The sequence below is a fragment of the Urtica dioica genome, chromosome 11 (assembly GCF_054948205.1).
Source record: "Urtica dioica subsp. dioica isolate 48M chromosome 11, U.dioica_male_clone48M_v1_H2, whole genome shotgun sequence".
NCBI classification, from domain to species: Eukaryota; Viridiplantae; Streptophyta; class Magnoliopsida; order Rosales; family Urticaceae; genus Urtica; species Urtica dioica.
In genome coordinates, this window is record NC_142766.1 from 2374247 (window position 1) to 2437060 (window position 62814).

The window sequence follows — 62814 nt, forward strand, 5'->3', positions numbered from 1 at the left end:
GAGGGCGATAAAAAGCTTCAAGGAAACCGTCAAACGGGCCTCGACGTTTTCCTTACCAATTTCATGTTCTTTTCATTTCCGGTTTATATTTTAATTTTTCCTTGCATGTGTCTTTATTTTCTATCAATATTATTTGTAATATTGCTAACAATCTTGAAGTTTTTTATGTTTTTGTTTTTAGACAGCTTGTGAGGAAGAGAAGATTTTTTAATCTTGTGTTTCTTTTCCGGATTTGGTTTTATAGGTTACTAATTTTTTGTTGATTTCTTTTGTAGAAAATTACTAACGCAAACGACACGACGAATGTGAGTGGTGGTGGGAACCTCACTGAGAATCCCTCCGTGGTGAACACCCCGACGACCATGATGTTTGGTCAAATTCCTGTGACCTTGGGTCAAGACTCGATGGCGGCTACGGCCGGGAATGGACCTGCGGGTCTTGTCCAACCAATGGCTTCGATGGCCATGAACGGTTCAAGCGGTTCCGTGGCACGCGTGCCCGCCGTCATACCGGCCGAGAAGCCCGAGAAGTTCACAGGGTTGAACTTCAAACGTTGGCAACAAAAGATGTTGTTCTACTTGACAACGCTCGGTCTTGCACGGTTCCTGACCGAAGATCCACCGACTCCTCGCGAGGACGAAACCGATCATGATGTGCTAATGGCGTTTAGCGCATGGAAGGATTCCGACTACTTGTGTCGGAATTCCGTGATGAATAGTCTCAACGACTCGCTGTACAATGTGTATAGCTCCAAACGCTCCTCCAAACAGCTTTGGGAATCACTGGATCGGAAATACAAAACCGAAGACGCGGGCTCTAAGAAGTATTTCGTGGGCCGTTTCCTCGATTTTCAAATGGTGGATTTGAAGACCGTGGTGAGTCAAGTCCAAGAGCTGTAACTTATCATCCACGAGATTCATGCCGAGGGGATGACCATTAGCGAGTCATTCCAAGTTGCCTCTGCATCGAGAAACTACCCGCGGGGTGGAAGGACTTCAAGAACTATCTCAAGCACAAGTGAAAGGAGATGAGTTTTGAAGACTTGGTTGCTCGTCTCCGAATTGAAGAACACAACCGTGGCTCCGACAAGAGGTTCAAGACCCACTCCGAGAAGGCTAACGTCATTGAACATGGCGAGAGCTCGAGGGGAAAGAAACCCGCCCACAAGCTTGGGCCAAAAGGAGGGACGATCAAGAAGAAGAAGCATCAACCAAGATTCGTTGGCAAATGCTTCAACTATAATAAAGAAGGTCACCGTGCTACCGATTGTAGGAAGCCAAAGAAGAAGAAGGAGGCCAATGTCGTGGAGGGAGATGATGAACTCCTCGTTGCTGTGGTCTCCGAGGTGAACATGGTGGACTCGAACCCCAAGGAATAGTGGATGGGTTTTGGAGCAACCCGCCACGTATGCTCTGATAGAAACTCTTTCTCTACCTTCAAGTCGATGGAAGGTGGAGAGAAGCTGTTCATGGGCAACTCTGCCACCTTTGACGTCAAGGGAAAAGGCGACGTCCTTCTGAAGATGACATATGGGAAAGAGTTAAAGCTCACGAACGTGCTCTATGTGCCCGATATAAGGAAGAATCTCATCTCTGGGACTGTGTTGTGCAACCATGGGTTTAGAATAGTTTTAGAGTCTCAAAAGATTGTATTATCTAAGAATGGGATGTATGTGGACAAAGGCTATATTAAGAATGGGATGTTCAAGATGAATGTAATTGCCATCAAGGCCAATGAAATTAATAAGAATAATTCTTCCGCTTATATGATTGAGTCATCTAATTTATGACATGGTAGACTAGGTCATGTGAATTATGACACGTTGAGAAAGCTAATTAACTTGGATTGCATTCCAAAGTTTAATATTGACTCAAAACATAAATGTAAAATTTGTGTTGAAGCAAAATTAACGAGAACATCTTTCCATAACGTTGAAAGAAGTAACGAATCTCTTGACTTAATCCATACCGATTTATGTGATTTAAAGTTCATGCCAACAAAAGGTGGTAATAAATATTTTGTGACTTTTATTGACGATTGTACAAAATATTGTTACGTTTACTTGCTTAAGAGCAAAGATGAGGCAATCGAGAAATTTGCCATGTTCAAATTAGAAGTTGAGAATCAACTTAATAAGAAGATTAAAAAGGTCCGAAGTGACCGATGAGGTTAATATATTGAGCCTTTTGGGGCATTTTGTGCACAACATGGTATTATTCACGAAGTCACTCCTCCTTATTCTCATCAATCAAACGGCGTTGCCGAACGAAAGAATCGCACACTCAAAGAGATGATGAATGCGATGTTGTTGAGTTCTGGGTTACCCCAAGAAATATGGGGGGAAGCAATCTTGTCTGCAAATTACCTTTTGAACAAGATACCCCAAAAGAAGGAGGATAAGTCTCCGTCTAAGTTATTTAAAGGAAAGAGACTTTCCTATAAATATTTGCGAATGTGGGGGTGTTTGGCCAAAGTAATGGCCCCTCCTCCAAAGAAAATGAAGATATGACCAAAAACTGTAGATTGTGTCTTCATTGGATATGCACAACATAGTAATGCATATAGATTCCTTGTGTATGACTCGAAAAACCCCGATATACACAAAGATTCAATTATGGAATCTAAAACCGCTTCGTTCTTTGAACACGTATTTCCTTATAAGACCAAGGAAGATGTACCAAGTTCATCAAACCAATTTCTTGACGATATTGAGGAAATAACTCAAGAAAATGATGACGAGTCTGAGGACGAGATAGAGTCCGAGGGACTTAGACGAAGCAAAAGAGCAAGGGTAGAAAAATCATTTGGTTCTGATTTTCTGACCTATATGCTAGAGGCTCCACCACAAACCTACAAGGAGGCTGTAGACTCTGTTGATGGTCATTTATGGAAAGTGCCATAAGAAGTGAGATAGACTCTATCTTGCAAAACCATACTTGGGAGTTGGTTGATCTTCCTCCTGGAAGTAAAACACTTGGTTCTGAGTGGATCTTCACGAGGAAGATGAAAGTCGATGGTACTATTGATAAGTACAAAGCAAGACTTGTAATCAAAGGGTATAGACAACAAGAAGGGTTGGACTACTTTGACACATATTCTCCCGTGACGAGAATAACATCCATAAGATTGATAATTGCATTTGCTGCATTACGAAATTTAGAAATTCATCAAATGGATGTAAAAACTGCTTTCCTTAATGGATATCTCGAAGAAGAGATTTATATGACTCAACCCGAGGGTTGTATTTGTAATGTATAAACTTTTGTAAACGCTCGACATGTGAATTTGAATAAAATGGACGAGTTTTAATTCAAACTCTTGTTGCATATGAGACGTCCTTAAATTTTAAATATCTTGGAAAATAATAATGTTTAAGGTCGATGGAATGAGAATATTCGAGTAATTCAATATTATTATTCGGAACATACTCGGAGATTTAAAAATCTCAAGAGTAAAAATAAATTTTGAGATCCCTTAAATATATTCAAGATAACGGGAAATAATAATAATTTTCTCGGTTATTTTTCAATATTATTTTTAATTAATTAAGGACAGAATTGTGAGATTTTATTTTGAAAGGACTTATGTGCAACATTTTGAAGGACGAAATTGAAAGAAAAAGAGGAAAAAAGGGTCGTTTTGGGAGAGACGTGTCGAAATGTGGGTGGACCACTTGTGCACAAGTGGCCGTGAGATAAGGGTGCTGAGTGGCAAAATAATTTTTCCTTGCCCTCTTTCTCTCGGCCACATCACCCCTCATTCTCTCTCTTTCTTTTCTCTCTTTCCTTTCTTTTTCTTTTTCCTTCTTTCTTCTTCTTTCCCTGACCCGCGCACAAGAACCATCACCAGAGAAAAAAAAATTCCCGGCCCTGAGTCCCACGAAACCGAGCCCCACCGCCATCACCAACACCACCTCGTCCCTCACTTCTTCTTCTTCCTTCCTCTTCTTCACGCGCCACCCAGCCCCGAGCCACCGTGCGCATCTCGACCGAGCAGAGCATTTCCGCCGCGAGCTCGCCGTGACCACCGCCGAGGAAGAGACGCCGGAAAAGAAGGGTAGCACGCCGAGGAGTCCAGATTCACAAGGAATTTGGGTAAGCACTCAAACCCGAAATGGATTTTGGGGATTTTAGGGTTCTTGATTTCCAATTTGGAGGTTTTGATTCCTGCGTTGAAATTGATGATTCTGAGACGTTTATGAACCTGTTTAAAGCTTGGATTTTGATCAATATAGCTGTTTGGAATTCTGTTGAATTTTTGGACGAATTTTCTTTGGAAATTGCTCTTGGCCGTGTGTGTGTTTTTGTCCTGAAATTCTGGTAATTGTTGTTGTCAATAAGAGGCTGTGATGAGTAGCTGAGAACCTGAATATGTTGGATTGAGTGGTTGTCTTGGCTGAGTATGTTGTTTGGCCGTGTGATTAGTTAGTTTGAAATTGTTTGGTATTGTTGGTGTATTTCGCCTTAGCTGTGAGACTTGTTTTGGGCTAAGTGATTCGTTTTGATAGTTGGCCGTGAGCAATACTTTTGACCTGGTAATATGTAATGATTTCTGAGCCTCGGGTTGTTGATTTTGTGATCGTTTTGTGTTATAACGTTTAATGTCTCAAATTCGTGTTGAGTCGATTGAATGATTATGGGTTCGGGTTTTGAATTGTGATATCGGGATTTGGATTTTGAAACTGATAAGAGTTTGGAATTTAAGATGTTAACTCGTCATTGGGTTCCAGGTTTGAATTACACATCTTGACGGACAAACGGGAACCAGACGAGTCAAGAGCGACAAGATCAGTTTCTGAAGATATCAAGTGAAAGAGTTATCGAAATAAAGCTCGATTAACTCGTGAGTTTTAAATCGCTTATAGCGTTTAAATACTCTTAGATTATTTTTATGATATGTACTTTCAAGGTTTAAATAAATAATTTATAATTATTTATTTAATGATGTTTATGAATTTAATTTAATTATTCGTTTGGAATTCTCGATTATTTTAATTTCGGATTATTTAATTTATTTAAGACTCATGATTACTCGTTGAACCTTATTTCGTATCATTCTCGATACGAGAATACGCGAGTCTTGAATAAATTTAACTTCCGAAAAACCGGGGAATAATAAATTAATTTCTCGAATTCCGAACCAACTATAATCCCGACAACGAACCCTATCCTCTTTAAGTAAACTCGAATCCAATAACTAACGGATGTTCAACTCCGGATGTTAGTTCTCCCGACGTTTCGACAAGTGCCAAGTGTCTCGAAGGACGTGTGAAGGAAGACATCTACGGGAATCGTCGAGCTTTCTGCCGAACAATTCCGGGTAAGTGAGGAGACATAAGTCAACTACTTACCAAGGGTATAACCCTGTTTGTTTGTGCATTTGCTTGCTAGTAAACAAGAGTAGGTAAAAGCCTAAAAATGAATAAGCTCGAAAGTTAAGGCTTCGGCCACTCTTGCTTGAAAACTTAGCTCGGGTTCGCCCGTTAGGTTCAAACGCTAACGTGAACTAGCCACGTTTGCTTTGTGTGTAGTTAGAATTCTCTTCTAACTCTAGGAAGTAGGTTAGAATCGAGGGGACGGAAGAGCGATAGACTCTCAAATTCAATCGAGAGTAGAGAGTTCGGAAGTCACATTTCGAGCTTTCAACTTAAAACACTTAACGAGCTTCAAAGGGAATAAATCATTTTCTTTCGGGGTTTTTCCCGTTACGCTTTTCCGTATATAAGTTTTATGTGTACGCTGCTAGCTGCAGAGTACCCAAACTTTAAAACTCGTGTCGGTGGTACTCACAAGTCCACGACTTGTGCTTGGCGGGCCATGCCGGTCCGTGCGCCGAGTACTCGAAGCAATGGGTGAAGGTCGCGCATCGCGAGCTCATTGCTAGCTGGAAGACTCACCGGAAGCTGCCTTGAGTACACCGGGGCGTAGTGGGTGAAGTTCGCGATTCGCGAGCTCACTATGCCAGAGACCAGTGGCGCTGACGTCATGATGAAGAAAGTACCACTAAAGGATCCCAGACATGTGTTAAAACTTAGATCAGTTGACGACTGCTGCTCGAAGTCTGAAACTGGTCTCTAGTCGAACCGGAGGTTATAGCAGTGAAGAGTGTATAACCTTGCGGGACGGCTAGTATTCTAGGATGCGCGCTCATTAGTCACTTTTAGGTGATAGCTGCATCCCGCATTCTTGTTTGCTTGTTCGCACGTCACATGCTTTGCATTAGCTGCTTTTCTTTCCTAAGCTAGACTCCCACTTGCTGAGTCATTCGACTCATAGTTTTATGTCCCTTGGTAATATAGATAAGGGCAAGGCGGCAATGTAGACAACAGAGAAGGAAATCGAGACGAGACGAGTATCTCTTGACCTACGGGCTATGGGTTCTGGCTCGGGAAGTAGTCCTTTATATATAATATTTTGAATAATATCGACTCTTCCTTAAATAATATCCCGTGTATATATGTAAAGTTGGGAGCTTCTATGTACATATATATGTATGTATAAGGGTCGATATACGACTTCTAGTTCTAAAAGAAAAATGAAAAATTTCCCGAGATTTTTGATAACCACTTTTGTTGTAAACGTTTCCGCACTTTTAATAATATTGTATTTCGTTTATTATATGTTTAATAAATTTTATATTTACTTTAAGTGTTTTATTTACATTACATTATTCATATATAATATGCTCCCGCTACGTGATGTTGGTTTTGTCGAGTCGCGGCTTGCGGGCGAGGTGACGACGCTCGCGGGTCGTGACAACATTGCTCGTGGACAAGAAAGGAAAGTGTGTAAATTGGTCAAGTCGCTTTATGGCCTTAAACAAGCCCCAAATCAATGGCATGATAAATTGGACACTGTGATGATGTCAAATGGATTTAAAATCAACGAGTGTGATAAATGTGTGTATATTAAAGTCACTGATAATGGTTATGTGATTTTATATTTATATGTTGATGACATGCTGATTGTGGGTAGCAATAATCGCATGGTTCATTCCACGAAAGATATCTTGAACTCAAGATTCGATATGAAAGATTTAGGACTTGCTGATGTAATTTTAGGGATCAAGATTACTCGTACGGCTAATGGAATTGTCCTAGATCAATCACACTATGTTGATAAAATTCTAGACAAGTTTGGAAAGAACGATTCTAGAGTCTCTAGAACTCCTATTGACATTAGTCAACACTTGTCTAAGAATAAAGGTGAATGCATCTCCCAAATTGAATATGCGAGAGTGATAGGCAGTCTCATGTACTTGATGAGTTGTACGAGACCTGATTTGGCCTACACCGTAAGTAGACTAGCTCGATATACGAGTAATCCAAGTGCTGAACACTGGAAAGCAATCGTGAGAGTGCTGAGGTATCTACGATTCACTCGTGATTACGGTCTACACTATACAAGATATCCTAAGGTCATTGAAGGTTACACTGATGCGAGTTGGATATCTGATATTCAGGATTCTAAAGCAACTAGTGGATATGTATTCACTCTGGGAGGTGCGGCTATATCTTGGAAAACCTCCAAAAAAACTGTGATCACTAGATCCACGATGGAATCTGAGTTTGTTGCGTTGGATAAATGTGGCGAAGAAGCTGAATGGCTTAGAAACTTCGTAGAAGATATTCCTGATTGGACTAGACCTGTGCCTGCAATATGTATATATTGTGATAACCAATCTGCTATTGGTAGAGCACATAGCGTGATGTATAATGGTAAGTCTAGACATATCCGTCGACGACATAATACCGTTAGACAACTTCTCTCGTCTGGAGTCATAAGTATTGACTATGTTAGGTCCAAAGAGAACATTGCGGATCCGCTAACCAAAGGGTTAAATAGGGACCAAGTAGAGAAGACATCTAAAGGAATGAGACTAAAGCCCATGGCAAATAAAGCCAAGGCAAAGGAAACCCAACCATGATGACTGGAGATCCCAAGATCTTGGTTCAAAGGGAAAACCTAACTGTCAATGGCTAAGTAAGGTCACTGTGGGGGTAACCCCTGATCCTATTCCTATTAAAATAGTGACTCCCGTACGAGGTTAAGCTTAGAGCTTTTAATGATTTTGTGAAATTGGATTGTTGAGATTCCGAATGAGTAATGCGGGATTACTCTTGATAGAAGAATCACCTATGTGAGAGAGAAGTGGGTCCGCTTCAAAGGAGAATTAATTGGGCTTAATTCTATAGAAACTCTTGCAGAACCAGGCGAATGTTCAGGGCCAAAATGAAAATAACCATGAGAACTGAACCTGTGTCAGGAAGATATCAGTGGGGGTATGTTGATCATTTATTGAAAACGACTAACAGTTCAAGGACATCGTGTCTACTGAGTAGTCAGTAAAGATGACATATCTTTCTGAGGGAAGGTTCAAAGGCTCTACCTATCCTATACTGGTATTAACCGTAGAATCTATCACCACCTTGAGTCGTGTCGTGTCTTTATAATTGTTGTCTCACAATTTCATTCATGTGGGGGATTGTTGGAAGAATTGTAAATAAAGGTTATTATTTACAAGTATGTGGATGATTTGTGGCTAATATTTGAGTGGGGTCCACTCATCGGAATTTTCAATTCTTGCGTATTCTTATTCATCGTTGCGTCGGGTATAAGATTGATTATTTATTTGCCAAAATCATTACTATAATGAATGAGAAATTGATGCTCAAAGTATGCTTAAAAGAACACACTAGTCATGTGTAAATGAAGTGAATTGCAAGAGTCTCACATGGGTTGGGTAAGTGTGTTGTTGTGGTGTTTATATACCATCATCTCTCTTTAGTGGTCAAGCAAGTGCAAGAGAGGAGAGTGTGTGTGGGTTATCTCTTAACCCCTCACGCGCGCACACACACACACAAACATGCGCGCCGCCGCCGAGCCGAGCCGGGCCGGGCCGGACCCGGACCCGGGCGACGTGCCTTTATTCTGGAGTAAAGGAGACGTAATGGAGACGTTTGAGCGAGCTTCCAAGGCTGCTCACGTTCATAACCTGCAGAGTTAGTGAGCATTAGTGAGCATTAATGTATTAATTGGAGTTTATGGCTGAACGTTTTAGATGGTTCAAATTTCGAAACCTACTCTGATTGCTCAGCTATAAAAGGCCTTCGGTTCTCTCATTCTAGATACACAGAACAACACTCCTCTCTCCCTCGCTTTGAAATTGTATTTTTTTGTTTTGTAGTCCGGTGATAGCTTCTGACGCTCGGGTTCTAGTTCGCCGAAGCCGAGTCTTGTGGTGCATTGCTCGTCTTAGTAGTCGTTTTATCCTGGGAGGCTTTCACTCACGAAATCCAGCACCCGTGGGAGGGCGATAAAAAGCTTCAAGGAAACCGTCAAACGGGCCTCGACGTTTTCCTTGCCAATTTTCTGTTCTTTTCATTTCCGGTTTATATTTTAATTTTTCCTTGCATGTGTCTTTATTTTCTATCAATATTATTTGTAATATTGCTAACAGTATTTGGATTTTCTTCTCTCTCTCTCTCTCTCTCTCTCTCTCTCTCTCTATATATATATATATATATATATATATATATTTTCTTTAAAAAAAATTCACACTTCTATATCTTCCCAACTCTCTTATTTAACAATTTTGAAGATCTCCGATAATTTTCGATGATTTTCGACAAACATACGCAAAACTAATTTTTAAAAAATCAAATTGTTTTTCATTTTTTTTACTATATCATTGAATAAAATGATGAATTTCATCTTTGACCATTGGAAATCGTCGCTATCCATCGCAAAACGTTGTTAACGATCGCAAAAAAACTGGAAAAGTGCAACATCGACTACAAAAAGAGTCACAGATGCTCTTTTCCAGTTTTATAAAGACGTCGCTGTTGCTCGATTCCTATTTTTTTGCGATAGTTTGCTATGATTAACGACATTTTGCGATGAATAGTAACGATTTGTGATGGTTATATATGAAATTCATCATTTTCTTCAAGGATATAGTAAAAAATAAAAAAGAAAGTTGATTTTTTTTAAATAAATTTTGTGCGTGTTCGTCAATCATCGGAGATCGTCGAAAGTCATCGAAAGTTATCGAAGATTTTAAAAAATATTAAAATAGAGAGTTGAAGAGATAGAGGAGTGCGAATTGTGTAGAGAGATATTTTTATCCCTAAATAAAGTAAAAGTCCAATTTGAGATATTTTTTAACATAAAAAATCTAACCATGGTATTTTGCTAGTTTTTAGGTGTAGAAAAAGAAATTTTTTAATATATATATATATATATATATATATATATATATATATATTATTTATATGAAGAAAGAAACACACTTGTCTGAATTTTACACAATAAATTAAGATAAGGAACATGATCAACATAACTGTTTATAAAAGGTGTAAGAACTGGGTATGGACAAGTCCTCCACACCTTTACGAAAACTGGCTTATTGATTTCTATGGAATATTTAGAAAATTATATTATCATGTACGGTATCATATATGTATTAAAACGATTTTAAATTCTTCTACGATATTGTATTATTTTAAATTATTTTAGCCCCCAAAATGGGTTTTTAGGGTCCATGAAGTTATAGTATGTTCTAAAATGGATTTTCAAACGGACTATCTTACACCAGTTAGGAAAGACTGAAACCAGGCAGAAATTTGTACAAAATAGCTATTTAAAACTTAACGATTAGCAAAATAGGTAAAGTTTTAACTTTTCAGCAAAATAGTCAAATTTTTATGTTTTCAAAAAAAATTTGACAGCCAAGATTAAATTTTTTGACGACTATTATAAACAATTTCTCACTTTCAAAAAAATTAATTTTTGGTTGAAATTTTTTTTGAAACTAGATTACTGTACATTTTGCCTATTTCACTAAATTATGAAACATTAACTATTTTGCAAATTCATAACTTTAAATAAGCTATTTAACTATATCATCCTTTTAAAAATAAACCAAACATGATAAAACCTTTTAGATTGATAGATCTGATTTGAACTGGTTTAAACCATTTTCAATAGCTTTTTTTTTTGTTCTTTTTTTACCAATTTAATAAGAGAGTAAGTATAATTTTTTTATTTTTTATTTTTATAAATACTAACATAAAAACGGTATTAAGTAGGATGTTCAACCCAAATTAGTAGATTTAAATGTTTTAGAATTAAAAAAAAAAACACTTCAAACTTTAGGACATGTGTAGTCCGATCTAAACCGCCGTTTTAATTTAAAAAAGAGAAAATTAAGTTGCAAAATGAACACTACGATTATATGCAAATTCAATATGAGAAAAATAATTTTTCCAAGTTTTCGAGTTTTTTCTGTATGAAGTAGATAATATTTATTTACCATTTCAGTTTGTCGATTAGTTTGTGGGTGACAAATAACAGAAACCAATAGTTTAGTTGTCAACTTTCTCCACATTTTTTTTCCCAAATATAACTAAATTTATTTGCATCTCTGTCATAAACAACATCGAGGAATCCCATACAAATCTCTTTGAAAAACAGATCAAGAATGTTTGATGTGTTAGAAAATCGATAGACGACCACAAAAACTAAATATCTCTTCCTCTCTCAGTCCACTAAAATAAACATCAAATGTTTCTCATAGTAATTCAATTTCTGAAACAACTCAATACACGACAACATTACTGAATAAGCAAAGGATTAGATACCAAGAAACGAAGAAAAAGAAAAATAAGAAGAAGAAAGATGATAAAAAGCCAACTTCGGAATATGATATGAAAATAATAAAATGAAAATGGGGAAATATATAAATAAGATAAATAATAAGTAATCCGATGCAAAAAAAAAAAAACTAAATGAATCATACAAACACACAACATATGAATATATATTTTTTTTCTTTATTTTTTTTTTGTTTTTTTCTTTTTTAAATTCGGTGCAAAGACACTATATGCTAGACTATAGTAGAAAGAAAGTTAAAAAAAAAAAAAAAAAAAAACCCCGTCCCCTTCTTTGTTTTTTGTTTTGTTTTAATTCTGATTGGAAACAAACAAAAGCAAAAATAAAATGACCGTCAAACTTTTCCTTAAAACTCAAACTCGGATACTAAATAATATGATTTTACCATAAAATGTGATAAAACCCCAATATTAAAAATTGGAGAAGAAAAGTAGATCGAGGACAAGAATATTGAGACTTGACCAAATTCCTTAAATCCCAAGCTCTGATACTAATAAATATGGTCGTTACCAAAAAATGTGACAATATGACCCAGTAAATCCGATAAAAAAAGACCCAGTAACAAGATTGGAAAAGAATCCAAGATCTGCCAAACACAAGAATGTTAAGACTTGAAACGATATCTAAAGACGTTCAACTCTAAACAAAATATAAAATGAAAATAAATTTTAGTCCTTAAAACTTAGAAACTGAAAGTTAAAACATTAAACACACTAAAGACACATTAAACAACACATACTAAATTGGTATAAACACCAAGAAAAAAAATTGTCCAACAATTCTGAGTGCTTACTAGTAAGGATAGTGAACAGCCTAGTTTATTACTAAACTGACGACTCTAATGCTAAAAACGTGTACGACATTCTGATTTCTTTTCTAGAACCTTAATCAATGTAATTAAGATCTTTTCTACCAAATTTGGAGCGAAATGAGTTAACTTCTTGAATCCACTCATTTAGAGATTCTTTGAATTATTTGGTCCTAGATGAATCGTCATCGAGTCGTCATTTAGAGACTCCTAAACCTTGTTTTTGTTGGTGATTATACACCCAAAATTAAGAATCATGCGGAAAAATAATTAGTTACGCTGTCTTAACCTATTCAAATTATTGGTTATTATAACAAGATGTAGTTTTGTTTAATTAATTTAATCATGAGAGCATATATGTCAATCAACCAATTTAAAGAGATGAGTTATAGAAACCTTACGGGTTTTTCCTTCAGCTTTCTGAATCGGGATCTCCCCGAGTTCCTTATCTTCTTCTTGTCTCGTCTCAGCCTCCTAGCGTCATCTTCTATGATCAAACCTTCGGACGAGCAAGAATAAGATGTGGATCACACTCTGAATCTCACTACGACTCTGATTTATGATTTAAGATCTTACCGTGTTTATGAGAATGGAATCACAGAATTTCGAGGGAGATGGAGAGAGAGAGAGAGAGAATTTCGTCCACCTCTAGGTGTGATGGGCGAAATTTTGCTTTTGCAATTGTGTCGATTGTGTTCTCATTGACCCCTATTTATAGTGGTAGAAATGAGATATTCAAGGAAACTCCTAGAGATATTTAATTCTCCTTTATTCTTTCCTATTTTGTAGTTAAGCATGAGTCATTGGATCTTGACTACAAATCTTACTTTTTCTCTCATCCATCGGATCATAATCTAGGGTATTTATTTTCCTTATTTTTCTCTTATATTTAAGGAATATAGATATTTGAGAATAATGATGACAATATCTTATTTCCTTATTTAATGAAGAGAATATCTTTACCATTATTATTCTCCTAGATATTAGGTATTTCCTTATTTAATGGAGAGAGAATATCTCAACCATTATTATTTTCTCTCTTATTTAATTAGTTACCTGATTTCTTTCGACAAATCTAGCAACTAATTAAAGAGAGAATATTGGGTAATTAATACCCAATGTAGGCGCCTACCTCATTGTCATGGGCCAAGGAATTTTCGAATTTTACAGTGTCCATAAGGCTCAACTTAAAATTCAATTAATTATTTACTTATCGAACTATAAATAATTAATTCCACAGTAAATATTTAATTCGACAAATAGACAAATTTCTGAATGAATGCTGCTAAACAATTTACATCTATGGGATTGTAATAATAATAATCATTATTACCAGAGAATTCTTATCTGTCTTTATCATAGCCGAATCGGAGACTATGGACCTAGTAATAGAAGCTTAATAAATCCAATGAAAAAGAGTGCTTTCTCTTTTTCCATCGATTCGTCTAATCTTGGTCAACTACTCCATCATGTAAGCCAAGACTGAACCCTCTTTTATACTAGAATTATATTTACTCATTGTGACGAGTGTCCACTGATCTAGTCAGTTCGTGATCAAGATCCTCCAGGTTCAACCCATATCGAGAAAAGGTCAATTATTCCCTTATACCTTTCTTGATACATATATACCCTAAGCACCGTTGCTTCTCCAGCGAAAGATTCTTCCGAACGTTAGTTACTTCGAAAGTGCTAGCAATCTATCGTTCTGGAATCAACCCTTAGGTGAGTGAACATTAAACTTCTTTCAGGAAGCTGGATTCCGTATCTGTCAACTACTTTCTTCTTAGATCATATTCGAATTCCCAAGACATAAGTTTAATCAGCGTCTCAATAGCCTTTAAGAATGAGTCAAAGAACCCGGAGATATCAACTAGAAGTCCATGATCACTTCAAGATATAGATCAAGTCTCACTGTGACCATCATAAGCGACCCCGGCTAGTGTGTCGTAACGGTACTTAAACGACACATCTACAACCAAAGTATGTCCGGGTCGTACACTTACCAAAAGTGCAGAGTGCTCTCACAAAGTGATCATCATTCACTCGTGTTCCACATATATGATTTTAGATACAGCTTTCCAGGCGTGTATTAGTCATCGACCATGTTTTAGCTCACCGCCCCTCAGGTGCCTATCACGTGATTCAGTTTAATACGGAGGCGATCAAAGATAGTTATTATAGATATCGATTTCAAAACTCAACCCACTAATCATATGATGCTAATAAAATAAACTTATTATCTAATTCAGTAATCATTCATGTTTATTATCTTCAAGTGGGCAATATTCCTAACAGTTTGTCCACTTGGCAAGCTTATTGGAAGTTGTCCTTGAGTCGTCATAGGTCCACTTCCATCCATCCTAGCTCCTTGATTTGCATCACCGTGAGATCCTTATTTATTAGATGTGAATCCAAAAACTTTCCTCGGATCATAGCTAAGATCTTGTCAGGCTTAGTGTTTAGAAGCGTGAAGTTGCAGTATTGTGAAAAATTATCGTGAATCGAGGCTTGGACACAAGTCATTTTCCCTCATCTGTTTCATTTCTTTTGGAAGTCGTTATGATATCCCTCGTGCTCGTCTCGACGACGATTTCCATGCCTGTTGGATTTACGGCCATCTCGGTACTCTTTGACTCCCATGTAGATTCTGGCTCAAGCCATGAGCTCGGCCATTCCCAAACATGTACTTGAGGAAGTTACTAGTGTGAAGACCTTTGATAATAGCGGCTATCCTGTGTCCATCATCAAATCTTTTGACCGTATTTGATTCCTCTATAAATCAGTTCCGCAACGACTCTTCATTATCCTACCTTACCGACCAGAGATATATCTCGGTCTTCTTTTGGACCCTTGATAGGCGAATAAAATTAGGAATAACTCTTCTTGAAGATCTTTGAAAAAGTAGACAGTCCATGGTCTCAAATTCGTTAACTACTCGAAATCGAGATCGGTGAGCGTGAGACAAATTGCTCGGCACATGACCGCTATGGTTTGTTTGTTCATTACAATCTTGGTTTTGTGCACTTGGATATGGTAGATGTAATCAACCTTCCCATCATAAGGAGGGACGGATGGCAACCTAAAATTATCTCCGCAGTCGTGGGAAATGATATGAGCGGAGAAAGGTGAGGACACCTCCTCCAAGATTCCTCGAGTAGTGACTTGGTGGCTAGCCCTCGCCTCCCTCAGATCTCGTACTTCATCCCAAAGACTCTAGAAAGTATCATTTGTTCCCATTAAGATCATCACATATTAGCTTGAAGAAATATTACATCCACAACATGTGCGACTGAAAAACAGATATTAGGCTTACAAAAATTGATTAATATTTGGTACAATTCAGGCCAATCCAGTTTTGTTACAAATAGCCAATACAATGCTACAAAGATGGCGGAAATTCTCATTCTCTTGCATCAACTCAGGTGGGCCAGGCTTGAACCCATCTTCGCATGTGTATCCATTGGTCTCGTGGCAGACACATAGACGTTAATATCGTTGTATTGTCGCGCCGCCACGACAGGGATGCACTAGTCACTATTGTTGGCGGCACTGTTGTAGAGCTCAACGCATTCATTGAGAGCTTCCATTGCGTACTTGTCTGAAGATTTTTTGAGAAGCTCAGCGACACGGGCTTGGACAGTCTTGATGTGGGCAAAGGTGGCCGTGAGGGAAATTTTAGCCAGCCTGTTTATGTCCACGCTTTTGGACGCCGAGAGATAACTTTTGGATAGAGAACGAGATTTGTGTTTGGATTGAAGATAGTGAATTGCACTTCTCTTTGATTCTCATTAGTTTGAATTGAATGTACAGGTTCGTATAAATACAATGGCATATTCCGAGAATGTTCCTAACTATAGGTGTTGTCGGTCGTTTTCGGAAAACCCGAGACGCCAAGAAGACACGCCATTCAAAGGGCCGATGGTCAAGCCGGAGGTCCTAAAGAGCGGTGAGCCTTCTCTCACGAGTCGACTGACAAGTCCTCGTGCCAAATCCTCATGCCCCTCGAGTCGAGCCTTGGGTTGTTCCTCGAGTCGAGCCTCGAGTCGGTCTCCTCGAGTCGAGCTTCACTCCTCGAGTCGCTCCTCGAATCGAGTCACTCTCGCCAAGTGGAAACCTTCATATTTCATGTGGCATGAATGGTATTCAAAGGCCCGCAAGAGCCCGACGAGACGGGCCGTGCGCCGCGCGCGCTGCCGCGCCGGCCAACCAAGCACAGCAGGCCGCGCGCCGCGCCAGACAGGCCGCGCGCCGCGCCAGTAAGACCGCGCGCCGCGCCAAGACGCGCCCGCGCCGCGCGCTCCATGCGCCGCGCATCCCGCGCCGCGTCCAATGACCCGCGCGCCGCGCCCCCTGCGCCGCGTGCCGCGCGCCTCGCGTTGTGCGCCGCTCTTTGTGCGCCGCGCGCGCCGTGCGCCTCCGCTTGATGCCACATGCGTTCCTAGTCCCACATGGACGAAAAAGGAGCCTCCTAAGGCCCCCAAACACCTATAAATACCCCCTCTCATTGAGGGGAAAGCCATCCCATTCTTTCTCAAGGAACTTGAGACTTCTCTCCGCTTCTCTAGATGCCATCCTTGGCCTGAAGCGGATTCTCCACGATTTCTCGCTCTCGGAGATTCTGAAGCGCTTTCCGGGGACTCCCGAGTGCCGCCTCTCTTGATCGAGCGATTAATCTTGAGCCCACTAGTGCTCTCACGGTTTTCTACTGAAAATCGCCTACGCTCAACAAGGAACTCTTGACTTAGAGTCTCCCAGGTCTCCAAAAGAGAGAAAACACACATTCTCTCTCGCATACGCGATCTCCGAAGTCCTGAGACGCCGCCGAGGACTCCTCGAGCCCCGTCTCCTTCGTCGAGCACGCCTCTCCACCAAGGCTCCGCGCCTCATACTGCGTCCTACACGCTTGAACTACGTTCTGACCTGATCCCACACACGGGTACGTAGGCAGCCGACAACCAAGGCACGGTCACTCCTCCTCCTCATCCCCTACCTCTCCCGAGAGGCGGGTTGATCGGAAAAAACCCTAGCTCGAGACTATCGAGTTCATACTCTTGGCCCGGGTGCGATCACTTGGTCCGGCCTTGGATCGAACCGCCCGAGGTTTTAAATAGTTGTTCATTTTCGTGCGACAACATTTTGGCGCTAGAAGGAGGGGGGGGCTTCCCGACCTATTCAGCCCGAAATCCCTTCTGTTCATCTTCTTCTTTTCTTCTGCGAACTCAACCTTCTCAAACTTGAGAAACGATGAGTAACCAACCACCTGTACGTTCTGAGGGCGTGAACAACCCCGAAAACGTCACTGGGACCAATAAATACTTCTTGCGCTCCCGAGCACATGGTGACGAAGAGTCGCTCCACGAAGAGAGCTCGACCCGCTCACCATCTCCATCTCATGATAGCAGGGACAACCGCATCATGGAGCTGGAGGAGAGTATCCGCCAACTAAAGGCGAAGAACGCGAGGTACCACAGCCGACTGGCTGCGAAGCAACCCGCGCATGACACAATAACCCTCAACGGGGATCCTGAGAACCTCAACGAGGAAAGCCGCGACCGCGACCCTGATTACGAGGGTACTGGCGATTTAGAGGACATCGAGACTTCTCTCACGAAGGACGGGGAACACCCCGCCGTGTTTGAAGCCGGTCCTTCGAATCCCCTACCCCGGAAAGGCGACGCACCGGCTGCTTCTCAAGAGGGAAACTCCCGACGCTCGGCCTTCAACCGACTAGGTCAAAGGGAAAATGTTACGGAGAGTCAGGGCACGCGGAGAGCGCGCCGTCGCAGACAAAGCCTGCGCCTCCGTATGTCCAGCCCCGATCTTAGGGATCACCTCACCGCCCAACGCATTGAGCGTGGCGATGACTTAAGAGAGCGACTAAGCTCTCGGCCAAACGTCCCCGTAGCAGCCCCAACCAACGGGAACCGCCGCACGGGTCAAGGGTCAAATGAAAGACGACAGGTGACTCCTCCCGAGCAGGGAGTTACTCCGACTACCGGTCTCGATGTGATCACAATGATCCACAATCTTCGGAATGAAGTACGAGATCTCCGAGAACACGGAATAGGTGGAAGTGCCTATGGGGTCGTTGAGGAGAAGTCCTCGCCTTTCACGGCTCAGATATTGGCCGAGGTATGTACGGGAAATTTCAAACTCCCGAACCTCGCTCCATATAATGGAAAAGCAGATCCTGCTTACCACATCCAGCACTATGAAACCTGGATGACGATGCAGGGTGTCACTCCCGGCGCTATGTGCCAAGCTTTTAGTCTTACCCTCGCCGGACCCGGCTTCGAGTGGTTCAAGAACCTAAGGCCGGGAAGCATCCGCTCGTTCAAAGACCTGAAGGACATGTTCCTAGCACGGTTCGCTACGTCTATGGTCCAAAAGAAGACCAAGATGTACCTGTGGTCAATCAGGCAAGAGGATGGCGAGTCTCTTAGACGATACCTCGCCCGATTCACTGAAGAATCGAATAAGGTCGACCGCTTTGACGACAAAGACGCAATCACCGCCATCACTGAAGGCTTGTGCACAAGTGACTTCCTTAAGTCCATCGTCGGCCGTGTCCCTTCTACCATGGCCGAGTTAATGACTCGAGCCAAGACCTTCATGGGAGTCGAAGATTACCTCGATGGTCGCAAGGGCAATGATCAAAGCCCTCACCACCGAGACGAGTCTAGCGACGAGCAAGGAAACTCCCGTAAAAGGCGAAACAGAGGAGGTCAGACTTTTAATAGACGACGTCCGATGCCCCAGAAGCCGCGACTTGCGGAAGACTTTAAGGGCTACTCGTCGTTCACACCGTTGAACACAACGCCGGAGCAAATCCTAGCTTTAGCGCGTGACAAGTTCACTCCCCCGGCTCCAATGAACAAAGATCCCGCGACTCGCGATAGATCTAAATATTGCGAGTTCCATCAGGAATACGGTCACTTGACCTCTGAATGCTATAGTCTTAAAAGACAGATCGAGGCATTGATCCAACGGGGTGAGCTAAAAGAGTTCGTGTTACGCATGATTAGCGCTGCGGGCCCCACCTCGAACAGACCACAGTCTGGCAGGGGAGGAGGAACAGCCGCTTCTGCCGACCGAACCACGGCTACTGCCAATGCCAATCCACAACTCCACGTTGTGACCACCATATTGGGAGGTCCACAAGATGGAGATTCGGCCCGACAACGGAAAAAATTCCTAAAGGCCGTGGCTCAAGAAGATGCTGCTATGCACGTCAACCTCACGTATGAAGAACCTCCGTCCGTGCCTCACGAGACGATGCATTTCACCAACAAAGAGGCCAAGCGAGTTGTGCATCCGCACAATGACGCAATTGTGCTCAAAGCCCAAGTAGCTAATAACTTGGTGAAAAGAGTTCTCATAGACAACAGCAGTGCTGCCGACATAATTTTCGAGTCCACCCTAGAGCGCATGAAGCTCGGGGGGCTACGCCCAACTCCGACCCAAACGCCTCTATTCGGGTTCACTGGGAAGGGAGTCATGACTAAAGGCGTCATCGATCTGCCGGTCACCTTCGGAACTCCCGGAGGCATTGAAGTCGTTCACATGGTCCCATTCCTAGTGGTCGACCAAGAGTCCCCCTACAACGTAATCGTTGGGCGACCCACGTTGAACCGGCTAAGGGCAATCACTTCAACATACCACCTACTGGTGAAGTTCCCTACCAAGGATGGAATCGGCATCATGGCTAGAGATCAATCCCAAGCCAGAATATGCTACATCCAGGGAATCAATGGAAAGTACGCTCAAAATCCTCAAGAAAGTACGCTCCACAAAAAGAAAGCACGCTCCATCAAAACAAAACACCCGAACACAAAACGGGAACAGGCGTGCACGTAAGACGCATCCGTGGCGCGCCGTAAGACATCCCCGAGATGCAGGCTAAAGACGCCCCCGTGGCGCGCCCAAGAGACATCCCCGAGATGCAGGCTAAAGACGCCCCCGTGGCGCGCCCAAGAGACATCCCAGAGACGCAGGCTAAAGACGCCCCCGTGGCGCGCCCAAGAGACATCCCCGAGATGCAGGCTAAAGACGCCTCCGCGGCGCGCCCAAGAGACATCCCAGAGATGCAGGCTAAAGACGCCCCCGCGGCGCGCCCAAGAGACATCCTCGAGATGCAGGCTAAAGACGCCCCCGTGGCGCGCCCAAGAGACATCCCCGAGATGCAGGCTAAAGACGCCCCCGCGGCGCGCCCAAGAGACATCCCCGAGATGCAGGCTAAAGACGCCCCCGCGGTGCGCCCAAGAGACATCCCAGAGATGCAGGCTAAAGACGCCCCCGCGGTGCGCCCAAGAGACATCCCCGAGATGCAGGCTAAAGACGCCCCCGCGGCGCGCCCAAGAGACGTCCCCGAGATGCAGGCTAAAGACGCCCCCGCGGCGCGCCCAAGAGACATCCCAGAGATGCAGGCTAAAGACGCCCCCGCGGCGCGCCCAAGAGACATCCCAGAGATGCAGGCTAAAGACGCCTCCGAGGAGCGCCCAAGAGACATCCCCGAGATGCAGGCTAAAGCCGTCCCTCGCGACGCACTTAAGACGCCTACATGGCGCACGTAAGACGCGTAAAGGCGCAACCTGTAAGACGCCTACATGGCGCAACCTAAGACGCCTACATGGCGCACGTAAGACGCGTAAAGGCGCAGCCCGTAAGACGCCTACATGGCGCAACCTAAGACGCCTACATGGCGCACGTAAGTCGCGTAAAGGCGCAACCCGTAAGACGCCTACATGGCGCAACCTAAGACGCCTACATGGCGCACGTAAGACGCGTAAAGGCGCAGCCCGTAAGACGCCTACATGGCGCAACCTAAGACGCCTACATGGCGCACGTAAGACGCGTAAAGGCGCAGCCCGTAAGACGCCTACATGGCGCAACCTAAGACGCCTACATGGCGCACGTAAGACGCGTAAAGGCGCAGCCCGTAAGACGCCTATATGGCGCAACTTAAGACGCCTACATGGCGCACGTAAGACGCGTAAAGGCGCAGCCCGTAAGACGCCTACATGGCGCAACCTAAGACGCCTACATGGCGCACGTAAGACGCGTAAAGGCGCAGCCCGTAAGACGCCTATATGGCGCAACTTAAGACGCCTACATGGCGCACGTAAGACGCGTAAAGGCGCAGCCCGTAAGACGCCTAAATGGCGCAACTTAAGACGCCTACATGGCGCACGTAAGACGCGTAAAGGCGCAGCCCGTAAGACGCCTACATGGCGCAACCTAAGACGCCTACATGGCGCACGTAAGACGCGTAAAGGCGCAGCCCGTAAGACGCCTATATGGCGCAACTTAAGACGCCTACATGGCGCACGTAAGACGCGTAAAGGCGCAGCCCGTAAGACGCCTACATGGCGCAACCTAAGACGCCTACATGGCGCACGTAAGACGCGTAAAGGCGCAGCCCGTAAGACGCCTACATGGCGCAACCTAAGACGCCTACATGGCGCAACCTAAGACGCCTACATGGCGCAACCTAAGACGCCTACATGGCGCAACCTAAGACGCCTACATGGCGCACGTAAGACGCGTAAAGGCGCAACCCGTAAGACGCCTACATGGCGCAACCTAAGACGCCTACATGGCGCACGTAAGACGCGTAAAGGCGCAACCCGTGAGATGCCTACATGGCGCAACCTAAGACGCCTACATGGCGCACTTAAGACGCCTACATGGCGCACGTAAGACGCCTACATGGCACAACCATAGCACACCTAAAACGCCTACATGGCGCAACCAAGATGCCTACATGGCTCATCTAAAACGCCTATACGGCACACCTAAGAAGCCTGCATGGTGCATCTAGGCCGTCCCTCGCAATGTGCCTAAGGCGCCTAAACGACGCACAAAACCGCTTCTCACGACGCGCTAAGAGTCGCCACAAAGCGTTGAATATGATGACTAAATCGCAACGCACCTGAACCGCCGTACAAGGCGCAGTTCATGCTGTCTTCGCCATCGCCAACTAAACACGATCACCCTCACCTTGGGAGAATCCCCGTTCCATGCGAGTTAATTGAAGCTGCTCGCAAAAACTCGCGAACCCCGCCTCCGAGCAAGAACCTCGCTCGGCCTGAACTAGCTGAGACTTCGCTCCTCGAGTCAAGTCATCCTCCTCGAGTCGAGCTTCGCTTCTCGAGTCGAGTCAGTCTCATCGAGTTGAGCTTCGTTCCTCGAGTCAAGTCATTCTCCTCGAGTCGAGATTCGCTCCTCGAGTCGAGTCATCCTCCTCGAGTCGAGCTTCGCTTCTCAAGTCGAGTCAGTCTCCTCGAGTTGAGCTTCGCTCCTTGAGTCGAGTCATCCTCCTCGAGCCAAGCTTCGCTCCTTGAGTCGAGTCATCCTCCTCGAGTCGAGCTTCGCTCTTCGAGTCGAGTCATCCTCCTCGAGTCGAGCTTCGCTTCTCGAGTCGAGTCAGTCTCCTCGAGTTGAGCTTCGCTCCTCGAGTCAAGTCATTCTCCTCAAGTCGAGCTTCGCTTCTCGAGTCGAGTCAGTCTCCTCGAGTTGAGTTTCGCTCCTCGAGTCAAGTCATTCTCCTCGAGTCGAGAGTCGCTCCTCGAGTCGAGTCATCCTCCTCGAGTCGAGCTTCGCTTCTCGAGTCGAGTCAGTCTCCTCAAGTCGAGCTTCGCTCCTTGAGTCGAGTCATCCTCCTCGAGTCGAGCTTCGCTTCTCGAGTCGAGTGAGTCTCCTCGAGTCGAGCCTTGCTCCTCAAATCGAATCATTCTCCTCGAGTCAAACTTCGCGCCTCGAGTCGAGTCTCCTCGAGTAGAGCTTTGCTCCTCGAGACAAGTCACTCTCCTCGAGTTGAGCTTCGCTCCACGAGTCTAGTCATCCTCCTCGAGTCGAGCTTCGCTCCTTGAGTCGAGTTATTCTCCTCGAAGTCGAGCTTCGCTCCTTGAGTCGAGTCATTCTCCTCGAGTCAAGCCTCGCTCCTCGAGTTGAGTCACGCTCCTTGATTCGAGTCTTGCTCCTTGAGTCAAATCATTCTCCTTGAGTCGAGCGCTGCTCCTCGAGTCAAGACATCCTCCTCAAGTCGAGTCACACCCTCCTCGAATCGAGCCATGCTCCTCGAGTCGAGTCACTCTCCTCGAGTCATCCCTCTCGAGTCGAGCATCACTCATCAAGTCATTCTCCCCGAGTTGAGTCTTGCTCCTCGAATCGAGTTATACTCCTCGAGTCGAGCATCGCTCCTCGAGTGGAGTCATATTCCTTAATGACCAGCCAGTCTCCTTGAGTCGAGTCTAGCCCCTCGAGTTGAGACTTGAGTCGGCTCCCCGAGTCGAGCCTAGCCCCTCGAGTTGAGACTTGAGTCGGCTCCCTGAGTTGAGCTTCGCTCCTTGAGTTGAGACTTGATTCAGTCTCCTCAAGTCGAGCTTTGCTCCTCGAGTCGAGCCTTGAGTCAGTATCCTCGAGTCGAGCTCCGCTCCTCGAATCGAGCCTTGAGTCAGTCTCCTCGAGTCGAGTCCCACTCCTCGAACAAACACCTGGAGCGACCTGAAGAACAGGTCAGCCAAAATAGAGACCCGCGCTCGCGCCTGGGGAATAAAGGCCGATCTTCCGAACGTAGACGAAGAAGTGTCACCAAGGCGGGAATGGCGGATGCCCCGTGAGGCCGACTTATGCTTGATGCGTGGTCAAACTTTTAGCGTTTATCCCCGAGCAGTCGAAGCCCTCCGGTGCGGCAGAGCCTTCCGCCAGGTGCCCACTCCGTCTTCTCGAAGCATCAGCCCGTAGCATCAACCTCCGTCTTCGAGACCTCAGAATGAGCACGCCTTTGCAAAATGCAAAAGAGCAGTCGCCTTCCAAGCTGGCCGAGACGGAAGCCATGATCTTCCCCTAAGGGGTCACGATTACGCAATCGTCGCCCTGCTAGTCACCGTCGAGTCCCATGGACTCCGGATTGATGATATTATCAAACAAAACGCCATCGAAGGTTAACTCGGGCGTAACATTGCCAAAAGATCAATAAGCCGCGACACGCCGGCACGCCTCTACACAAATGCACGCCCCACTTGCGCATGCATATCCCATTTGCTCCGGGCCTAGAGCGACGGACGCAAGCGCGTTTGCCTCGTCCACGTCGAGCTACGTCTCTTATCCGCTTGGATCCTCCTCCACGTGTCGATCACACACTCGTGTCGAGAAAGACGGAAAAGCGAGAAGAGCACTTGCAATTGTGAGAGTATTCTTTATAATCACAAAGGCTTCGCAACGGTGAAGCTCTGGAAAGTCTATTTTCCTCAAACACCCGGCGGAAACAACTAAAAGTTCACCGCCCGGGGCCTCCCGAGCAATGAACTTGGGGGGCTAATGTTGTCGGTCGTTTTCGGAAAACCCGAGACGCCAAGAAGACACGCCATTCAAAGGGCCGATGGTCAGGCCGGAGGTCCTAAAGAGCGGCGAGCCTTCTCTCACGAGTCGACTGACAAGTCCTCGTGCCAAATCCTCATGCCCCTCGAGTCGAGCCTTGGGTTGTTCCTCGAGTCGAGCCTCGAGTCGGTCTCCTCGAGTCGAGCTTCACTCCTCGAGTCGCTCCTCGAATCGAGTCACTCTCGCCAAGTGGAAACCTTCATATTTCATGTGGCATGAATGGTATTCAAAGGCCCGCAAGAGCCCGACGAGACGGGCCGTGCGCCGCGCGCGCTGCCGCGCCGGCCAACCAAGCACAGCAGCCCGCGCGCCGCGCCAGACAGGCCGCGCGCCGCGCCAGGAAGACCGCGCGCCGCGCCAAGACGCGCCCGCGCCGCGCGCTCCATGCGCCGCGCATCCCGCGCCGCGTCCAATGACCCGCGCGCCGCGCCAGATGACCCGCGCGCCGCGCCCCCTGCGCCGCGTGCCGCGCGCCGCGCGTTGTGCGCCGCTCTTTGTGCGCCGCGCGCGCCGTGCGCCTCCGCTTGATGCCACATGCGTTCCTAGTCCCACATGGACGAAAAAGGAGCCTCCTAAGGCCCTCAAACACCTATAAATACCCCCTCTCATTGAGGGGAAAGCCATCCCATTCTTTCTCAAGGAACTTGAGACTTCTCTCCGCTTCTCTAGATGCCATCCTTGGCCTGAAGCGGATTCTCCACGATTTCTCGCTCTCGGAGATTCTGAAGCGCTTTCCGGGGACTCCCGAGTGCCGCCTCTCTTGATCGAGCGATTAATCTTGAGCCCACGAGTGCTCTCACGGTTTTCTACTGAAAATCGCCTACGCTCAACAAGGAACTCTTGACTTAGAGTCTCCCAGGTCTCCAAAAGAGAGAAAACACACATTCTCTCTCGCATACGCGATCTCCGAAGTCCTGAGACGCCGCCGAGGACTCCTCGAGCCCCGTCTCCTTCGTCGAGCACGCCTCTCCACCAAGGCTCCGCGCCTCATACTGCGTCCTACACGCTTGAACTACGTTCTGACCTGATCCCACACACGGGTACGTAGGCAGCCGACAACCAAGGCACGGTCACTCCTCCTCCTCATCCCCTACCTCTCCCGAGAGGCGGGTTGATCGGAGAAAACCCTAGCTCGAGACTATCGAGTTCACACTCTTGGCCCGGGTGCGATCACTTGGTCCGGCCTTGGATCGAACCGCCCGAGGTTTTAAATAGTTGTTCATTTTCGTGCGACAACAATAGGTAATAGTGTTGGAATAGATTTAGGATTAAGAATAATTTATCGCTTCTAGCAAGCGGTGGTATATAAAAAAAAATTCTTTAAAACACGTAAAACGATTTTATTATCTAGACAAAGTGCATGAACATATAATTTAAAATTTAAAACTATAAAGAGTTTTCACTCGGTACCAATCTCGTTTGAAGCTTGCGCGTTGAGAAGCCTTTGGAAAGATTGAATCGCTCGTCTCACCACTTAGCTTATCTCCTTCGTGTCTTCTTGAATCCGAGAAACCACGATAGTTTCTACTACTAGAGCCTTCGAGTTTAAAAAAGATTTAGTGTGTGGGCACTATTAAACACAATGACTCAAGAACTATTATTAGAGCCAAAGAGCTAATACGAAATGCTAGGTCTAATGAGGACCTAGGTGCCAAAACAAAAGAGCAAGAAGAAGAAGAAGAAGAAGAAGAAGAAGAGAGAGAGAGAGAGAGAGAGAGAGAGAGAGAGAGAGAGAGAGAGAGAGAGAGAGAGAGAAGCTCTCAATCTCAAAAACTTGTTTCAACATTATGAATGAGGTGTGGTATTTGTAGGAGAAGGGATTGTCTTGAAGAGATAGTTTCCTCTTTTCTATTGAATATCACATATTCATGAGCACAATCTTTATTTTCCATTCCTATCATAATAATACCAAGGTTGTAAATTTGTTTCCCTCTTTCCTCTAGTTGGACGTCCAACATCATAGCATTGATGCTATAAATTTGTTTCCTCTTTTCGTTTTTGGCAAGTATCTTCATACATCAATGCACAAAATAATTTCCTCTTTCTTTTGATGGAGGCCACGAAAATTTCTTTTAGAACATGCTTCTAGATGTTTCTGTTGTCAATGGTGCCCACAAGAAGAGTTGTAATCTTTATTTTGTACATTTGATGTAATAAAGTCTCATGAAGACTCTTGCTTGTAATTGCCTATTCATTCATTAATAAAGTTGAAACGTTCATTCATTCTTTCTTTGTTTGAAGCTTTATGATAAAACCTTAGTCTTTTAGTCCATAAACAAACTTAACAACTTACGAAGAGACAAATGTAGATTTGCATGAACAAACTCTTCGTAGTTTACTTAAAACGATATTTTCGCAATCTTAGGGTCAAATGACTATTGACCTCAGTACGATTGTTAGAAGAATCTATGATGTCTGGTTATGAGGCATTGAGAGTTGGAGACTCTATAGTTCTTCTAGGTATCTTCCGAAGGAACTGAATTGACCAGTGCACTTCTAGAGACAAGATAAGAACAAACCATTTAACCTCTTATGTCTCGAAGTCATTATGTATGAATTGCATCATGCTTACCTTAATCCTGAAATGAGACATGCCATTTCACACCTTAGTATTCTCATTTGAGAAAGTCAGAGTTTGGACTCACTATGTGATTCCGAACAGGGCCTATTGGTGAAGTACTAAGTTGTGAGTATGTCATGAGTAACTTTGTGAAGTTCTCATAGATATGGAATTCATGTACAAGATTGCTGAAATGCAATGTATGTCACATCATGCTTTGGTCCTTGGAGTGTGAATAAATGAACTGGCCAGTGTCCAAATTGAGTCCTGACTCTTTTGGATGTAACAATGTGACTTGTTAGCTCCTCGTCAATACATTGTTTCTAACTTATTCACAAGCGACAAAGGAGTTGAGGAAATAACAGCTAGAAGGGTAAAATGGTAATTTAGTAAATCCCGACTAGCTGATGACATTCATGAAGGGTAGCATAGATAATATTCAGTGGATCCGCTCATTATAATTAGGTGAATTTTTTAGTAGAAAATAAATTCATTTGAACCGAGAGATTTTCAGTGTCAACTCTTTAGTGGAGTCAGTTGGCATTAAGCTAAACTTGGAAAAGGTTTGTGAACTTTTGAGTCCAAGTGTTTAGCTCAAGCTTTGTTCATTTGGGTCCATGAGGTCACTGTCACGAACCACATCGATAGGAATAGTTAAACTGGAAGCTAAGTCAAAACAAGAACGAAAATAGTCAAAAGGGTATTTTTGTCTTTTGAGACAAAGGATGAAATGAATGTCAATAAATTTTTTGACAAGTTCATTTGATGACTTAATATCACTCGGCCATGACTTGATCATTGGGCCTTGTGAATTAATTTCATTGCATAAGAATTTTATTGAAAATTCTAAATGGGCCTTTTCTTATGTTGTCATGAACAAGTGAAGAAAATTCTAGAAGCCTTTTCTAGAAGTCATGGGCGCCTACCCTATAGAGAAAAAGGAGAGATTATTTTGTGAATAAATATATATAGATACTTGCCAAAAGAAAAAGAGGAAACAAATTTGCATAAGGATGCACAAGGAATTTCGGCCAAAAGTGTAATAGGCAAGCCAAGGAACAAAAAAGGAAACAAATTCAAGCCTTCTAGAAGGCTGCCTTGGGCACCCAAATGGAATGGGAAATAAGGGTTATTTTGCTCATGAATATGTGATATTCTATAGAAGAGGAAACTACCTTATTGAAGGTGAGACCTCTCCTATAAATAGGAGCCTCATTTCCTCACAATTCATTCATCCAAGTTTAAGAGATTTGAGAGACTCTCTCTCTAGAACTTGTGGCCGAAATCCTCTCTCTCTCTCTCTAGTTTATTTTCGATTTTTTCTTGTCTTGGCACCTAGGTCCTCACTCGACCTAGTGTTTAGCTCTGCGACTTCAAGACTTGTTCTTAAGTCGTAGTGTTTAAAAGTGTCCACTCACTAATTCCTTTATTTCGAGTGATTTAGTGATAGAAACTTTCGTGGTTGCTCGAGGTGCCGAGGAAAGGAAGAGAGACGTGCAGCGAGGGGAGACGAGCGTTGCAAACTTTCCAAAAGCTTCTTCAAAGTTCAAGCTTCAAGAAAGGTTAGTAAACTCTTAGCTCATATTGGTTTTTAATTACATGTACTTGCTTCTTTGTCTAGGTTAGTAAAAACTGTTTTTACTTGAAAAGAAATTTTTTAAAATTCCGCCGCTTCCCGAAGCGTTTAATCTTTTTCTTAAACCCTAGATCAATTCCAACAGTTTCTTTATTTGTTCATGACAATACAAGAAAAATTGCCCATGTAGAATTTTCACATAAAATGAAATTCAATCCTCAAGACCCAAATACCATACTTGGCCATGTGGACTTAATTTACATTGTCATCATATGACAATGTCCAAAATCTTATTTTGATAGTTATACCATCTTATGTCCTTATGGACAAAATTACCCTTTAGACAATTTTCGTAAAATTCGTCTAGTTCAACACTTGAACTTGTTTTGACTTCGCTATTAATTTAACAAATCCTACTCTAATGACTTGTGGTATTGACCTCATGGATCCAAATGAACAAAGCTTGAGATAGCATACTTGGACACAAAAGTTCACAAACCTTTTCAAAGTTCAAGCTTATTGTCAACTAACTCCTTAAAGAGTTGACATTGAAAATCTCTCGGTTCAAATGAATATATTTTATACTCAAAATTCTACTTAATTGTGATGAGTGGATCCTTTGAATATTATCTATGTTTACCCTTCATGAATATCATCAACTAGATGAGATTTATAAAATTACCATTTTACCCTTCTAGTTGTTATTTCCTCAACTCATTTGTCACTTGTGAATAAGTTAGAAACAATGTATTGACGAGGAGCTAACAAGTCACATTGATTCATCCAAAAGAGTCATGACTCAATTTGGACATTGGCTAGTTCATTTATTCACATTCCAAGGAACAAAGCATGAGGTGATACACCTCCAAGGAATTTGAAGTCACCCAAATGATCTCGTTCTTAGTGGTGGACAAAGACTCGGCCTAGATCGGCCCACCTTGAACCAACTTATAGCCATCACATCCACCTACCATCTGATGATGAAACATCATGATGGGCGACCATTCACATGCCAGGATGGATGTGCTACGTGTGGATGCGAAGGAGCGAGAAAATTGGTGAGTGCAGTCTATTAACTTGAAGACGAGTTTGGGGACTCCATTGTTCTAGGACTTATTTATTTATTTTTGTTCATTCTTTCTGCAAGTTTGATTAATTATTCTTGCAAAATAACTATTTTTTGTGTAATATTCCCAACATACTATTACGAACATGATTCTCCTCTCATTCCATCATTGCTATCTCTATCTCTCGCTAGCTAACTCTTACCCTCTCTCAATAATCTATCCAAAATTTGACTTTTGACACTCTTTTTGGTGGATGAAAATAGAAATTTCACTAAATAAATTAATTTGTTTTATTTTGTCATTTTGAACTCTATTGTTTAAGAAGATATAATTTCATCAGATTTAATCAGAGTTCATTGATGATTTTAAGGGCAACAACAACTTCTTTTAGAGTGGTTGTTGTCCCTTAAATCTAAAGTTCAAAATCAACGATTTTCAATAACTCGTATCATTGGCATTCATTCAAATTAAACTTTTGAAAATTAAAATTAAAGGGCCAACAACTATCCCAAAAAAGAATTATTGTTGCGCACAAATATCATCGGATGAAGTATGATCTATCTCAATTAAATCAGATGAATTTTGATTATTCTTATTAATTCGATAAAACTCAATACATTCTTTAACAATAGATTTTTAAAATGAAAAAATTAATTTAAAAAAAATCGTATTTTCGTCCAAAAACGTGATAAAAAGGAAGTTTTGCAATAGATGATTGAGAGAATGAAAGATTAATAGAGTTGGAAAAGGAGAAATGATGGAACCAGAGGAAAATTATATTTAAAATGATTTATTAGATTTGGAGGAATATTTTTATTCAAAAACATTGACAAAAATCTATTTTTTAAGTGCGTAACTACAAACCTAACCATGAATATCCGAGATCCTGTTGCCTTCCCAATAATATTTACATAATTCATGGCATTATGATAATTATAGATATCTAAGGGGTCATGTTACCTTCACGTGGAGAGAAAATCCAACAGATTGCTTAAAAGTTGAAGTAAGAATGACATGTGTAACAAGTTTTTTTTAGAATTAATAGCTTATAATTTTTTTTATTCATCCAATGACATTGGAAACTGGCCCTTTAATTGTTTTATAACCAACACGGTTAGGGCCGATGAATAAGAGCATTAGCCGTACGACCTTGCATACTAAGAGCCACTACATTGCTGCATAGATGGGCGAAATTCTGGTTCTCTTGCGTCAACGCGGAGAGGCTGGGCTTGAACCCTCCTTCGCACGTGACAGCCCTGGCCATGGCAGTGGACGCGTAGGCATTGACGTCGGCAAAGCGGCGGCGCTCGAGGACGTAGAAGCAGCCGGCGATCATGCTGGCCGCGCCGGTGTAGAGCGCTTCACAGTCCTTGAGAGCCTTCTGAGCGTTCTCGTCCGATGGGGCTTGGAGAAGCTCGGCAATACGGGACTGTACAGCCTTGACGTCGGACAAGGCGGCCTCGAGGGTGATTTTTATAAGCCGGTTAATGTCTGCGCTTTGGGCCGCCGGGTCTGCCCGCAGAGTCTTCTCACACAAGTCCTTGTATTGGACGCTCGGGTTTCCACATGCGTCGGTGATCAGATCGGCCCGGGTTTGGTGGCCAAGCAGGCTCATGTAGAGTAGAGCCACAAGGCAAAGGCAAACGCGTGTAAAGCTATTCATGTCTTTTTTTTCTTATATCAAATTTTGATTTTACTATAAGTTGATTTGATTAGTCTGAAAATGCTGTTCGTAGCATATCCATATTTATAGGATAATGGTGGTAAGCTTTCGCTTGCGAGCGAGATTATACCTTTTAATGATAAATGACCTTTTTAGCGTATTTTTTGTGCTTACATTGCATACATACATAGTTTTGCTTTTTCCAAAAATATATGATCAGATTCGTCTTATAAAAAAAAAAAAAAAAAATCTGATCAGATCACGAGTTCACCATTATTTATGGCGATTTGAAGTACAGTTATTAACAATAAAGAGATAAGGGCACAGAAGTTCCTCTTAATTAACAAAATCACGTATTGAATTTTGGATTTTCAATAGGGATTTTGGTATCTAAAATAAAAGATAAATTTTATTTGGTACTCTTAATAACTAGTTATTTATCAAAATTAGGCTCGTTGTGTAAAATATTTAAAAATGAATTTGTGTCCCATTCAGATTAAAAAAGTAACCCCCTAAGACAATTTAAAGTGTATATCTTTGTTTGATTTCTCTCACTTACTCTTACTTTCTATGATCTCCTCTGCCGTCAGCCGACTCGACCTTTATCCTTCATATGACTTGCGACAACAAGAGACTGTTTGCGATATCCTTGCGATGATTCCCGACATTCTCCGATGCAAGACGACCCTTTAAAAGCTCCGGCCACTCCAAATATTGTTTAGATCATGTCTAATTTGGTGACGACCTTTCATCGATTGTAAAACCATGTCTGATGTGTGAATTGAATGAACTTAAGCAATGTTGTTATAGGAAACGTCCTAGCAGTTCTAATCTTATTATTGAAGCTTTCTGTTGTTTGTCGCTATGTTTTACCTAAAACGTGCATAACAACAATATATTTCAACACGTGTAACTTATTTTTTTTATACCAATAGATATGTATTATTATATGTTGACAATAGTTGAGTTTTACAATACGTATTGTAGTAAATATGAAATGAAAATAACTTTTCACTTACCTTCCATTATTGACGTCGATTGGAGAGCTCAACCCGTAGTGGCGGACCCATATTAAGGCATGAGGATGACATGTGCTTAACCGCACTTGAGTATCCATGAAAATTCAAAACTTGTATTAAATTTACTGAGGACTGGTTGTGAGGGTAGGATTTGACAACCACACCTAGATTGTTCAGTTCGGCCCAAGCCCAAGTAAATAATAATTCTTTAATGTCATCAACCCTAGCCCATTAGTACGATCAAGATCGAGCTCAATTCATCCAACAATCTTAGCTCTCCACCAAGACCGAGTCCAAGTTTATAAGCGTTCACTCTGGAAGAAGCGGTCTTCACCAGGTCTTCACATCATCACCAGTTCAACTCATCACATATGCAACTCCTTGATCACCTCCAGCTCGATCACGTGTCTTTCAGATCGACGATTGAGCTGAGTTGGACTTCAGGTATAAATAGATCATATTTATTTTTTTTATATAATTTTCGTTATAATACCTAAATTTATACTCAAAATTTTTATTAAGCTCGTCAACTCTTTAAGACGAGCTCAACCTTTTTGTGCTCGTCAATCAATATACACTAAAGCAATCTATTTCGATTTATTCTTCTTTTATGCTCGATTATGTTCTATTGTTTAGCTTTTAAATAAGCTTTACTCGGTTCTTATATAACGAATTCCTGAAATCCACATAAATATAAATAAAACGATACACAAAATATAATCTATAGTTTTGTTATTGTTGAGGATTTCGATTCCGGCATCAACACTGTCCACCATATTTTATGTAAAAAATGCACCGTCCAAGCATGTGATTGGATAGCAGGATCTGAATCTCCTTCGAGGTGCTCCAAGAGAAAAAGGAACAATACTCTAATTTCTCATCTTCTTTCACAAAGTCGCTCAAAATCTGGGGTCTTTTGTTGCAATATGTATGGCCAAGAAGATAACTTTTGATAGGTTTTTCCGGTGTAACCCCTCGTGTACCCAATAATGTTTTCTCTTGTGAGTGTATATTGTGTTTGTTTGTGGGTCTGTAAGTTTTTCAATTTTTATTTTAAAAGTATTTGTTGCAACTAATCAATACTCTATCTCATTATAAGGATCTAGCCCAAATTTCATTTTATTAGGGAAAAATCCCACCAGAGTTGATTAAATTAACTGTTCAGTTAATTAAATTAATGTTCGGTTAATTAAATTGCCTAAACAATTAATTTAATTATAACACTTCGACCTGATGGACTGTTTTTATAATAAAATGAAATTTTGACTATTTTTTTAAAAAGAATGTAGATTATTGGGTTACTGGCCTAATTGCCCCTTTATTTATCTAATTTCATTTGTTTTTTTTGAATTTTTATTTTTTATTTTTTTTACTATATAAGATTATAAATGTGTACTTCATTTAAGTAACATGTGACAAGTACATCTCACACTTAATTGACGATTAGAAAAAATACTTGACGGAATGACTAAAAATGTGTAGAAAAATAAAAGTTAATACATGAAATTTGTATGTTATTTAGTTTATCTAATTTTATTTCATTTTTTATTATTATATAAGATTAAAATTTTCAATCATATGAGTCGAACACATATAAAATTAATGGTTGGACAAAATATTTGACGAGATTACTAAAATTGTAAAGAAGAAAAAAGTTAATAGATGGGAACAAATCATAATAAAACTGTCATAATGAGGAAAAATGTGTCATATTTTCTTACTAATAATTAAAAAAAGTTATGATTATGAAGGGATTTAGAATAGGATCAATTAGGCTATTAGCCCAATAATTCACTCTATTTTTAAAAAAAGAACTCAAATTACATCTTACTAAAAAAAAATTATCTCACAGTAAATTAATTAAATTTACTTTTTAGTTAATTAAAATTACTATTCAGTTAATTAATTTACTGTGTGGCTATCTTGTTGATAAAATGAAATTTTAACTAAAATTTAATAAGAGTTAAAAAAAATTAATTAATTGCAATAAACTCGTCTAGGGATTTAAAATTATTTTCTATATAAATAAAATCTAAACAAACGAATTTTAATAAGAGCCTAAAAGATTAAACAAATTTAATACGTTAATCACCATTTTCACATATTATATTTGCTAGAAACACTGAAAGGTAATAAAAAGTAAACATTAATTAGCCGTTAAATTATTAAACTAATTAAAATCGAGATGAAAATAATACATAGATAATCATATAAAGGTTAGGGCAGTGTAGCAAAATAACCAAAATGAAACTATAAAATTTGTTTTTAGCTTACGTTTCACAACTTTTAGTGAAATAGTCAACAGGTTTATGTGGCATTAATTAAAGTCTGATTTGCCCTTATTTATTAACAAATTCGTCACTTTTTCTCTCATACTTTTTCCTACACTTTTTTTACATAAAAACTTCAAAAAACCATATATATCTCATATGAACTCGAAATTGAGTGATTCCAAATCCTACGGATTCGTGACGCCGAGATCTTCAAAAATAGATCTATTATGTTTGATGAAAAATCATGTTTAATAACATAGATGTAGAAAAATCACGTTACTACCTTAAATATGGAAATAACTTAAATTTGATAAAATTATCAAAAAAATAAATGGAAACGTAAATATGATGCATTAAACACAATTTTTCATCAAACACAATGAGTCTATTTTTGAAGATCTCGACGCCACGAATTCGTAGGATCTGAAATCACTCAATTTCGAGTCCGTATGAGAAATGTACGAATTTTCGAAAAAAAAAATAGGAGAGAGAAAGTGACGAACTTGTTAATAACTAAAGGCAAATCAGACCTTAATTATTGCCACATAAGCCATTTGACTATATCCCTAAAAATTGTCAAACGTATGCTAGATCCAAAATCACATGTTTAACATGGTCTAGTTAGTTACAAATCTCTAAAGGTTATAAGTTATAACCAACGTTCAAAATATCGGCAATATCTAGCTATATATCGCTGATATTTCGTTTTTTTATAAGGCTCGGTAAAAAAAATTGTATATAAACATTATTGTTTGATATAATATCGTTATTATATCACGATATTTAGCCGATATTACAAAATATCGCGATAAATGTATATTTATTTAAATGAAAATATCGTCAAAATTGGGAACAAAATCTTTCGCCTCTCTAACAAATCCAAACCGACTCCTAGACACCAGATTTTATACGATATCGGTGATTTCAAGGAAAAAAGCTTCTTCTCCGCGTGAAATCGCCAACCTTGGAAGAGTTTTTATACATAATCGACGATAACCGTTGATATACCGATGTTCAACATACGTTAAGCTCCAAAGTAGGGTCTCGATGGTTTTTAATTTGTTATTTATTTTTACATTAATTTAACTCGATTTTTGTTGAATTTTTTACATATTTGAGATTAATACTTGGTTATCTTTAAGATCCCTCTTTTAAATTCCGGCAAGGTTTTAATTTTTCGGCGACCCACAAGCGGCGGACCTTCAGTTTTCCGACTGAGTAAAAAAATTCATAATCATTATTTAGTCACGTTAGTATATAAAATTTTGATATGGGGTATAGATTTTGAAATAGTGAATTAGAGTATATGATTATGGATTCGAAATTGTGATATTGAAATCAAGTTTGTTAAATTGTAAATTAGAATATATGATTGTGGATTTGAAATTGTGATATTAAAATCGGGGTTGTTAAATTGTGAATTAGAATATATGATTGTGGATTTGAAATTCTGATATTGAAATTGGGATTGTTAAATTGTGATTAAGAATTCACAAATTATAAATTGTGATTATTAAGTTTCGAATTGGAAATTATGATTGTGATATTGTGATCATGAATTTTTTTATTTACATAAATGACCGACGAAAGGGCAAGAAAGTATTGTACGCTCATCCAATAACGTGCGAACGAGTTCACGTGCCACTTTTGAGATTGGAAAATAAAGATGACGGGATAATTCGAATGAAATACACTTGAGTGGTAACGATCCCCGTGAAAATGCGAGGCCATGCCAAAAAGTTCCTCCCGAGGTTCGAACCGAGATCCGAGAAATGCTTCTAGAAAGCACCCAAAAGAAGCTGAAGAAAAAGAGTTCTGATATTAATGTGGGTCGAAAATTGACACAGACTCTCAATGATTCAAATGAAGAAGCCAAAGCTGAAAGAGCGTTGTCCAGACAATTCAAAAAAGAACCGTCAGGATGAAGCCTCATAAATATTTGCTAGCTAGTGTGAGGGTCTCGGTAGAGGCTCGGGCATAGTGCCCTCGGCTCCATCTCTTTATCGATCTGAGAGTACGAAGCAGAAAAGGATTCTAGAGATGGTTAATCCAAGTAAGAAAAAAAAGTAGGTCGTCTAATTAGCAAGTTTTTCATCCACGCAAATATCACGTTCAACAAAGTAAAATCTCATCATTTCAAGAACATGATAGTTGGAGTCGTCGAAGCGGGTGAGAAGTTATTTTTAGATGCTTAAATACATAAGTAATTTTGTTATAGAAGTCATAATATAAATTTGTTCGTTATTCATGTACATGTCCCGGTGTGCCTATTCTCTCGCCTTATCAGATACCATCCATGTACTTGCCGATGGAGGTTGAGGACTTTAAGAAGTACGTGGATGCATAACGACCTACGTGGGAAGAATATGGATGTAACATTATGTCCGATGGTTGGACATGGACCATGAACTTGAGTATTCTCAACATCATGGTATACTCCGCTGGACGTACAATATTCTTGAAGTCTATCGAGGCGTCGAATAAGATTCAAAGATTCCGCGTATATATATGGCGTGCTGAAGGACGTCATATAAGATATTGGGTTGCACAACGTCATGCAAGGTTTTAGTGATAACGGCTTGGCTTATGTTAAAGCTGGGAAAGAGTTGATGAAGAAGTACCAAGTGTATTGGATGTCGTGCCGCACATTGTGTCAACCTCATGTTCGAGGACATCAGGAAATGCATATTATTGCGTACCCACTTGCAAAAGCTCGTAACATTACAAAGTTCATTTACAACCACTTGAACGTGTTAGCAACAATGAGGGAATTCTGGAATTCTACCCTATTGAGCTTATTCGCCCTGGGAAGATATGATTCATGACGAACTACTTGGCATGTAGGAGTATACGCAGCAAGAGAGTCCAACTGCGAAACATGTTCATATCAGAATCGTGGGAAGCATGTATGCTCAAGAATTCCGCCGCCGGTAAAGTAATGGAGAAAACGGTGATGAACGCCTCTTTTTGGACTTTCCTTGACATTATTTGCTCCATTTATGAGCCGATGTATGCAGCTCTACGTGTCGTCGACACTGAAGTTGTTCCCACTCTCGGAATGATGTTCAATTTGTTTGTGTCGATGGTTGCACATTTGTCACTTCTTCAAGGAAAGCAATGGGTTGTAGACATTATGACTGAAAGGTGGAAGAAGCAGCTACATTATCCGTTACATGAAACAGCTCATTGGCTAAATCCAATGCTTCAGTACAACTCCAATGTTGACATGCGTAGCGAATATAAGCAAATGGTGACTAGGGTGGATATGGAGAGCGAGCTGCCATAGCCGCAAGAACGAACATGCCACCAGGTACGTTGTTTTTTTTTTAATTTAGTAATAAGTATTAAGTTGTTAATTACACGGTATATGACTTGTTTTCATTTGCAGCCAAATGGGGGAACATTTTTGGCCATGAATGCCCCACGTTGCGGAAGTTAGCAATGTGCACCTTGTCCCAAACTGCATCACCGTGCATGTGCGAGAGGAATTGGAGTACCTTTGCATTGATCCACACCAAGCAAAAGAACCGATTGGCTTACAAACGCTTGGAGCAACTTGTATTTTGTAGCTTCAATCAAAAGTTACAACTCGGAGATATGAAAGCTGCGAATGATGGTGTGGATAGGCAAGATCTGTGATATCCTCGAAAGAATGATGGCAATGGTGTGTAACGAAAACCTATATGAGGAAATCTTTGATTGGATTCGACCATTCTATCTCGATGATAATATTGGTAACCCTAATCCTTAAGTAGCTACCGAGGCTCGAAATTTAGGTGTTGACGTCGATCGAGTTATGCAGACGATGTTAGCCACGATGGTGATAGTATTGGTGGTGGTAGTACTCACGGGTGGTAGTACTTATGGTGATAGTCCACGTGGTGTAAGTGTTAAATATGCTGGTGGTGGATATGAATATGGTAGTGATTACGAGGGAAGTGATAACGAGGGTGGATATAGTCGGGGTGGTGGTGATCCAAGGGGCCAAGGAGATGGACGTGAATTCGGTGGTTCGGGTGATGTTAGCGGTTTGGGCCGAGGTGATGGTGATACTGGTACAAATGGCAAGTTAGTTCAACTATCCACATTTGATTTTTTTTTTTTTGCGCTCCCTCGATATCGATCAAATTTATTCCCAATTTGATTCAATGCCGGTCTGATATCCGAGGCTAATATCCCTAAATCCAAAATTCACTCTCACTATGAGGAGTTTCCTATTCTCAACATTTTTGTCAGCTTGGATCAGTACAACTACGAAATTCACATCGAGGAATATTATTCATCATAAATGTCGTGGGTCGTATAATGTCAAGATCAACTAGTGCAATCACATACTTTTCAACCGCCTCGACACTCAACTTACAACTGATTCGGAAATTGAAAGCTTCTTTAATTTGTAACATTTTATAACTATTTAATATTTTGTAATGTCTGCTTTAAGTTTAGGATAAATTACAAGAATACCCCCTGAATTCAAGGGTCGGTAACGAACTGCCCCCTGAACTCGAAATTTCCACAAAAACTATCTTGAACTATTGTTTTGCTGCGACGTTGCCCCTTCCGTCAAATTTATTCTAACTCTGTTAAAAATTTGGTGACGTGGATATCAAATGTGATTTAAAACACGTATAATTATCAAGTTACTTTCAGTTATTATTATTATTATTATTATTATTATTATTATTATTATTATTATTATTATTATTATTATTATTATTATTATTATTATTATTATTATTATTATTATCAAGAGATCGTGAAAGAGAGAAACGTGAGTGAGAGATCGTGAAAAAAGAGATTGATAAGAAACAGAGCAAAGGTGTGAAAGCTCACCCTTGTGGTTTCGTTGGAGCCGCACGCGAGGAAGAAGAGCTTCGCCGGAGGTTCTTCGCGGGTGTTCGACAGTGTCCAACAAGGAGAAGAGACACGCTGAGAAATGAGCAACGGAGAGAGAGAGAGAGAGAGAGGGACAAAGAAGAAGAGACCGACGAGGAGTTGATGACTCGCGCTCTCTGTGGTTGCGCGCGTCGTGGGTCAACCGAAAGAAAGAGATTCTCGCCGGAAAACTTCGCCGGTAAACCATGTACCTTCGTTCTCTTCCTCCGATTCTTCATGGTGGTGGTTTATGAGCTAAATGAATTGAATTGCATCCTCTAGGGTTTCGGTTTTCAAAAATTGATTTAGGGATTTTGGTTCTGATTGCTTGATTTCGTGGTTATCAGGGTAATCTTCATCTTCAACCTCCAGCTCCCACCACGTCCCCTCAAGCTCTTCAGACCCACAACCTTATTTGCCCTCCAATGGCGTCGTGGTGGTCAGCTTCATCGGCCGAAGACCCACCGTCACGAACCACCTCGTCAATGGGATCGTCGACGCCAACGTTTTCGGTTCTGGGCATTTCGATACGAGTCTCGTCACGGACAATGAAGAGCTACGGGGCCGGTTCGAGTTCTTGCTTTGGCTTTGGGTCGGCCGTGGAAGAGGAAGAGCTTGAGTTCGGTGACCTTCAAGGAATGTTAGTCATGTTCTCGGTGAGTATTCTTCAATTCGCAAGCTGTTCTTTTCTTCTCTGCATTAAACGCTGATGAGTTTTGTTCGTTATTATTGAAGAAAAGAAAAAAAAATGCAGAGAAGAAAAGAAGAAAAAAAAAAGGAAAAAGAGAGAGAGAGATAGAAATATATTATTAATTCTTTAATAATTTTCCCTTCAAATAATAATCACGTGAGAGTCATGTGCTCATTTTAACGGAATATTTTTTACAGAAGGGGCAATACTTTAACAGAACGAGAGTTCAGGTGATTTTTTGTGACTTTTTCGAGTTTAGGGGGCAGTTCGTTACCGACCCTTGAGTTCAGGGGGCATGAGTGTAATTTATCCTTAAGTTTATTTCATGATCTTTGTAGTATTTGATTTGGTATTTCCATAAATAAAAAAATATTATCGATATATTTTTCGGTAGTCGATATATCATCGATATGATCGGTAGTCAATATTAAAATTGTTATAAAATATCCATCGATACTCCATATATCCGTAAAATTAAAACCTCGATATGATTATCGATATCGATATTTGAAATCTTGATTATGACACAAGAACCTCCAAAAAGTACCATTACCAAACGTATCAATCTTAAAAAGAAAATATATTATCTCAAATCGATATTAAGTATCAAAGCAAATCTAAGCATAAAAGTACAAATTGAAAATATTCCCAAAAGAAACAACAGAAATCGAAATGTGATGATCACTATAACAGGCGCTGGGCCAAGGTGCTTCACTTCCTCGCGTGAGTTTTTAGGACCTCCAAGAAGAAGCGCTATTAAGCCACACGCAATTTTAGTCTACTTCGGAATGATTATAACATGATTGACTAATGAATAGTAGTTGCTTAAATTAATTCACTGAGTTCTGTCCCAATGGTGCTCTCAAAGCAAGCTGATCAAAGGTTAGGCACTCATCGTCGGCCTTCTCGTTTCCTATCCCTATCCCTAGCCACTACGTTAACAAACCTTTCCGTTCATGAATTTAACCACTCTCGAGAGAGATAGATAATGGTGCCTTGTTAACCTTACTCGTGACGCTTGAGAATTACCGCATTGTATTCACTTCCTGTCATACAAGAAATTGGTAAAACTGATCCAACAGAAAAATCTAGTCTTCAAAGCAAGATAGCATTGAAGACTACCCAAGACAAAATTTTGATTCACCATCTATACTTCATACTCACTAGCTCATGCATAACATTCCATATAATTATTCAAATCTCATCCTATGATCCGCATACCTGTTAGAGAAATACCGTTCCCTCAGAAATAAAATGAAAGTATATCATCAAGTCATCGTCAGCATTAGCATGGTCAGAGCATCACTGGGAACGTCTCAAAACAGTTTATAAAATAAATATGCTAAACAAATGTACATTTTGACCCCAAAAAAAAAAACACAATTCAACTACAGACGCATAATACACACAGCTTAATCACTTCTACCAGTCACCGATGGCTCAGATAAATGTAGAACTATATATATTCCTGGACCTTTAAGGCCTCATAGAGCTGGGATTACATTCATCATCATAGCAAACAAAGAAAATTCTAAAATAGAACTAGTTAGTTTGGGAGGGAAAGACTCAGATAATGTAGAGCAAGATATCGTCATTGACCATTGAGGCCTCATAGAGCTGGGATTACATTCATCGTCATTGCAAAAATAAATAAATAAAAAGAGAGAAACTAGTGTAGTAAACTGGTCTAGAAGGTGAGGCTTAAAAATAAATAAAGGTACAAAAAAACTCAGATAATGTAGAACTCGGATAAATAAATAAAAAGAGAGAAACTAGTGAAAACTGGGTAAGCAGAATGTGAAAGGAAAAGTGAGCGATTACTTGGATGCGAAAGCGTTGACATGGCGGTGAAGAACCCTTGAGGCTGCCCCGGCGTGCTCGTCGCTGCTGATGAGGTCTCTGAGTCCACCGACACCGGCGCCGGCAATGGCAGCCGCGGCAGGCTGGTTGGCGGGGAGCTTCTGGAAGTAGTTTCCATAGATGTATTCGGGGGAGTATCCACCGGCGTCATCGTCATCGTCTTCTTCACGGAAAAGCATGATGTGGCCGTGCCACTCCCAGACGCGGTAGTCGGAGCCGCTGTCGTGGTGAAACCCTACGCACACGTGGTGCTCACCAACAGCCACAGCCTGCCCAGAGTTGGGCCTCAACGCTTCCTCCCACTCGCCGGACTGGATCACCTTCACGATCTCCCTCTCCAGCCTAACCTCCTCCCTCCCAAGGCCGCCGCCGTCGGAGTCGGCCTCCGAGTCGGAGCTCAGAAGGAGGAGCTCCTCCATAGACGGCCCCAACCTCATCAAGCTCTGTATAACGGCGTTGCTGTCGAACCTTGAAGACCCCATTTTCCTTTTTTTTTTTTTATGAGGGCAGAGAAATACACAAACCACGGTTCTTCACCAAATAAACGAACAAAACCTCATCAAACAAAAGAGTGAACATACCGAATAACGTGTATCAGAGCCTCCGAAATCGTGACTCGATTTTCTTCTTCTTCTGTAATTCTGAGCGACTTGGGTTTTAGAATTTTATTTTATCTTCAATTTGGGATCTAGGGCTTAAGGGATAAGCTTGAGACATTTCGCTTAAAGTTTAGTGAAAGAACCAAAACTCGGACAGGTGTAGAACAATATATAGTCCTAGACCTTAGAGGACTCATAGAGCTGGGATGACATTCATCCTTGCAACATATGATTCAACTTTAAAACCGAAAACGCGATCAATACACGAGAACAACGGTCACGAGGGAGTATTGCTCGAAGGAAATTAGATGAAGAAGAAACGAAGAGAATTGGATTTTGTAGAGAGAGAAACTGCTGAGAAGAGTAAGCTTCTATATCAGCTCCAATTCTTACTCAATGCATCTGACCCGGACTGATCCAGACCGCACGCTTACTTCTCCATCCCACGGCTCCGATGCCTTGTCGTCGTGTTTTGCTGCTGTGAAGACCTGATGTCGTGATGTCGTTTAGTTGGACCTCTTTTATTCCAATATAACCCTATTACTAGATCTGTAAAGCTGGTAGGGATTATTCCTACAAAAAAAAATTAAACAAATAAGACACCGAAAATCTAAGAATTGCTAAATAGTCAACCTTTTGTAATTTTTTGTAAATAACCACTTCAACTTATTTACGGCACACAAAAAGACAAAAATACCCAAAAACATTCTCACCTATTTTGTGTTTTTTTTTTATTTTTTTGAGTGCCGAAAATAAATTGAGGTGGCTATTTACAAAAGAATTACAAAAGGTTGGCTATTATACAAAATGCTATAAGTCAAATGACTATATAGTTAAAAGACTCTTATTCCTATTCCATTCCATGACCTCCACACTATTTTTAGAAAAAAAAAAATCAAATAAATTCAAATTAATATTAAACTATGACTACTTATTTTTTTTACAAAAATAATCCTAATTTTATTGACATTTTCTTTTCTTTTTTATTTTAGTATTTGACTTCGGTTTGTATTCCTTTTTTACTGTATTATTTTTTTTAATTTTGGACCACTTTTGTCAGAATCTTCTCTCTCTCTCTCTTTCTCTCTCTCTCTCTCTCTCTCTCTCTCTCAACAACTTTAGCTCTCTCTCGCATCTTTTCTCATGTTCGTCTCTCTCTCTCTCTCTCTCTCTCTCTCTCTCTCTCTCTCTCTCTCTCTCTCTCTCTCGTCTTCAACTCGTTTTTCAGTGACTTCATGCTCGAGGAGAGAAGGTTTGTTCTCATTTTCCTTCATTATCGTTCACGTTGATTATGGAAAAAGGTTTTCATGAAAAAAAAGGTTTTCATGAAAAAAAAAGTTTTCATGAAAAAAAAGTTTTTTTTTCGGTCTACTAGCGTTTTAGTCGGTAAATTTCTGTGATCTTTGAAGTTAAAAAGCAATGAAAGAACGATTCTTGGAATTATGGAAAATCTGGAAAAGTTTCTGAAAATTTCTGGGAATTCATTGAAGATTTATTGACATTGTTGCATTTTTATTGACATCAATGTCAATAAATCTTCAACGATTCTTAGAAAATCATTTGAAGATTTATTGACATTGATGTCAATAAAAATGCAACAGTATCAATAAATCTTGACATTTTTTAAATTGTTTTGTTATGATTTTAAATCTTTATAAAGGAATTTTAAACGTTTACAAAGAGGGTTCATCGTTTGTACTTGTGCTTTCGGATAATTTTGAATACCACCATCTCATGGACGCCTTGTACGTTGAGATGGGGCTCTTACCGTCCACTCATTCCATTATGGTCAAGTATGAGACACCATATTCAGCATTGCCAATAGAGATAACAAACGATAGCCACGTCAAAAATTACTCATATTTGAGGAGCCGAGACCATTCAATGTCAAATTTTCCTCTTGTTATTGAGATAGTTAAGCTAATGCCCGATGAGGCAGAAAATCAACCGTCCACGTCTCGCCTAGAATCAAGTCCAATGAAGGTGGAGTCTAGATTTGAAGAGTTTGCATCTCAGTCCATTCTTTGATTGGAAGAATATACATTGGGAGAACAGCCGCGTGTGTTGCCATCACAGCCCTATTCCCCGCCACAGAGACCGTCACAGCCAACTTCATCGCTACATCAACCTCCACAGCCCCCTTCCTCTACACAGGGACCCTTTCAACCCACTCTCACTCCCTCGACACAACGATCTCCACAGCCCCCTAGCAAACCGTCTAGGATTGGCCGTGAGCACATTGGGGAGAATGAAGTGATGGATTTGAACTCGCCTATCAGAGTTGAGCTAGAAGCTCTATACGCTACCAAACACGCCTTGAAGAAGCGTTTGACCATGTATGCGATAAGTAAACACTTTGCATTCACAAAAAAGAGTTCTTGTAAGAAGTATCTCGACGTCGTTTGTCAGGGTGACAATTGTGAGTGGGCAGTTCGTGCGATTATATTAAGGGAGACCGAATTTTTTCAAATCAGGAGGTATATGTTGCTCCCAACCTTTCTCTTTTTTACATCATATTTTAGTTATGTCCAAGAACCTAAAATCACTGTATTTATTGACATTAATTTCAATAAACACTGTGATTTATTGACATTAATTTCAATAAATACTGTGATTTATTGACATCAGTGTCAATAAGCATTGTGATCTATTAGCAACCTTATTGTATGGCATTCTTTTCTTCTTACTATAGGTTTGATTCTGAGCATACATGTTTTGTGGAGTCGAGAAAGAATCTAAAAGCCACGGCGCTATTTACAGGAGATGTTGTGAAACACAAGTTTATGGATCCTCGTCAAATGAATTGTAAACCGAAAGAAATCCTTGGTTACATGGAGACGGATTATGGAGATCGCGTGGCTGGGTATTAGGGACCATCATACGGCTCCCAATTTCACACGTGACTGTAAAGTGGTCTTCAGCCGGATTTGATTTTAACTTCTACTTCTCTTCTTGTTATTTCTTGTTATTCTTTACTTCTAGGTGTTATAGGTTTCATTTCTATACATTCAATGAGATAGACAACATAACCGAATTCATAATTCATTAAAGAACGCGTATGACATATAAGAAGGCTTGGATAGCAAAAGAAAAGGCCCTTGGGTTGTTGTACGGAACTGACACTAAGTCGTACGCATTTCTGCCTAACTTAAAGTATATGATTGAGACAAAAAATCCAATGTTTCTTCTAGAGCTTATTGCAGACCATGAACACAAATTTATAAAAAAAAAAAAATTATGTCTCTTTGTCCCTACAGTGGTAGCGATGGATGCAAATAAACAATGTTTTCCCCTCGCCTTCGGTGTTGGAGACTCTGAATCGAATGACTCATGGTTGAATTTTTTGGGCACGTTAAAGGCAGCGATAGGGGATAGGCCACATCAGGTCATCGTATCCGACAGGAACAATGGAATATGTAATGTTGTGGCAAAGATTTTTCCAAATTCGGCACATGGGTGTTGCGCGCATCATCTTCTTGACAACGTGAAGAACAATATCAAGGGTCTCATCAATAGTTTCAACTGGAAGTTTTATGGTGCAGCAAAGGCATATAATCGTGTGGAATTTGAAAAGTATATACGCATGATCGACCGGGAAAATATCGAAATTCGAAAATATACCTTGCGAATGAACTGGGACATGAAAAATGGACTCGTTGCTACATTACCAATACAAAGTACTCAATCATTCCCTCAAGCAATGTCGATTCTATGAATGCCATGGACTTCAAAGCTAGAGATTTTCCAATTTCGAAGTTGATTGATTGGTTGAGAGAGAGAATGCCAAAGTGGTTTTACGATCGAAGAGAATTAGCAATGGCATCAACGAAGGTGCTTACTCCAAAATATCAAAAGCGAATGGATGACTCTCATGCTCTTTCTACTTTAATATTGGTAAGTTCTATACTAATGTAATATGAATAAAGTAATTATTTATTTTTCAAGAACTCATGTGCTGCAAACAAATAGTGCAAGTTATTGACATGAATACAAATAAATCACATGTGTTTATTGACATGGATAGAAATAAATTAGATGAATTATTGACATGAATACCAATAAATCACATGTGTTTATTGACATTGAAAGCAATAAATCAGATGAATTATTGACATGAATACCAATAAATCACATGTGTTTATTGACATGGATAGCAATAAATCTGATGAATTATTGACATGAATACCAATATATCACATGTGTTTATTGACATCGATAGCAATAAATTAGATGAATTATTGACAAGAATACCAATAAATGAATTTGTGTTAGTACCTCATCGGTTAGCGCCATTCGTCTGTCGTCCACAAGGTGTAAAACCAGGTCTTCGAGTTAATGCATATGTCCCGGAAGTCCCAAGACAGAGACAACGACTCTTCAAAGTCATTGGATTTGATCTGGACATTCGTCTTTTTGTATCCGGGTTTGAGACCAACTTCCCGTTGGAATTGATCTAAGGTTAAGAAAAAGTTTAACGCTTCGAGCAAGCGGCGGAATTTAAAAATTTTCTTTAAAACGAGTAAAACGATTTTACTAACCTAGACAAAGAGCAAGTACATGTAAATAAAAACTATTATGAGCATAAATATATTTACTAACCTTTGAGAAGCTTGAACGTTGAGAAGCCTTCGGAAGGTTGAAACGTTCGTCTCCCCTCGCAACACGTCTCTCTTCTTTCCTCGGGAACTCGAGCAACCACGAAAGTTTCTATCACTAAAATCACTCGAGAAGAAAGGAATTAGTGTGTGGGCACTTTTAAACACGACGACTCGAGAACAAGTCTCTAAGTCGAAGAGCTAAAACACTAGGTCAAATGTGGACCTAGGTGCCAAAACAAAAACGAAAGAAAACAATAGAAAGAGAGAGGAGAATTCTGCCACCACAAGGTCTAGAGAGAGAAGCTCTCAATCTCTAACTTATGTGGAATGACTAAAAAGAAGGGAATGATGGCTCTATTTATAGGAAAGGTTTTACCTTCAATAAGGTAGTTTCCTCTTCTATTGAATATCACATATTCATGAGCAAATATTGCTCTCCTTCCCTTAGAGTCACACGGCCAAGACTTGCTTCTAGAAGCCATGAATTTGTTTCCACTTTTGTTTTGCTTCTCCCTTTACTCATGTTGGCTGAAATACTTCTTTCCTCTTGGAGGAAATTTGTTTCCTCTTTTACTTTTGGAAAGTATCTTCATACAATAATGCACAAAATAAACTCTCTTTTTCCTTGGGTGATGGGCGGCCAAGAGCTTCTAGAAAGGCTTTCTAGATTTTTCTTTACTTGTTCATGACAACATAAGAAAAGCCCATTAAGAATTTTCAAGTAAAATTCTATGAAATGAAATTAATCCACAAGGCCCAATGAACTCATCATGGCCGAGTGATTTAAGTCATCATATGACCTGTCAAAGAATTTATTGACATTCATTTCATCCTATGTCCAAAAAGATAAAAATACCCTTTTGACAATTTTCGTAAAACTTGTCTCGTTCTTATTTTGACTTAGCTTCTAGTTTAACTATTCCTACTCGATATGATTTGTGGTAGTGACCTCATGGATCCGAATGAACAAAGCTTGAGCTAAAATACATATGGACTCAAAAGTTCACAAACATTTTCCAAGTTTTAGCTTAATGTCAACTGACTCCACTAAAGAGTTGACACTAAGAATCTCTCTGTTCAAATGAATTTATTTTTTACTCAAGAATTCAACTAATTGTGATGAGTGGATCCACTGAATATTATCTATGTTTACCTTTCATGAATATCATCAGCTAGTCGGGATGTACAAAATTACCATTTTACCCTTCTAGCTGTTATTTCCTCAACTCCTTTGTCACTTGTGAATAAGTTAGAAACAATGTATTGATGAGGAGCTAACAAGTCACATTGTTTCATCCAAAAGAGTCAAGACTCAATTTGAACACTGGCCAGTTCATTTATTCACATTCCAAGGAACAAAGCATGAGGTGATATACATTGCATTTCGACAATCTTGTACACGAATTCCATATCTATGAGAACTTCACAAAGTTACTCATGACATCTTCACAACTTATTACTTCACCAATAGACCCTGTTCAGAATCACATAGTGAGTCCGAACTCTGACTTTCTCAAATGAGAATACGTAAGCTGTGAAATGGCATGTCTCATTTCAGGATTAAGGTAGGCATGATGCAATTCATACGTAGTGACTTCGAGACATAAGAGGTTAAATGGTTTGTTTTTATCTTGTCTCTAGAAGTGCACTGGTCAATTCAGTACCTTCGGAAGATACCTAGAAGAACTATAGAGTATCCAACTCTCAATGCCCTATAACCAGACATCATAGTTTCTCCTAACAATCGTACTGAGGTCAATAGTCCTTTGTCCCTTAGACTGCGAATATATTGTTTTAAGCAAACTACGAAGAGTTTGTTCATGCAAATCTACATTTGTCTCTTCGTATGTTGTTAAGTTTGTTTATGGACTAAAGACTAAAGTTTTATCATAAAGCTTCAAACAGACAAGGAAGAATGAATGTACGTTTCAACTTTTATTAATTAATAAGCAATTACAAGCAAGAGTCTTCGTGAGACTATATTACATCAAATGTACATAAATAGACACTACTACTCTTCTTGTGGGCACCATTGACAACAAACTCCCAATTGACTCAAAGAAGATGTGAGTAGTCTTTCATGCCTAATCTCTCTCGATGTTGGTCGAAGACCTTGTTCGCTAGGGCCTTGGTGAATGGATCTGCTAGGTTGTCCATTGTTGAGATCTTCTTCACTTCCACGTCTCTGCGCTGCACAATCTCTTGAATCAAATGGTATTTCCTCTCAGCATGTTTAGAGCGTTTGTGGCTTCGAGGTTCCTTTGAGTTAGCGACAGCCCACTATTATCACAATAAAGGGTCATGGGCTTGTCGACGTTTGGAACAACTTCCAAGTACTTAAGGAATTTTCTAAGCCATACAGCTTCTTTGGATGCTTCACAAGCAGCCACATATTCTGCTTCCATTGTGGAGTCAGCAATGCAAGATTGCTTAATACTTCTACACACAACAGCTCCACCATTAAGGATGAACACAGATCTCGAAGTGGATTTTCTGGAATCCTTATCCGCTTGAAAATCGGAGTCGGTATATCCCGTCATAGTCAGGTTCGTACCTGAATATGTAAGCATCAAGTTCCTAGATCTTCGAAGATACTTAAGAACATGTTGAACAGTAATCCAGTGCTCGGGTCCAGGGTTGGATTGAAAACTGCCAACTACGCCAACGACGAAACAGATGTCAGGTCTGGTGCAAAGCATAGCATACATGAGGCTTCCTACGGCTGAGGCGTAAGAAATTTTTCTCATATCCTCAATCTCTAGTGCAGTCTTGGGGGACTGGTCCTTAGAGAGTGAGACTCAATGCCTAAAGGGTGTTTGGCTCTTCTTGGAGTCTTGCATCGAGAAGCGATCCATCACCTTATCAATATAAGATGCTTGAGAGAGCGACAGAGTCCGGTTCTTTCTATCTCGAAAGATTTAGATCCCCAGCTTCTCCTAGATCCTTCATATTGAATTGCTTTGCCAGCCAGACCTTAACCTTAGATAACTTACGCACATCATTACCTATGAGTAATATATCATCGACATATAGTACCAGAAACACAACTTTACCTTTGTGCATTAACTTGTAAACACACGGCTCATCTATTGACTGCTCAAAGCAGAAGCTCTTTACAGTTTCATCAAATATGATATTCCATGACCTAGATGCTTGCTTTAATCCATAAGCAACTCACAAACCTTGGTCTCTTGACCTTCTTCCACGAAACCGTCTGGTTGAGCCATGTAAATGCGCTCGTCAAGATTGCCATTCAGGAAGACCGTCTTGACATCCATTTGCCAGATCTCATAGTCGAGCGCTGCAGCTATGGATAAAAGTATGCGGATGGATTTAAGTATTGCGACTGGCGAGAAGGTTTCTTCATAGTCAATCCCTTCTTGTTGGGTATAACCCTTAGCCACAAGTCGTGCTTTGAACGTCTCGACGTTCCCATCCGGACCCCTTTTTTTCTTGTATATCCACTTACACCCTACGGGTTTAATCCCTTCAGGAAGGTCTACAAGTTTCTAGACTTTGTTGACATACATCGAGTGCATTTCAATTTTCATGGCGTCAAGCCAAATGTTTGATTCAGAACAAGCCATTGCTTGGCTATAGGAAACAGGGTCATCCATGTCAGAGACGGCTACGAGAGTGTCTCCATAGGACATGTACATGTCAGGTTTTTGAGTAGCCCTCCCACTACGTCGAAGTACTACTTGACAAGATTCTGAAGAGTTATGTTTTGTTTCAGTTGGGGTAAGAACAGTTCTTACAGATGAGGTAGAAGCTTTTCTCACCCAACTTTTCTTCAAGCACAATTTTGCTTCTAGGTTTTGCATCCTTCATAAAGTCCTCCTCAAGGAAACGAGCATTCGTGCTAACGAAAGTCTTATCATCCTCGGGACTATAGAATGTGAAACCTTTGGTTTCCTTTGGATATCCAACGAACAGACACAATTATGACCTACTAGCCAACTTGCTAGTCTTTTGCCTCAGCACGTGTGCGGGGCAACCCCAAATTTTGATGCGGCCAAGATTTACTTTACGGTCAGTCCATCGTTCATAAGGAGTACTAGGAACCGTTTTGGACGGAACTTGGTTCAGAATGTAAGCGGCTGTTTCGAGGGCATATCCCCAAAAGGAAAAAGGGAGTGATGAGTAACTCATCATTGATCTAACCATCTCCATAAGAGTTCGGTTTCTTCTCTCTGACACTCCGTTTTGTTGAGGTGTGCCAGGTACGGTAAGCTGAGAAGCGATATCTTCTTCTTTAAGAAAGTCATCGAACTCTCCAGACATATACTCACCACCTCGATCGGATCGAAGAGTTTTGATCACTTTGCCAGTTTGCTTTTCCACTAAAGCCCTAAAGACCTTAAATACGTTAAAGGTCTCGAATTTGTGTTTGAGAAAATAGACAAAATGAGTATCTTGAGTAATCTTCAGTGAAGGTAACGAAGTATTCGTATCCACCACGTGCTTGTTGACTGAGCGGACCACATACATCATAATGTACTAGTTCCAGCAACTTAGTAGCTCTTCGACCCTTATCAGAGAAAGGTCGCTTGGTCATTTTTCCTTCTATGCAAGATTCACAAGTAGGTAGTGAACCTATTGCAGAGGCTTGGAGCGGACCGTCCTTCACAAGTCTCTTAATCCTGTCTGGACTAATATGACCAAGTCTTAAGTGCCAGAGATATGTTGAGTTTGTTAGATTGGAAGGATCAGAAAGTTTGATCCTTTTTGGCTCCCTAACTAGATCATTATCTATTTCAGTGTCTAAAAGAGAAGGTTGAGTGGGATAGATGTAGAAAAGAGCATTCTTCATACATGCATCAGTGAGAAAAGAATTATCAGGAAACGAAATACGAATTCCATTCTTAATGAACTTTAAACAATAATCTTGCTCAAGAAGACGAGCAACGGATATTAAGTTCTTCCCAAAGGTAGGAACAAAATGAACATTATTCAAGTTTAAAGTGCGGTCTTCAAAAGACAGCGTCACAGATCCCACAACCTTCGCAGACACCAGGCTCCCATCACCCCATTTGAAACAGAAGTCGCCTTCCTCTAAGCTTTTGGTTTTCTTGAAACCATTCAAGGAACAACAAATATGGTTAGTAGCAGCGGAGTCAAGAATCCACTTTGATACATTATCAGCTACTAAGCATGCTTCGGTAATTAGTACAATACTATGTTCCTTTGCTTTGAGATAGGCAAGACAGTTCTTCTTCTCGGCCTTGTGAGGTCTCTTCTTAGATCCTGAGGCCGAGGCATTATACTCAGTAGCATATGCCTCTCCTTGGTTCCTCTTTCTCTTAATGAGACCTTCAGCAGTGTGAAGCTCTTTCATTAGCTCGGTAACAGTGTACTCTAGCTTGTTATGGAGTAGTTCAGCTTGAAGATATTGAAAGATTCGGGGAGAATCTATTTTGGTCTCCTTGTCAACCTCAGATCCTAGGATTTCCATCTCATTCAGGTAACTAATGATCAGTATCATATGGTCCCTGATAGGAGTCTCAGCCTTCATGCGACAGTTCATAAACTGTCTGACTGCTTGTCGTCTGGCCTGACGCCCTTGCCCTCCAAACATCTCATGGAGATCATAGAGCATGTCAGCGGCTGTCTCAATGTCACGATGTTGCTGTTTCAGCATATTTTTCATAGATGCTAAGATATAGCACCTCACAATCTCATCGGAGCGGAGCCAGGCCGCCAAGGCGTCTTTGTCCTCTTAGGTCGAATCATCATTCGTCAGAGGAGGACACGGGGTGGTGAGTACCCATTTGTGCTTGTTAACGGTAAGTAATATGTCGAGGTTATGTTTCCAATCTATGTAGTTCTCGTTTTTGAGTTTATTCGAGGAAAGGGTGGTTGAGAGAAGGTGGATAGACATATAGCCTAATTAAGTTGAAACAAGTTCATGATTTAGTCTTTGGTTTAGGGTTTAAGTTTTTAACATTTGATAAAATCCAAAGGTGTTATAAACCAAACGATAATTTAGTCCCTCAAGAGAAGGCCGCAAAAAATCTACATTTATAAGTAAATGACACATCATTAATGCTTAGCCGAGATGTCAATACACCAATTTTGACTAGCCACCTTTTAAATTGATTTGATCACTCACATCCTTTCGCAGAGCCTCAAGGGTGGATTACTAGGGATTGAGCCTAAGTGTGAAACCAACCACTTAGTCCAAAAGATCAACTTTGAAAAAACAATCCCCCAAGATGAGGCCTTGTCTTCATCTTCACAACGCTCGGATTTGACCAATCGGTGTTGGGATGGGACACGCTACGCACCAGGGGCAATTTCTCCGGCTAGGGTTTGGGTTTATTGGTCACGGATTTCTTCTTAGGGTTTGGGTTTGGGTATCCGTCATTTTGGGTCTCGTTTTAGGGTTTTGTTCTTCGTCATTTTGGGTTTGGGTGGTCGTCGTTTTTGGCCGATACCGAGAGAGAGGAAGAAGACGAATGAATGGAGAAGAAGACCAAAATAAAGGCGCGGTGGAGAAACCAAGAAAGAGAGAGAGGAAGAAGACGAAGAAATGGAGAAGAAGAGAGAGATGACGAACACGAAGAAATGGAGAAGAAGAGAAAGATGAAGAAGAGAGAGATAGGAACAAGATGACGAAATGGAGAAGACGAGAGAGAGAGAGAGAGAGAGAGAGAGAGAGAGAGAGGGGGGGGGGGAAGAAATGAAGAAACGGTTTTAATTTGGAAACTGACGAGAAACAAAATGTAATAGCTAATAAAAATAAACAAAGGGTTTTAATTTTGCTAATATTTATCTAATAAAAAGAAAAAAAAAATGAAGGATATAAATGTAATAGCTCAATTCATGTAGTCATAGTTTAGGATTAATTTGAACTTATTTGATATGGTGTTTGGAGTCATCCGGGTGACGATGCCGAAGAACGCCGCATACAATGTGGCGAATAAGAAAACCACCGTGGGCATGATGAAGATTATGTCCGACATGTACTAGAAACCTTTGGCGAACAACTAGGTTTTTTTACATGAAGAAATTTTTCCACCTGAAGATGGAGGAAACAGTTCGGGTGGCCACACACATGAAAGAGTTCAACACGATCATCAATCAACTATCATTGGTTGCGATTGAGTTTGAAAACGAGGTGCGAGCTCTAATCCTGCTCGCGTCCTTACTGAACAACTGGGGGCTGATGATGGCAGCTGTTAGCAACTCGATTGGAAGCACGGAATTGAAGTTCAACAATGTGCGAGATCTCATTCTTGCCGAAGAAGTGCGGAGGAGTGATTATGGCGAGGCCGTGTCAAGCTCGGTCTTGCATGTGGAGAACAGGGGGGGAAACCACGACATAAATCAGAATAGAGAAAAGGACAGATCGAAGTCACGTAATTATAGAAGTCAGTCCAAGCTCAGACGACCCTTCGAGTGCTAGAATTGTGGCCAAGCGGGCCACATCAGGAAGTATTGCAAGGCACACCTAATGATAATAAGGCTGGTGTCAACGCCACCACAGAATACTTGGCCGATGTGTTGTTGTTATTGGTCGGTAGGTCGATTGACTCATGGGTGCCCGATTCAGGAGAATATTTCAACACCATGGCATATCGCGAGCTTCTAGACATTGTTGGCATTGGAGATGTCAGGTTGAAGATGTTAAACATGCGAGTCTAGAAGATCACATAGTGTACATCAAAGTATCTTAGTTATTTAGTTACACTACCCTATTATTAATTGAAATAAATTATAATTATTATAATTTAAAATATACATTGTCATTTAATTTGTATATCTTATTTTATTATATCATTCAAAAATCACTAAATACATTTTAATAATATTATTTAAACTGTGAAAGTATCGTCAAACGTTGGCTAATATGAAGTTCAGTAATTTGACTTAACTTATTATATGTGATTTAGAAATAAACATTTACAATGTTCTATTCATTTTTTTAAATATACTCAATGATGTTAAATGATATAATATCATATAAAACAAATAATTATTATTTTATATTATTGATTATTTATTTCTTAATATTATGACAATTTATAATATTTGGTTCAATAAAAAAATAATTAATTATACGTTAAAATTATAACAATATAATTTGATTTGAAGTTCGCGTAATTTGAGTAAATTTATTTTTTATTAATATTATTACATACATAATCAAATAATATATTTGAAAAAAAATTAATATATGATGATTAATATATTTTAAATGATGGACATTCTTAATGAGTTTAATTCACCTAAATAGTAGAATTAAAAGAATCTAAATAGTAGAATGAAAAGAATGGACAAATTATCATTTAAACACAATTTAAGTGAGTTGCATTTTTTTTTCTCAAAAAACACACAAAATCATTTAATTAATTAATTTAAATGATAATGGTCTATTAATGATGGTGTGCTAAACAAGCTGAAAACTAATCCATTTCTTAAGTTTTCATTTTCAAACGTAAATTAGACTACCAAGAGCTAGATTGACTGCTTTGGACTTGGTGGAAATGATCTATTTTGTCTTATTTTTCAAACTTAATTCCTCAAGTACTTTATTAATTTTTAATTATACTTTATAATATTTTCTTTTTTAGTTACATAGTTTTAGTTTTATTATTTATCGTTTCAATGAATTTTTTGCGCTTTACAGTTTCATTCAGAATAAAAGCAACATCGCCTAGAAAATTAAAAAAAAAAAAAAAAGAAGAGATACTTGTAAAATGTTCGAAAATATGCGTTATTATAATTACCATCTTCAAACGAAAATATAATCTGTATTATAAATGATAAGGTGTCTTAAAATATTTACTAATATGGTGTAAAGTCCACCAAATAAATGAGTTAACCGTCCATGAGTAAAACATATCAACAATTACGTGCTATTCAAATTGGCAAATTACACTACTAGAAAATTGGGTGTAAAGTGTAAAGTGCGTTTTAATTACAGCGTTCACAAACAAAAACACTGTTATTTATAAAAATCAAATAATCAAACGAAATTGACGAAGCAAGTAAAACGCCGTGGTTTATTAATTTGCGGCACTTAAAATAAGCGATAATAAACTTACACGACGAACAAATTTAAACGCCAAAATTCCTGCATGTTCTTTTCCATTCATCTTCTTCACTCTGTCTTCTTCACTATTATCTCAAAATAGCGACTTCTCTCCACATATGTACCCATCGATGCCGCACCTTTCCACCATGCCCCCGTGCAAAATGATGGCTACGCACGTCTCTCCATGGACGCCTTCAAAGACGCCCTTGCCATGTCTTCTTCCATTCAACAAGTTATTATGTATAAATTGTTGTGCAAAAATACACTCGCTTTCTATTCTTTTTCGATTGTTCGTTTACAATTCATAGGTTTTTTATTTATTATTATCGCAATAAAGTTACCAAAATTCATACAAAATGACGACGAATGCTCATACGCCATCACTCCCGACTTTTTCCAAGTTTTTCTTCCATAACTATAGTGATTTCACTAAACCCGTACTCCAAATTAGACGACACATAGAAGTAGAAGCCATGATATACATAAGCTCATAAAAGTTCCCAAGTAACTCCATTTTGGTTACTCTACATGCACACTCGTAAACCCCCACGAGGAATAAAGAAAACTTAGGTCAGCTAAGGTTTCAATGCACGCGATTAAAAACCTCAATTTTTTTTCCCAATACTAAATATGAAAAAGGAAGACAAAACCCAGAGTCATCATGTGGTTGATGTGTTTTTAAAAGAAAGAACGGTAAGAGAGCTCTGCCACCAAAAATATAGCTTTGGCTTTATCACGCTTCCCTCTGATCTTGTATACCATCCCATGATTGCCATTTTCAAGATCTTAATCCAAGTGCTGCATCTGCTCGGTGAACAGAAGAAATTAAAGAGTGATATTGCAATGCAAACACAGGCTTAGAACCACCACAAACGTTTCTAGCAATTTTGAAGTGCGTACCTTCCATAGGCCATCATTAAGATAGTGCATGTTGTCTACTCCGATACCCTTATTGATTGCCTTTCTGTAAACGGAACAAGCAACTCTAGATATTAGCACATTTAAGCGAATTGGGATATAGGAAAACCAGGTTCCTTGCAAGTAAGCAAAATCATTATTGATGGATTTTCTGTTTACACAAAACAAATATTTTTTATTTTTTTTATCACTGTGGTGTCTGGTTTAGGCCCTGGCATTATCGACCGGGAGACACAAAAGGACATATTTGTTAAAGAAAAGAAAAGAGAGAACTGACTACTAAGTACCTAGTTAAAAAAAAAAATATTTGTTTCGATCTTTAACGATCGAACAGTTGTTATTCCAAAAATAATTTTGCGCAACTGACATACTAATCATAATTTTAATCATACAAAGAATAGAGAGGAGCTTGCATGTATTCCAAATAGCTTGCTAGAGCTCACACTGTTGATTTTTCAAATTTCGGAGATCAGTATAACTTGCATATAAAAACTTTAAAGGTCGAAAGTGTATGTTAACAGCAGTGAGAGACCAACTATATTTCTTTCGCACGACGATGAACACAATTGACAATGAAAATCTTACATGTCTTTTGCAGACATTTTTGTGAAGCCGATCGCAAGAGCGTGTTGCTTCCCTTCAGCCATTATGGCCTGACAGTTATTCAGATCTAAAAATTAGAATAATCGAAACCATCTCAAATTCAAGGTTTTCATATTGCATGGAAATTCACAAGATCATCAATTAATACCAAAACATATGTTCAAACTACAAAGCCACTGTGAATCCGTGTCCTCGAATTACAAATAAAAAAGATTAAAAATGTGAAAATCATACCACAGGAGTATCTGGACCAACTTCTTCATCCAAAACACCTCCCGGTGATGTGAGGCCAGGGCACATAATGTTTGCACCGGCAAGCACAAATTTTATGGCACCCCTATCCACTTGCAGCTTCTTCATTATATTTGGATCTGTAAAAAAAATGAAGAAGATGAAAAACCCTCCATTTTCTTGGTTCATAAGGAAACAAGGGAGATATACGATTAACAAAACATAGCAAAAAAGGGGGGGGGTGGGGGGAGTGGTTACAGATTAAACTAAAATTAAAGATTTGCGCGCAGTCAGTTCTTTTCTCTACGGCCCGGTGTCATGTTTTTCACTAGGAATGTAAAAAGCATTTATAACACGGCATATGCCTTTTTTATATTATACATAAAGATTCTTTAAAAAAAAAAACAGATAAATTGACAAGATAATTAATTCTGCCCCAGGGAGAAACTTTTCAGTCTGGTTAATATATATATATATAACCTCCAAATCAGTTAGAATTAACCTCGAAAGTTGTGAAGAAACCATTACATTTTCAAGAAAATCGGCCTCTTACTCAGATAGTCTGAAAGACCAGAGATTCAATTGATCACACTTTTAAGATCTCAGTAATTTAGAGTAATTTTCGCTCTATGAGAAACTGAGGCAATTTCCTTGATTTCACAAACCAGCTTGAAACACAAATGAAATACCCCAAAGTATTGACTCTTTTCCAGCTTAGCACTACATAAAATTGACCTTGCTTTTGGTGCCAATGTCCTTGAGTCGTTAAATCTATCCTTAACTTTTCACATAGTAAACCAGAAATTTCAGTAGGTGCCGAATTCGACAAAGCGGTTCTTTAGAGTGTCGTTCCTAGGCTACGCTGCATATTCATTTTATTCCATTGAATGATTCATATAACCATTCAACTCTTCAGAGTACACGAACAAATATTTTGGGTCAAATTCGTAATAAAAATATTCATCATATTTACAGTCGACACTTTTAGAATAAGCCATAACGTAAAATCAATGATGATAAAATCAGTATATTTACATTGATGAAGAAGTCTCAGGGTAGGCATGTAAGGCCCGTCGCGAATGTTGAAAAACAGAGGCACGTTGTTCACCACAACCAAATTCAGATGGTTTTGACTGCAATCACAATTAACATATAATACACATTATGATGATAAAAATCTTGGATTATTTGTACAAGCAGGTTGACAAACCATTTAGTGACAATCAGAGGAGACTTTTTCGGAAGCAAATCATCCAACACAGGCTCAAGTCCTGGGTACTGAAATTACAGAAGAAAAAAAAAATTAAACTAATATTGAAAAAATAGTTTAGCAACTTCGAGCAAAGCAAAATACGGTCACCATTACCTCTTCAGCAATACTTTGCCGGATTCTGCGTTGTACAGAAGCCTTGACCTGGTTATGTGCAGAGACATCTTCAGACGTAAATCTACGCATTGAAGGAGATAAGATACTCTTAGGAGTTTGTTATCGGGAAGAAGATCTAATGCGTCACAATCGCAGAATCCAAATTCAGTCCATGAAAGCTAGAGCTAGGCATTTCAATAACCAGAAAAATATATACATTATGCCAAGATTCTGGCAGCGAAATGAAAAGAAAATTACGCTCCTTCCCTAAGCCATTGAGACTAAACCTGTTGAAAATAGCGATAGAATCTTCTGAAACTTTTTAGTAACTAGACATGAAAATCGACATGTTGAATTCCAAACACTCAAAGGTGGTGAATTCCAAGACGAAAAATAATCATGGTTCGAATCTGACGAAAACACAGCACAGAACTGGGAGAATAAATAAAATTAATGTTGAGCACAGAACCGAATGAAATAAAAACATCGGAACTCTTCTCATTCTATATACGAAAATGAAAAGTCTGAAAATTTGTAATCATAGGCATACTTGAAGGGGTAAATAGAAATAAAAGAACCTTACTTTTTAAACATTGTGGGCGACGAACGAGAATGAGAATCAGAGCGTAAAGAATTGGGGTTTGAGGATTGAAATTGGATCGATCTTAAAACCCGTAAGACCAAAAACCCACTCGCTGCATAGTGAGACCTGAGGAGCCAGTTTGGAAATGTTGATTTAGGAGGCGCGTCTTACAAACGCACCATTGCCGCGTGGGCTTCAAGCCGAACTTGGGACGAGTTTGGGTATTGGGTTCAATTTCAAACCACGGGCCTCTACCAAGACGACCCGGGCCGTTACTCGCACTAATATGTGGAAGGGATTATTAATTCTCAATATTTATTAAACCAAAATCTATTAAGTCTAAGTTAATCTAAAATTATGACTACACGTATGTTTGTGCAATTTTTTTTGTAACTTTATCATTGTATTTACTTTAAATAAATTGTGTAATAAAAAAAAAATAAAAAAGCATACTTTTCTTCTTCTCCCTATCTCCTTTCTCTTCTCGATTCTCTTCTTCTAAAAAAAATTTATTTTTTTTTATTTTTTTTGTTAGAATCTCAACTCTTTTTCTTCTTCACGCCTATTCCTCTTAGCCTCCAATACTATTTATGTTCTTCTTCAACAATGATCCTTCAGAAGTGAACAGAAACTTCAGATTATGATATCTTAGGGCACCCCGAATACCACCGATTGCTTCGCTGACATCACAGCCGTTGATTTCTCCCCGACGTTGGCGTTCAAGGTCCGCATGAACTCCCCTACTTCACTGACATTAGAGGCTTAGGAAGACGGAGCGAGAGTACTCCTTTTTGGCGGCGACAATGAATAAAAAGAACTCGCTAGAAGACCTCGTCGTCGGTTTGGTGGAGGCAAAGACTTGGTCCGCCATGACCGGCCGGAAGATCCGAAGAGGCGTGAGATTTTTATCGGGAAGAAATTATACGTCACCGTTTCTTTAGAAAAGCACAGATCATGAATGGTTGAGTCGAGGAGATGGAAGGAAATGTGACGAAGCTTGTGACCATTCAGAGATTTGAGGTTAACCAGCACGAGTAGGGTCTTACCCGAATAAATTGGTAATGGGTAGAGTACGAGTGTTACCCATTAAATATTATATGGATATGGGCAATGTATGATTTTTAAGTACTGTTGTTGCTCGTTTTCAGACAACGATTTAGAGGCTCCAAACGATTCGACTCAAGGCCGGACCAAGTGATCACGTTCAAGCCTGAGCATCCTGAACTCGGTATCTCGAGTTCTCCCTAGATGTGCTTGGTCTCACTCTCGTCATTCGCTGATCTTAAAAGAAAAGGAAACAATGAACTACAAATGGGAAACATATGGGTTACTTCGGTTTACCTCTCCGACGCTCAAGATTAGAAGGATTGAGGTGAGAGATAAATGTTTAGAGTGTTTAGAGGCCAAAGATGAGTGAAATGAGTGACTCAAAGGTTAGAAAATGTTTCATGACTCAAATTCGGATTACCTTGGGTTTAGAGTCGAGGCCTATATTTATAGGCTCGAAGGCCTTTCTCTCTAGTCTCAAGGACGGACTTGGGCGTGCAAGCCGTCCAGCCGGCCATTGGTAGACTGAAGCCAGGGAGTGGTAGTCCAGGAGTGGCCACCTGGGACTGACCGATCGGGCCTAGTCGCCCGGGAGTGGCTATCCGGGACCGGTTTCTCTGGCTTGGACGTCCGGGGAGCCTTCGTGATTGCTCCATCCTTGCGGTCCAAACCGGGCCAACATCAACATATATGGGATTTAAAGAAAAAAAAAAGAAGAAGGTTAAATTGATTATCTCTCCCTAAATTTACTAAGATCATCTCCAACTCATAACACTAAAATGGTGTAACTTTTACACCAAATTGGTAGAATCGTTAAATCAAAGAGTTTTTTTTATCTCCAACCCACAATACCAAATCTCACACCAAAAAGAATATTCTATTTTTATACTTTTCAATATTACTACATATCAATTACATACTAACTCATCTATTAATTTGTTATGTCAATAATAATCTGATTAAATATTATATTATTTTTCTATATCAACAATATCAAATTAATTTATAACAATATTAAATATTATGTTAATACTACAAAGTTAATATAAAAAAATCATCCTAAAAAATAAACATATTTAGGGATAACATTCATAGAATAAAGATTACATAAACGTTACATTTCAAGTAATTTGTGTTTTTATTTGATTATGCATGTTGTTGTCACTCGTTTTCGGACAACTATTTAGGAGCCCAAAGTGGTTAGACCCAAGGCTGGACCAAGTGGTCTCACTTCGGCTCAAGCGTGTCGGACTTGGTATCCCAAGTCGTCCCTTAGCTGTGAATATCCCTTGAGTTCTTCCAAGTACCTGAAAAAGAAGAAAGAACAGGTGAACTAGGAAGGGAAAACAGAGGGGGTGCCTCTGTTTACCTCTCCGACGCTCAA

At 40.2% G+C, this 62814-nt stretch overlaps 3 protein-coding genes and 4 non-coding genes across 7 annotated transcripts; all 7 read right to left on the reverse strand.

Annotated features, from left to right (window-relative positions):
* Positions 1-31178: 31178 nt before the first annotated feature.
* Positions 31179-31727, reverse strand: LOC149380660 (putative invertase inhibitor). Its single transcript, XM_089630451.1, has one exon. The coding sequence runs from the start codon at positions 31725-31727 to the stop codon at positions 31179-31181; it is 549 nt and encodes a 182-aa protein (XP_089486577.1).
* A 9421-nt stretch (positions 31728-41148) lies between these two features.
* Positions 41149-43416, reverse strand: LOC149380661 (uncharacterized). Its single transcript, XM_089630446.1, has 3 exons — positions 43027-43416; positions 42407-42931; positions 41149-41631 (listed from the first exon to the last, which is right to left on the reverse strand). Exons 2-3 carry the CDS (start codon positions 42925-42927, stop codon positions 41625-41627), a joined length of 528 nt encoding a protein of 175 aa, XP_089486572.1. The 5' UTR covers positions 42928-42931; positions 43027-43416; the 3' UTR covers positions 41149-41624.
* On the reverse strand, positions 41822-41898 carry LOC149380662 (small nucleolar RNA snoR53Y). The gene has a single exon (XR_016294017.1). It is a non-coding gene; the product is annotated as a small nucleolar RNA snoR53Y (small nucleolar RNA).
* LOC149380663 (small nucleolar RNA snoR69Y) lies at positions 42018-42109 on the reverse strand. Its single transcript, XR_016293982.1, has one exon. It is a non-coding gene; the product is annotated as a small nucleolar RNA snoR69Y (small nucleolar RNA).
* Positions 42144-42228, reverse strand: LOC149380664 (small nucleolar RNA snoR69Y). Its single transcript, XR_016293974.1, has one exon. It is a non-coding gene; the product is annotated as a small nucleolar RNA snoR69Y (small nucleolar RNA).
* Positions 43186-43277, reverse strand: LOC149380665 (small nucleolar RNA snoR69Y). The gene has a single exon (XR_016294014.1). It is a non-coding gene; the product is annotated as a small nucleolar RNA snoR69Y (small nucleolar RNA).
* Positions 43417-57028: 13612 nt separating the features above from the next.
* Positions 57029-60613, reverse strand: LOC149380666 (pseudouridine synthase and archaeosine transglycosylase (PUA) domain-containing protein). The gene is made up of 8 exons (XM_089630445.1): positions 60384-60613; positions 59801-59882; positions 59645-59712; positions 59470-59567; positions 58438-58574; positions 58186-58253; positions 57583-57646; positions 57029-57486 (listed from the first exon to the last, which is right to left on the reverse strand). The coding sequence occupies exons 1-8, from the start codon at positions 60392-60394 to the stop codon at positions 57469-57471; spliced, it is 546 nt and encodes a 181-aa protein (XP_089486571.1). The 5' UTR covers positions 60395-60613; the 3' UTR covers positions 57029-57468.
* Between the last annotated feature and the right edge of the window lie 2201 nt (positions 60614-62814).

Coding starts and splice junctions, on each gene's coding strand:
- LOC149380660 (XM_089630451.1), bottom strand. CDS start 31,727: ATGAATAGCTTTACACGCGTTTGCCTTTGCCTTGTGGCTCTACTCTAC.
- LOC149380666 (XM_089630445.1), bottom strand. Junction 59,713..59,800: donor GGCAAAGTATTGCTGAAGAG/GTAATGGTGACC, acceptor CTGTAATTTCAG/TACCCAGGACTTGAGCCTGT. Junction 57,647..58,185: donor AAAATGTCTGCAAAAGACAT/GTAAGATTTTCA, acceptor TTCCGTTTACAG/AAAGGCAATCAATAAGGGTA.
- LOC149380661 (XM_089630446.1), bottom strand. CDS start 42,927: ATGGGGTCTTCAAGGTTCGACAGCAACGCCGTTATACAGAGCTTGATG.